The following is a 72,089-nucleotide window of genomic DNA, read 5'->3' as shown; positions in this document are numbered from 1 at the left end:
TTAATTTTTTTCCCTTGCAGCCTCACTGCCACACAATGACAATATACACGACGAAACAAGTCTTTATGCATTGTGAAGCAACTGACCTCTAATGACAGAAGCCGATCCCTGCACCGTTCCAGTCTGGAGCACATGTTAGCCAATGCAATAAGTATACCCTCTAAACGTCTCGACTGTATTGGACCTCTTCGCAGGTGGTTGACAAGCTTATCAATAACATTTGCCTCGAATGCTAACAATTGCAAATCCTCCCTTTCTGCAATTAAACTAGACAAGGCAAAAGGAGCTTCGGCTCCAACTTGATCATCCTCAAGAAGCTCAAGTAGTATTAATATCAATTTTGTTTTGATTCGTAAATTTTGAAGGCAAGAAGGAGCAGAGTTCTTTATGACAATCAAGCATATGCAAGCAAGCAGTCTTGTCCGGGCACTTTTATCCTTGGTCAATTCAGTAATAGTCTCCAATGCTCCTCCATTTTCAGGTTCCGTGAACTTTGAAACGACATCAGGATTTTCCTTAAGGATAGTGGCAACAGACTCTAGACTAGCATCTGTTTGAGTTACAGACCCTCCAAGCATGTATGTGAGTTTCTTTAAAACCCCAGAATCGCTTAATGCCTTCTGCTCAAAACTTGTCTGGCAAGAATGTGTAATGATACTTGCACCAAGTCCAGTCACATTCTCATTTTCACTATTCAATAGCGACCAGATAAATGTCATATTATTCCCCTGCAGAAAATCATACCTTGGGGCTAACTTTGACTGATAAATAAACTTAAGGGAACGAGCAGCAGCATCCACTACCTGCATCAGATCTCAGTTCATCAATGATAAGCACAGAGATAATGGCAATCATGTGTACTCGTAAAAAAATGATTATGGGACATATCAGTCAAAAGGTAAGGCCGATGTGATCGTCTGAAGAACAGTAAAACAACTACTTGCTCTACTCTTCCCCTTAATTACTTTCAACTTATTTTAAAATCAAGCAAAGAGGGAAAAGAAAAAATATAAAGAATCAAACTTTTACATTTTCTAAGTTATAAATTTTCAGTACAGATTCTAAAAATTAACGAAGAAATCTATTTCACCTAATTTTTTAAAGATTTTTATCTGAAAATTAGAGGTAAGCGCGGAAAAAGGCTGAATATTCGAAATTAAGATACAACTCTGGTACTACAAACAGAAGAATTAAGCAAATATAAGATTTTAAAAATCTAGCATTGAATGTTGAAAGAAATTATACATCTATAATTTGCTTCATAATAGAGCCAAAACGCAAACAAAAAAAGAGTAAAAAAAGCAACAAAAAAAATTGAAATTTGAAAATTACCTTATCATTAGGATAAGAAATAAGGCGAAGAAGAAGAGGAAAAGCACCGGCATCTAAAACAGCTTTAACGCCGTCATCAAAGCCACACGCAAAGCTACCGATAGCAGCAGCCGATTGAATAATAAGCGAATCGTTGAGTTCCACGTCATCATCGGCACATGAAGAACCAGCCGTGCCGGCGGAGGAAGAGGAGGAAGAGAGGATAGAGGTAATTAAAGGAACGGCGCCGAGTTTGAGGAAACAAAGCTTCTTCGTACGGTTACCGATGATTTGATTTTTGAGGTCGCGAAGGGCTTTGAGCTTTGTATCGGTGGAGGAAGAGCTCAGTTTTCCGATTAGATCCTCGCGACGGCTGTGAGTCGGAGGCGGCGGCGCCGATGATGCTGAAGCCGGCATGGTTGAGGGCAAATCGGGAATTTCATATGCGGATGCGACCAACCGATTGTGCAAAAGAGAAAGCGAGAACGGAGAACTGGCGAACAAATAGTGTGTGTGGGCGCGCGCGCGTGTGCGTGCGCCTTTTTTGTGTCAGAAAAGTGTGATATTTTAGACGTTTATTTTCAAATTTTTTAATCCATTTTAGTTAATGTTAAGTTAGTAGAAATATGAAATAGGACTTTTCAATATTACAATAAAACACTTTGATTTTAGTGAGGAGACATGATAAGGAAAGAAATTTTTTCAAGTGATAATCCAATAGGGAATACTTATTCGCATATGGTGTAATAATTAATTGGTATATATTTTTATCTCATGACTGGAATTTTGATCTATGTATTGTGTAGATAGAAAATTCTCCTTTTCTTTTCAATCATACCGCACAAAAATATTAATAATTTATAACCGTAAGATAAAATTTTAATTAGTTTTATATTACCAATGAAATAACTTAATATATAAATTGACTTCTGGAGATTTAGATCATTAATCTTACTGCACACAAGCAATTATTTTCATTTCTATTACCAATGAAATAACTTAATATATAAATTGACTTCTGGAGATTTAAATCATTAATCTTACTGCACACAAGCAATTATTTCCATAAGAAATGATTGATCGGTGAAATCAAAACAGATTAAAAACTTAATATAACGACCCGGACGGTCGTTTCGAGAGTTATAGCCCCGGTTCCCCCATTTCTGTTTCTTTTTATGTAATTCAGCTATATTGTGTTATATCGGGTTAGTTGGTTCAAGTCCGGAGTGGTTTCGGAGTAAATTGAGACACTTGGTCTCTTTGGGATAAGCTTAAGTTGGAAAAGTCAACCGGATGTTGACTTATGTATAAACGGTCTCGAATTCAAATTTTGATGATTCCGTTAGCTCTGTTAGGTGATTTTGGACTTAGGAGCGCGTCCGGAATGTGATTTAGAGGTGCGAAGTAGAATTAGGCTTGAATTGGCGAAACTTGGAAATTTGGCGATTTTGGTCGGCAGTGAAATATTTGATATTAGGGTCGGAATAGATTTTCGGAAATTGAAGTAGGTTCGTGGTGTCATTTGTGACGTGTGTGTAAAATTTGAGGTCATTCGGACATGATTTAGTAGGTTTCGGCGTCATTTGGTGTTTTGATATTGTTTGAGTGATTCGAAGGCTCGACTAAGTTTTCATGTTGTTATATGACTTGTTGGTATGGTTGGTTGAGGTCCCGAGGGGCTCGGGGTGATTTCGCGTTGTTAACCGATTGTTTGAAGTTGAAAAAATGCAGTTGAAGCTACTCCTACTGGTATTTCCGCACATGCGGATGGGGAGCCGCAGGTGCGAGGTCGTAGGCGCGTGTGGGAGTTCGCAGGTGCAAACAATGTTGAGGTAGGCTGGGTCCGCAGGTGCGCAGGTGAGGTCGCATCTGCGAGTCCGCAGATGCGGATAGGTGCCCGCAAAAGCGGAAGTGAGGAGGTTAGGCAGTGGCCGCAGGTGCGAGGTCTTTTCTGCACCTGCGTAGTCGCAGATGCGGATATAGAACGCATGTGCGAAGTTGGGGGTTTTAATGATTTTCCGCAGGTGCGGAGGTTCTTGCGCAGATGCGGCACCACAGGTGCGCATATTTAGCCACAGGTGCGAAAGACCTGGGCAGAAACTATAAATAGAACACTTCACGAATTTTGGTTCATTTCCACCATTTTTAAGTCGATTTTTTGAGATTTTGGAGTGATTTTGAAGGGAGATTCAAGGGTTTTCAGTGAGGTAAGTTGCTTGGTCTCTAATACTCCTATCTATAGCATTTTCCCATTGTATTATCATCTAATTAGTGGAATTTAGGGGTGAAAATAGGGGGTTAGGGCTTGAGATTTTATAAAGTTTAATTTAAGGATTTGAGGGACCAAATGATATCGGATTTTGATAAATTTCATATGTATGGACTCGTGAGTGAATGAGTTTTCTAGTTTTGTGACTTTGTCGGATTTCGAGACGTGGGCCCGGGGCAGGGTTTGAGTGAATTTCGGGATTTGGCCCATAATTTAGTTGTAGGATTCATTCTTTAGCTCATATTGATTGTATTTTATTGCTTGTGGCTAGATTCGGGTCATTTAGAGGCCGGTTCGAGAGGAAAGGGCATTTCGGAGTAAGAGTTCTACACTGTTGAGGTAAGTAACAGTTTTAAATCTGGTCTTGAGGGTATGAAACCCGGAGTTTGATATAATGTGACTGTTTGGAGGTGGCACCCATGCTAGGTGACAGGCGTGTGGGTGTACGCCGTGAGGGATTGAGACTTGGTCCGTCCCAAGAGACTGTGAAGTCTAATAGCCTTTATTTGTGTTTATATGCATTCCTGTCTACAAGAACTTGACTGCCTTTCATGTTAGAAATCATGCTTAGGCTATATTCCTGCTCATGGTAGTTATATTGAGTCATAGTGATTCTTGTACATATTTACCTCAGTCTATGTTATTTTCTCGTATGATATACTGTAACACTTTGATTTGGGCTATTTTTCCTTTCTTTATTGAGAGCTATGAGACTAGAGAGGTTCATGGCTGAGTAAGGCTGAGGGCTTGTTTGTGAGATATTATACTACAACATGTGAGTTGTCTGTGCAACACGTGAGTTATCCGTGCGGATCCTTATATTATCCTATAGCACGTGAGTTGTTCGTGCAGCACGTGAGTTGTTTGTGCGGATCTAAATATTTATACTATGGCACGTGAGTTGTCCGTGCAGATTATAGCGCTTGGGCTGTAGGAGCCCCTCATGAGTCTGAACACCCCCAGTGAGCGCATGCACCTATTGAGAGTTTGTAATGAGGGCTGAGAGCCGAGATTGTGAGTTGTTGAGATGGGTTGAGTGACTGTTGCCTCGAGAGGCTGTACTTGCTTTTATTTATTATTGCATTTAGTTGTTATCTGTTGTTGTTGTGAAATTTCTGAAAAATTCATATCTGTTTTACATGACCGCGAACTGATTTGACTTATACCACAGGGTTTGAAAGCATGTACTCTTTAGTGAAAACTTTTGAAATGAACTGTACTGTATAGTTCGTCACTGTTTCTCAGCTCCTTTTTTATTTCTGTTACTTGCTAAGTTGGTTGTACTCATGCTACACCCTGCACTTCACGTGCAGATCCAGGTGTATTTGATCACGGAGGTCTTTAAGTTCAGGCGCGATCAAGTACCGGAGACTACGAAGTAGCTGCCGGCGTCCGCAGGACCTTGTCTCTCCTTCAATATTTCTTTCTGTCTTGTATTGATACTTAGACACTGGTTGTATTAGTTTGGTTTTCTAGATGCTCATGACTTAGTGACACCCCGATGTCAGGCTATTTTTTCGCACTTGTGTTTTATTTGGGTTTTACCCCGTATTTATGAGAAACTCCGATTATTTTAAATGTCTTAATTCTTTTCTGTTAAATTTGGAAAGTGTTTTGGAAAGGTCGGCTTGCCTAGTACCACGATAAGCTCCATCACGACGGGTTAGGTTTTGGATCGTGATAAGTTGGTATCAGATCCTAGGTTATATAAGTCTCACAAGTCATGAGCGGGTTTAGCAGAATCTTGCGGATCGGTACGAAGACGTCTCTACTTATCTTCGAGAGGCTGCAGAACCCTTAGGAAAATTTCACATTCTTGGATTCTTGTCGTGCAAACCTGTCTATTCTGGTAACTAAACACCTGTTATTTTATTCTCTCACAGATAGTGAGGGCTCGTGCTACCGGTCAGGAGGGCCAGCCACCAGTACCACCAGCCAAGGCCGCAGTAGAGGCCGTGGTAGGGGCAAATGTATAGCTCATACAACAGCTGGGGCAGTACCTGCAGATCCACCAGTTGCCCTAGATCAGGACCAGATTCCAGTTGTTGATGCACAAGCTCAGGCACCACCTGTGCCTATCGTGATTCCAGGCCTCCATGAGGCCCTAGCTCAGATTCTAACAGCGTGTACCGGTCTTGCTCAGGCGGTCTCTATCTCGACGGCCACAACCACTTCTCAGGCCGGGGAAGGCACTCAGACTCCCGTCGCTCGTACACCCGAGCAGGTTGTTCAGGAACTCCAGACGTTGGAGGCACCACCAGCCCAGCCGGTTGCAACTGCTCAAAACTATGTGGTTTCTATTATGCCTGAGGATGATCAATGTAGGTTGGAGAGGTTTGGGAGACTCCAGCCTCCACCTTTCAGTGGCACAGAGAGAGAGGATGCCCAGGATTTCTTGGACAGATGTCAGAGGATACTCCGTACAGCTGGTATTCTGGAGACTCATGGGGTCTCATTCACTACTTTTTAATTTCCCGGGGCTGCACTCAGGTGGTGGGAGACTTACGAGTGGCGTAGACCTGTTGGCACAACACCTGTTACTTGGCAGCAGTTCTTTGTGATCTTTTTGGAGAAGTTCGTGCCTCAGTCCCGCAGAGAGGAGCTGCGCAAACAGTTTGAGCAGCCTTGCTAGGGTGATATGTCTGTGACGCAGTATGAGATGTGATTCTCGTAGTTGGCCCGTCATGCTATCTGGTTGGTTCCCACATACCGGGAGAGGATCATGAGGTTTATAAATGGCCTCATTTTTTAGCTACGGTTGCTTATGACCAGAGAGAGGGTGTCTGGTGCTACCTTTGATGAGGTTGTCGACATTGCTCGGCAGATTGAGATGGTTCGCGATCAGGAGAGGGTTGAGAGAGAGGCTAAGAGGCCTCGTGGTCAGGGTGGATTCAGCGGTGCTCCTTCTGGGGGTCAGTTCCAGCACGGTAGAGGTCGTCATTTCAGACATGCTCAGTCAGCTCGGCCATTTCACCATGGTGCATCATCTGGCCATGGTTCTCACAGTCATCAGCAGGGCCAGTCATTATTCAGTGTACTACCAGTGTAGAGTTCTCATCATGCCCCGCCCGCTCAGGTATTCTCGGGTAGTTCTTTTGCGCATCAGGAGCAGCGGTTTCGTGGGGGGGGGGAGGGGTTGTTTCGAGTGTAGAGATTTTGGTCACATTATGAGAGATTGTCCTAGGCTATTGGGTGGGACTCCACAACGGAGTACTCGGCCGATGGCACCAGCACCAGTTCCTCCACCACCCGCCCAGCCAACCAGGGGTGGAGCTCAGCCAGCTAGGGGTGGAACCCAGTCAGCTAAGGGTTGCCCGAGAGGGGGAGGCAGATCAGGGGGTGTCTAGGCCCATTTCTATGCCCTCTCTGCCAGAACAGATGCCATTGCTTCAGATGTTGTGATTACATGTATTGTTTCAGTTTTCCACCGAGATGCCTCTATATTATTTGACCCTAGTTTCACGTATTCATATGTTTCCTCATACTTTGCTCATTTTCTGGATATGCCCCGTGAGTCTTTAGTTTTATATGTTCATGTATCTACTCATGTGGGCAATACTATTGTTGTGGACCGCGTATATCGGTCATGCATGGTGACTATTGGGGGTCTGGAGACCCAAGTGGACCTTTTGCTGCTCAGTATAGTTGACTTTGATGTGATATTGGGTATGGATTAGTTATCTCCATGTCATGTTGTTCTAGATTGTCACGCTAAGACGGTGACGTTGACTATGTCGGGATTTTCGAGGGTTGAGTGGAGTGATTCTATAGACTATGCACCTAGTAGGGTGATTTCATACTTGAAGGCTCATCGTATGGTTGAGAAGGGTTGTCTATCCTATTTGGCTTTTGTGAGGGATGTTAGTGCTGAGACTTCTTCCATTGATTCTGTTCCGGTGGTGCGTGATTTCCCGGATGTGTTTCCTGTAGACCTACCAGGCATGCCGCCTGATAGGGATATTGACTTTGGTATTGATTTGGTGTGGGGCACTCAGCCTATTCCTATTCCACTGTATCGTATGGCACCGATGGAGTTGAAGGACCAACTTCAGGAACTCCTTGATAAGGGGTTTATTCGGCCTAGTGTGTCACCTTGGGGTGCACCGGTTCTATTTGTAAAGAAGAAGGATGATTCCATGAGGATGTGTATTGATTACAGACAGTTGAACAAGGTCACAGTCAAGAACAAGTATCCTTTGCCTCGTATTGATGATTTATTTGGCCAGCTTCAGGGAGCGAGGGTGTTCTCCAAGATCGATTTGTGGTCCGGGTATAACTAGCTGAAGATTCGGGATTCGGATATTCTTAAGACAGCTTTCAGGACCCGATATGGCCATTACAAGTTCTTAGTGATGTCTTTTGGGCTGACCAATGCCCCAGCAACGTTTGTGCATTTGATGAACAGTGTATACCATCCCTATTTTGACTCATTCATTATTGTATTCATTGATGACATCATGGTGTACTTTCGTAGCCAGGAGGAGCATGCTCAGCATCTGAGGATTGTATTACAGAGATTGAGGGAGGAGAAGCTTTATTCAAAGTTCTCCAAGTGTGAGTTTTGGCTTGGTTCAGTAGCATTCTTGGGGCACGTGGTGTCTAATGAGGGTATTCAGGTGGATCTGAAGAAGATAGAGGCGGTTCAGAGTTGGCCCAGACCGTCCTCAGCTATAGAGATTCAGAGCTTTCTTGGTTTGACTGGTTATTACTGTCGGTTTGTTCAGGGTTTCTCATCTATTGCATCGCCCTTGACCAGATTGACCCAAAAGGGTGCTCCATTCAGGTGGTCAGATGAGTGTGAGGAGAGCTTTCAGAAGCTCAAGACTGCTTTGACCACAACTCTAGTATTAGTTCTGCCATCAGCTTCAGGTTCTTACACCGTGTATTGTGATGCCTCGAGGGTAGGTATTGGATGTGTTATGATGCATGAGGGTAGGTTGATTGCCTTTGCCTCGCGCCAGTTGAAGACCCATGAAGAGAACTATCCTGTCTATGATCTTGAGTTAGCAGCCATTGTTCACGCCTTGAAGATTTGGCGTCATTATTTGTATGGCATTCATTGTGAGATCTATACTGATCACCAGAGTTTACAGCATCTGTTTAAGCAGAAGGATCTTAACTTTGCGTCAACGGAGATGGTTAGAGCTTCTTAAGGACTACGATATCACTATTTTGATCCGGGGAAAGCCAATGTGGTGGCCGATACTTTGAGTTGCCGGGCAGAGAGTTTGGGGAGTTTAGCATATCTCCCAGTAGCAAAGAGACCCTTGACATTGGATGTTCAGGCCTTAGCAGGACAGCTTGTCAGATTGGATATTTCGGAGCCGAGTCGGGTATTGGCTTGTGTGGTCTCCAGGTCTTCTCTTTATGACCGTATCAGGGAGCGTCAGTATGATGACCCCCACCTGCTCGTTCTTCAAGACAGGGTTCAACGAGGTGATGCTAGGGATGTGACCATTGGTGATGACGGCGTGTTGAGGATGCAGGGCCGGATATGTGTGCCTAATGTAGATGGGCTCAGGGAGTTGATTCTTGAGGAGGTCCATAGCTCGCGGTATTCCATCCATCCGGGTGCCGCGAAGATGTACCAAGATTTGAGGCAGCACTATTGGTGGAGGCGGATGAACAAGGATATAGTTGGATTTGTGTCTCGGTGTCTTAACTGTCAGCAGGTTAAGTATGAATATCAGAGACCGGGTGGCTTGCTTCAGAGGTTAGAGATCCCAGAGTGGAAGTGGGAGCGGATCACCATGGACTTTGTAGTTGGGCTCCCACAAACTTTGAGGAAGTTTGATGTTATTTGGGTGATTGTGGATCGACAGACCAAGTCCGTGCACTTCATTCCAATTGGTACTACATACAGTTCAGAGCGGTTGGCCGAGATTTATATCCGAGAATTGTTCTCCTGCATGGTGTTCCAATTTCCATCATTTCAGATAGGGTTACTCAGTTTACATCGCAGTTTTGGAGGGCCGTGCAGCGAGAGTTGGGTACTCGGGGTGAGTTGAGCACAGATTTTCACCCTCAGACGGACGGGCAGTCCGAGCACACTATTCAGTTATTGGAGGACATGTTTCACGCTTTTGTAATTGACTTTGGGGGTTCATGAGACCAGTTCTTACCGCTCGCGGAGTTTGCATATAACAACAGTTACCAGTCGAGTATTCAGATGGCTCCGTATGAGGCTTTATATGGGAGGGGGTGTAGATCTCCGGTAGGATGGCCGGGTGAGGCTAGGCTCTTGGGTACATACTTGGTCCAGGATGCATTAGATAAGGCCAAATTGATTCAAGAGCGGCTTCGCATGGCGCAATCTAGGCAGGAGAGCTACGCGGATAGGAAAGTCTGTGATGTGTCGTTTATGGTTTGGGGGAAGGTTTTGCTGAATGTATCACCCATGAAGGGTGTTATGAGGTTTGGGAAGAGGGGCAAGTTGAGGCCCCATTTCATTTGGCCTTTTGAGGTGCTTCAGAGGCTAGGGGAGATGGCTTATAAGCTTGCCTTGCCACCCAGCTTGTCGAGTGTGCATTCAATGTTTCATGTTTTCATGCTCCGGAAGTATGTTGTCCATCCGTCCTATGTTTTAGACTCCAGCACGGTTTAGTTGGAGGGTGATATGACTTATGATGTGGATCTGGTGGCCATTTCAAAGTTGGAAAAATGTAGCTGAAGCTGCTGCTACTGGTATTTCCCCACCCGCGGAGGGGGAGCCGCAGGTGCGAGGTCGTAGGCGCGTGTGGGAATTCGCAGGTACAGACAGTATTGAGGTAGGCTGGGTCCGCAGGTGCATAGGTGAGGTCGCATCTGCGAGTCCGCAGATGCAGATATGTGCCCACAGAAACGGAAGTGAGGAGGTCAGGCAGTGGCCGCAGGTGCGAGGCCTTTTCCGCACCTGCGTGGTCGCAGATGCGGATATGGAACACATGTGCGAAGTTGGGGGGGTTAATAATTTTCCGTAGGTGCGGAGGTTCTTGCGTAGATGCGGCACCGCAGGTGCGCATATTTAGCCGCAGGTGCGAAAGACCTGGGCAGAAACTATAAATAGAACACTTCGCGAATTTTGGTTCATTTCCACTATTTTCAAGTCGGTTTTTGGAGCTTTTGGAGTGATTTTGAAGGGAGATTCAAGGGTTTTCAGTGAGGTAAGTTGCTTAGTCTCTAATACTCCTATCTATGGTGTTTTTCCATTGTATTATCATCTAATTAGTGGAATTTAGGGGTGAAGATAGGGGGTTAGGGCTTGGGATTTTGTAGAGTTTAATTTAAGGATTTGAGGGACCAAATGATGTCAGATTTTGATAAATTTAATATGTATGGACTCGTGAGTGAATGGGTTTTCTAGTTTTTTGACTTTGTCAGATTTCGAGACGTGGTTTTGAGATGTGGGCCCAGGGGCCGGGTTTGAGTGAATTTTGGGATTTGGCCCATAATTTGGTATTTTTCTTGTGGGATTCATTCTTTAGCTCATATTTATCGTATTTTATTGCTTGTGGCTAGATTCAGGTCATTTGGAGGCCGGTTCGAGAGGAAAGGGCATTTCGGAGTAGGAGTTCTACACTGTTGAGGTAAGTAACAGTATTAAATTTGGTCTTGAGGTTATGAAACCCGGAGTTTCATATAATGTGACTGTTTGGAGGTGGCACCCATGCTAGGTGACAACCGTGTGAGTGTACACCGTGAGGGATTGAGACTTGGTCCGTCCCGGGAGACTGTGAAGTCTAATAGCCTTTATTTGTGTTTATATGCATTCCTGTCTACTAGAACTTGACTGCCTTTAATGTTAGAAATCATGCTTAGGCTATATTCCTGCTCACGGTAATTATATTCAGTCATAGTAATTCTTGTACATGTTTACCTCAGTCTCTATTATTTTCTCGTATGATATACTGTAACACTTTGATTTGGGCTATTTTCCCTTTCTTTATTGAGAGCTATGAGACTAAAGAGGTTCGTGACTGAGTAAGGCCGAGGGCCTGTTTGTAAGATATTATACTACAGTACATGAGTTGTCTGTGCAACACGTGAGTTGTCCGTGCGGATCCTTATATTATACTATAGTACGTGAGTTATCCGTGTAGCACGCGAGTTGTCCGTGTGGATCCAGATATTTATACTATGACACATTAGTTGTCCGTGCAGTACGTGAGTTGTACGTGCAGATTATAGAGCTTGGGCTGTAGGAGCCCCTCAGGAGTTTCAACACCCCCAGTGAGCACATGTACCTATTAAGAGTGTGTATTGAGGGCTGAGAGCTGAGAGTGTGAGCTGTTGAGATGGGTTGAGTGACTGTTGCCTCGAGAGGCTGTACTTGCTTTTATTTATTGTTACACTTAGTTGTTATATTTGTTGTTGTGAAATTTTTGGAAGATTCATATCTGTTTTATATGACCGCGAACTGATTTGACTTATACCACAGGGTTTGAAAGCATGTTCACTCTTTACTGAAAACTTTTGAAATGAACTGTAATGTATAGCTCGTCACTGCTTCTCATGTATAGATCCAGGTGTGTTTGATCACAGAGGTCATTGAGTTCGAGCGCGATCGAGTACCGGAGACTACGAAGTAGTTGCCTGCGTCCGCAGGACCTTGTCTCTCCTTCTATATTTCTTTGTGTCTAGTATTGATACTTAGACACTGGTTGTATTAGTTTGGTTCTCTAGATGATCATGACTTAGTGACACCCCGATATCGGACTATTTTTCCGCACTTGTATTTTATTTGGGTTTTATCCCGTATTTATGAGAAACTTCGGTTATTTTAAATGTCTTAATTCTTTTCTGTTAAATTTGAAAAGTGTTTTGAAAAGGTCGGCTTTTCTAGTACCACGATAGGTGCCATCACGACGGGTTAGGTTTTGGGTCATGACAATTAGTAGTTGCCTTATTTACTCTTTTTGGACTAATCATGGAAAATATATTCTTTTATCTAGCATTAATAAGGAATCATGTGTCTCAATTATAAGCTATGGTATTATCCCCTGAGCCAGAGCGTATTTGTTATTTAGGTTGCTAGCTAATGTGAAAAATATTAATAGTTATTGTCAACTCAAGTAATTCCCTTTTAAGAAAATATTTTATCAAATATATTATCGTGAAGTTTCGCAGTTCTGGCATCGATAAATCTATATGGGTGATAGCTATAGCATGTAATTGAAAAAAATATCAAGCCAGAAAAATGCGTGACTAATATTATCCATCATAATTGAGCTAAATGAAGTAAAAGTATTACTCAACATAATCTCTTTATCCTGATAATAATCATATCTGCTTATAAAGAATGGTGCGAGAACCTAAAGCTATTCCTAATAAAATTTCAAATAAAAAAGTATATGAGGACTTTTATAAAGCAGGTATCTTCCTTCCTTTATTCAAGAATTTACTTTTAAAAATACCATTTGATAAATCATACAATGAAAACATCTACTATATAATTTTATAAAATTATATTTATTGGTGCGAGGTACGCGCGCAATGCATGTACTCTATGACTAGTAGTAAATAAAAGAATGACATGAATGAACTTTGTTAAAAAAAAAATAGGAACTGTTTAAAAATTACATATACATTTTTTTGTTCCGAAATCAACTGCCATCAGATTAACATTATTTGTGAATTAAAGTAAAACGTGATTAGCAAGTTCTTCATTAGTGATGATTTTCCTAATCTATCTTGAGGATGTACATTACTTTCTTTTTTAGGATGTACTTTAGTTATTTGTAACTCACCTTGTGTGATCTTGATCACATTGCTCTAGGGAAACTCGAATAAAGAAGAGTTATAATAGATTGACAGTTAAGCATATAATTTGTTAATTTATGATGAATTCTTGTAATACAAACTTTACGTGGGAAAATAAGGAGAACTTATGTGATCATTGGTTACCGTAAAATACACATCACAGTTTAAGTCTAACAATTTATTGAACAAAACTGGAGTTGGGTCAAAATTAAATAAATTATGTGGTTGTTTGATATTTCATCATGCGAGTATGTTGTTAGTTTTTCCTTCTCTTAGCCATAGACATGTTAATTTGTTCAATCATTTTTGTTGCTCAATCAAGCACAAGTACAAGAACCATTAATAGAGTTTTAGTTCACAATGCTATTTGACATTAATTGCGCAAAAATACAATACGAATACTAAGTCTAAAGCAAACTATTTTATTTACTTATATACTGAAGAAAGATACATGATCATAAAACCAATATTTCAGACAATTGATAATTTAGAAGAGTTGAGAGCAAGTATTGTGGAGTAACAATAGTTGTTTCTAATATAAGGTTACTTGGCAGTTTAAGAGATTCAAGAACCATTTTTGCAGCTTCATTGACAGATTATCCATTGACATAGTGCTGACGGCAAACAAGCATGTACATATCAGCACCACCTATAAGCTCAGTTTCAGTCTCACTAGTCTTTCTAAAGGTGAAAAATGCCCTTTTGTTACAAAGTTCACATCTTGCTGTCAACTTTGTCACAGTATCAGCAAGTGGAATGATATCAAGCACTGATCCAAAACTCTTCCTGCAAGCAAGTACCCAATATCATATTAGAGCACAAACAATACCAAACCCAATGTATTCCCACAGGTGGGGTCTGGGGAAAGATAGTTATTCTGCAGCCTTACTCCTACCTTATACAGGTAGAGAGCTTGTTTTCGATAGTCCCTTGGCTCAAGACACCACATTAGAGACAGCTTTCTGCTAAAGAACTTGGAGTTTATGACAAAGATTTGGAGACTAATTTTTAAGAATTCGAGGAGTACCTCAAGTAATCTCCATCTAGGCCTGCAACAATTACAGTCTTCCCATCAAGATCAACAACATTGCAGCAGAAATCATAAAGTTCCTCAAAGAACTGAGCTTAATCAATGCCAATCACATCCACCTAATCAAGAAATAGAGTTACTCAGAGATTGAAACACACACACCACATCACAGCTAACAAAACTGAATTCATTTTCCCTACTAAGAAATTCTTTTCTATTTCTTTGTAAACTTAAAAGGCCAAACTTGAATTTTAACTTCAACTCCTTTTTATCCTGTCTTGATCTCAATATATATATTACTATATTTTGCAGCGTTTAGCCCTTATATATGCCTCCTAAACAATTGACATATATCACATAATTGCAATATGTTGTACAATGTCTTTACAACAATAGTTATTCCTACTATATTAGATGGTTCTTTTCAAGACATTCCTTATGCTTTCTCATCAAAGCGCAATAACATAAAGACACATATTGGATCAATTTATACTAATGTGTATACCACTGTATGTGCAGCCAATCTCTGATACTATGCATTAACAATCAACTGCATTTTTCGTTTCTTCTTATGGATTTAAACAGATTAAAGACCATTTAAAATCTCAGACTACAACTAGTTTTTTCCATCATGTACTTCAAATTTGAACAATACTGCACTCATAAGAAATTTTCACAAAACCCATAAAGCCTTAATCCAGCCGTGAAGAGACACAAGATATATCAAATCAAACTATGGTGTCTGTATCCAATTTTAATGTTAATATTACCCCCAACAAATGTGTCCTAATGGGTGCTCATTTTCGCCAATTAGTGGTGTAAATGTTTATATTAAAACTTGTAACATACAGTTAGCAGCTTAGCACTCAAGTAAAAATGGAATTATCACATCATCAATTATGCAAGTTCACCCTTCAAGAGCGGCACCAAGGCCAATCCCGAAGAGATTTCGTATGCCCGATATTCCAAAATATAATGGAACCACGGATCCGAATGAGCATGTGATTTCCTACACATGCGCCATCAAAGGAAAGGACTTGGAAGACGAGAAATTGAGTCGGTGTTACTAAAGAAGTTCGGGGAAACCCTTTCGAAAGGAGCAATGATATGATACCACAACTTACCCCTAGATTCCATTGACTCATTCACTATGCTCGCGAATACTTTTGTGAAGGCTCATGCCGGGGCCATCAAGGTCGAGACCAGAAAATCGGACATTTTCAATGTTAAGCAAAGAGACAACGAAATGCTCAGGGAGTTCGTGTCAAGGTTTCAAATAGAGTGGATAGACTTGCCTTCGGCTGCGGATGATTGGGCCGTTCAGGCATTCACTCAAGGACTTAACCCCCGAAGCTCCTTGGCTTCACAATAGCTAAACCAAAATTTGATAGAGTACCCGGCGGTAACTTGGGCCGACGTCCACAACAGGTATCAGTTAAAAATAAAAGTCGAGGACGACCAGCTCGGGGCCCCTTCTGGGTCCGTTTATCCCATCAGAACTGATGACAGGTCTAAGAGAGTTGTCGATCATGAACCAAGGCCAGTCCGAGATCGGTATCAACTATACAATACCGATCGAAGGGGAAACGAGCAGGGTGTAACTCTACAAGGAACGAAAAGAGAAGCGATCGAGGCCCAATAGCTGAGGTCTGATGAGCAAAAATGGTTTCGATAGGCCGCTCGGGGTAAGGGAAACACCAAGATTATCAGAGTATAACTTCAACGTTGATGGAGCCAGCATTGTATCAGCCATTAGGCGCATCAAGGAACCAAGTGGCCTCGACCATTGCAATCTGACCCTACCTAGAGAGATCCTAACCTGGTGTGTAGATATCATGGCACTCATGGCCACATGACCGAGGACTGCCGACAATTGAGAGAAGAAGTTGCCGGTTGTTTAATAACGGGAACCTCCGAGAATTTCTGAGTGATCAAGCCAAAAACCACTTCAGGAACAGGGACTCCAATAAACAGATCGAACAAGAAAAACCTCAGTACGTCATCAACATGATCATTGGAGGGGTCGATGTCCTACAGGGGCCAATGATAAAGCGCACTAAAGTATCCATCACGAGGGAAAAATACACCCGAGATTACGTCCTGGAGGGAACTATTTTATTCAGCGACGAGGATGCCGAGGGCTTCGTACAACCTCATAATGATGCACTAGTGATATACATACTTATCGACAAATATCGAGTTAAACGTGTGTTGATTGATCCAGGAAACTCGGCCAATATCATCAGATCAAGGGCCATATAGTAGTTGGGGTTACAAGAGCAAGTAGTACTGGCGGTCCAGGTGTTGAATAGATTTAACATTACATGCAAAACTACTAAAGGAGAAATAACCTTGCTAGTGAACACCGCTGGGACGGTGCAAGATGTAAAATTCTACGTGATCGAAGGAGACATGATGTATAATGCCCTATTCGGAAGGCTATGGGTTCACACCATGAGGGCAGTACCCTCAACATTACAGCAGGCACTGAAGTTCCCTATGTCGGGAGGAATCAAGACGGTCTACAGAGAGCAGCCGGCCGCAAAGGAAATGTTCACAGTCGACGAGTTGATCCCGGTGCCCGTGCTCTCGACATCAAAGAACACGGAGTCGACCAGGAAGGAAGAAATTAAATATCAATCACCGATACCGGTCCCAACCGAACTAAAAGAGCGAGAAGTATGAGAGGATGATGATTACGGAGTTCCTAGATCGTTCATAGCTCCCGATGATTCTGATGCCACCAAATCGACGGTCGAGGAGCTGGAGCAAGTCATATTGATCGAACACTTATCCGATCGTAAGGTATACCTGGGCACGGGGTTAACTCCCGATCTTGAAAAAAACTCATTGAATTTCTTATAGCTAACATAGATTGTTTCGCTTGGTCCCATCTTGACATGACATGGATCCCGCCGGAGGTAACCACTCATAAGCTGAGTTTGGACTCGAAGTTCCATTTGGTTAAGCAGAAAAGGAGACCCCAGTCCGAGGTCAAACATACATTCATCAAGGACGAGGTTTCTAATCTCTTTAAAATAGGATCCATTCGGGAATTTAAATACCCAGACTGGTTAGCTAACGTAATGGTAGTACCTAAGAAAGGAAATAAGCTAAGAATGTGTGTGGATTATAAAGATCTGAACAAGGCATGCCCTAAGAATTCTTTTCCTTTGTCTAACATCGATTGGATGATCGACGCGATGGCCGGGCATGGGATACTCAGTTTTCTCAATGCCTATTCCGGGTACAACCAAATTCGGATGGACCCGGGCGATCAAGAAAAGACTTCCTTTATCCCTAAATTTGGCACCTATTGTTATAACATAATGCCTTTCGTATTAAAGAACACCTGTGCCACCTATCAATACCTAGTAGATCGGATATTCGAAGAACATATAGGAAAATAAATGGAAGTTTATATTGACAACATATTAGTCAATTCCCTGCGAGCAGAGGACCATTTGAAATATTTACAGGAAACCTTCGACATATTGAAGAGATACAATACGAAGCTGAATACGGAAAAGTGCGCATTCAGGATCGGATCCGAAAAATTCCTTGGGTTCATGGTATCCAATCGAGAGATCGAGATCAATCCCGACAAAATCAAAGCAATAGAATACATCACCATGGTGGGCAACATCAAGGATGTTCAGTGGATGACCGGACGTATAGCCGCCCTGGGCAGGTTCATATTGAGGTTTTCGGACAAAATTCATCGGTTCTTCTCACTGTTAAAGAAGAAGAATAACTTTTTCTGGACCTCGGAATGCCAACAAGCTTTGAAAGAACTCAAATGGTACCTTTCGAGTCCGCCCCTGTTCCACACTCCGAATGCGGATGAATAATTGTACCTTTACTTGGTAGTTTCCGAGGTGGCGGTAAGTGGAGCCTTGATCCGGAAAGAGGAAGGTACGCAATTTCCTATTTACTATGTCATTAGAACTCTAGGCCAGGCCGAAACAAGGTATCCTCACCTGGAAAAATTGGCGATCACTTTGCTAAGCGCCTCCAGTAAGTTAAAACCATACTTTCAATGTTACCCAATATATATCGTAACCTCTTACTCATTGATAAACATCATGCACAAGCCCGAGCTCTCAGGCCGGTTGGCCAAATAGACCGTCGAAATCAGCGGGTACGATATCGAGTATCAACCCCGAACCGCCATAAAATCTTAAATTTTGGCCAACATCGTGGCCGAGTTTACGCCGACCTTAGTACCCAAAGTCGAAAGAGAATTATTGCTGACCTCGGGGATTACCTCGGGAATTTGGACCCTTTTTACGGATGGTGCCTCGAATGCAAATGGGTCCAGGCTCGGCATCGTGCTGAAACTTCCTACGAGGAATGCAGTTAGGCAGTCTATTAGAACTGTGAAATTGACTAACAATGAGGACGAGTATGAGGCCATAATTGCAGGTCTCGAATTGGCTAAAAGCCTTAGGATCGAGGTGGTCAAAGCTAAGTGCGATTCCCTCATCGTGGTAAATCAAGTCAATGGGACGTTCAAAGTGAAATAGGAACAAATGCGAAGGTATTTAGAGAAGTTACAGGTAACACTGCATCAATTCAAATAATTGACCCTACAACACATGCCTCGATATCAGAAAAGTGAGGCCGATGCTCTGGCTAACTTGGGGTTGTCGGTTGATGACGATGAATTCAGTTCGGGAATAATAGTACAACTTATGAAGTCGGTGATAGAAGAAGGCCACGCCGAAGTAAACGCAACGAGTTTAACCTGGGATTGGAGGAACAAGTACATAGACTACTTGAGGACTGAAAAATTTCCCTCGGATCCCAAAGAATCGAGAGCCCTGCGCACCAAGGGTGCCAAATTTAGCTTGGTCAAAGAGACATTGTTCAGGAGAATGTTCGACGGCCCGCTATCCAGATGCTTGAGACCGGGAGACACCGAATATACCTTGAGAGAAGTTCATGAAGGCACTTGCGAAAACTATTCGGGGGCAGAATCTTTGGTGCGAAAATTAATCAGGGCCAGCTTTTATTGGACCGAAATAGAAAAAGATGCGAAGGACTTCATACGAAAATGCGACGACTGCCAGAGAAACGCACCGATGATCCATCAACCAGGAGAGCTACTCCATTCGATCCTGTCCCCGTGGCCGTTTATGAAATGGGGAATGGATATCGCCGGTCCCCTACTGTGGGCACCCGGTAAAGCTCAATTCATATTATTCATAACCGATTATTTTTCCAAAAGGGTCAAGGCTCAAGCATTCGAAAAGGTCCGAGAGAAATAAGTCATTGACTTCATCTGGGACCACATAATATGTCGATTTGGGATACCAGACGACGTCGTGTGCGATAATGGGAAACGATATATCGACAACGAGGTAAATAAATTTTTCGAAGATCACAAGATTAAGAAGATACTATTGTGAGCACGTAATTTTTGCCCTATGCGAATTTACTCCAAAAAAATAGCCAAAATAGTTTGTAATGGGTCTGTAGAATTTAGGGAATTTTATTTGTTATTTGATCACATTTTCATTACGTCGATATGTTATTTGCATCACTAGGAGCATTTGAAATTATAGAAAAATATCAATTTTTTTTTCATTCGTCCATGTCACTTTTAGATTTTAAAAATAATATATACATTGGTTGTTCTCATTTTACCCATTAATAGGTTAATTTTGTTAATTCATAATTTAATTGGTTAATACTAAGTAAGGATGAAGGAAAAGGTTAATTAAGAAAATTTGTTTCAATTTAGGATGTTAATTGTCATGGCTAAAGTTGAAAAATAAAAGTTGAAAATTAAGGAAAAGGAAAGAAAGAGGGCTAGTTTAGATTTTTAGGTTTGCATATGGGCCAAACTAGTTGGCCCAGTTAGTTCCAAATACCCGTCTAACTCCATTCCCTCAAAACATCCGGTCCAGACCTTCTTGAACGCCAAACGACGTCGTTTTCAGTCAAAAGATCAATATCCAATCTTAACCTTTCATTTTCCCAGATCCTACGGTCATGAACTAACCCCTTCACCTCTTATAGTTGTCCGAACACCCCCCAAACCCTAGAGACCACTCCAAAATTCCTCATCTCCTTCATCACCTAAACCTAGACGCCTACACCCAAAACTATTTCTGGCGGCACCGCCTCCAAATAACCTTAAATGTTCACCAAATAATCCCCACCCTCTCTCTCCAAATCCCTTAACTTTCCCTGTCAAATCCCCTCTGTCTTTGTCGATTTTCAGATCTTGAAACTAAACCCTAGCCGCCGCTTTCCTCCTTCTTGATTGCTAGATGGATTTCACCCGTTTATGGTTGAAATTTACATCATTCGAAAGCTCTTGATGAGAGCTATCCGTTGATATAAGTTTCACGCCGTATCTCGTAGGTCACATTTTGATCAAAGTCGTTGTTGACCGTCCAGTTTCTTTCGGCACTCCTTGTTGTTTGGTTTAAAGATCAATAGGTAATTTATTTCTTTTCTTCTATTAAGTAATTTTTCTCTTCTTCCAGTTTTTCGTCGCTCTTCTCAAATGTTAAAAATGATTCAGACCAATTAGGATTCAAGATTAGTTGATCTCATATTTTGCATGATTTGGTTAATATTTAATTATATGGTAGTTAATTTAATTGCATGAGTTGTTAGGATAATTGATTTTTGAATTAGTTTAGATGTTGGAACAGACTGTTTGTTAAATTATTTTTTAGGTTAATTTGCATAATTGTCTGTTTTGTTTGATCTTTGTATCCGCTTGATTTTCCTGTTATAGTTTGTTTATAAACATTAGAAATTTGAGGAAGTTAAATGAAATAGGGAAATTTAGGAGAATCATGTTTAACTGATTGAGCATTCTAGAAGTGATCATGTGGGAACTAAATGCAAGGAAGTTAAGTCAAATTGGGGGTTAAAGAATAAAACATAAAAGTAAAAGGGGCTATAAAATAGAGAAGAATATCTAAATGGGACAGTTGTCGAAGTCTGTTGAGAAAAGATGCATTTTCCTTATTTTTTAGGGATGGCACATGTTAAGTTGATTATCTAATTTTTAATATAAAAGGACTCTCCCCCTGCAGATACACACACTTTTTTCATTCTGTACTTTAGAGAATTGACACTCATACTCACTGATTTTCACTCGACTCACTATTTCTGTACCTTTCCAGATAATTCACTCATCTTCACTCTCATTTTTAGTAAAGAAATTTCTGGGATTTCAGCCTTTTAAATTTCAGAAGAAACATAAAAAAAAGTAGATGAAGGTTCTCTCAGTTTGTTTCTTTTGTTCTGCTATTTGGCTTCACTTTTCTGGGTTCAGGATTTGGCTTCAGCTTCATTGCTGTTTTTCAGGTACTAACTTCAATCTCGAAATGTAATTGTTGTCTTAACATCCTCATGCTATAAAATTTGCTGAAATTTGTTTGTGTATATATCGTTGAATACTTTTCTCTGTCATTGTGCATCTCACGATAAGTAGGTTTGGTATATATTGAATACATATGCCTAAATATTCATAAAATACTGAGCATGAGATTTGGTTCTACAGCTTACATGAAGAACTCATCGACTGAATTTGTTGTTAATTTGAAAATGATGTCGTATGTGGAGTTTGGATTGACTTACTATCAGATCTGTTAGTTAATAATTAGCACATTAGGATCATTAATATTTGGCTTCGACATTCGACCAATACTTGGTTTGATTCAGAGGCTTCACAGGTGCAAAAGTGGCTATCTATGTAATAGTTAATTTTAGTCGGATATTGTTTTAGATTAGGATTTGAAAGGTCTTTTATAATATGGACAAATTTTATGATAACTCATTTGAAACTGGGCTTGTAATAATGTCTGTTTCCAGTGTTGCTTAAATGCACAAAAAAACTGGTATGCAAGAAAATTGAAGTCAAAAGCCCGTAGTAATTTTGAATACTATCTATAGTTTGATTCAGTTCAAAAAATGTAAGTAAAACAACAGTTACAGTCAATCTGGATTGTTTTCCGTTCTGAACGAGTCGATGGTGTAATTCTAAAATTGAATAGTGCGTATTCGTATTTTCAGTTAAATTTTGAATTGTTTTCATTCATTTGTGATGGTATACCAAAATTATTTGTCAAACCAAATTTGGACATTATTAGGCTTTCGTTCAGAGGCCATTGGGCCTGAGGTCACATAGTCCCATAACAACCATCTTTTAAAATGCTCACAAGGGCAGAGCTCCAATTTCTTAAATTGTAGAATCAAATGTTTTCACAAATTTGTGTAGTAACTCGCTGGCGTATGTACCACCAAAACTCCATAATGCTAGCCTTTCACGCGTAATCACTCCCTTTAGCATCAATTTAAAAATATACAGTACTCTCTCACATGAGCTTCCATAATTTATGAACTCTCACAAACCATCTCAAATCTTTGTTAGTAGATTAACTCTTATAAACATTCATAGTTTGCTTTAGGAACGTTTAAGTAATCATGGTGACTATGGGTACGGTTCCCGTGGCATAGTCATGATACATAAAGCCCAATTCGAATGTATATTTTACGTGGCTTGACTACAACTTCAAATAATAATAATAATAAATATGTTGTAAATCGCAGGTGCGTTTCACGTGGCGTAGTTTGAAATGTGTACCAAAACAATAAGTGTACGATATCGTAACTTGTTCAAAAAATAACTTCGTAAATGCTAAAAAGTGGTTAAATATTTAATTAAAAGCGGTAAAAGATAAAATGCACAATAGGTTTTAAACATGTATTATTCAGATAATTAAGCCAAATATTAATTGTTGAGCAACCATGCTAAAAGCACGGAACGCAGCAGTGCCTCACACCTTCTCCTGGGTTAACAAAATTTCTTACTTGGTCTTCTATGTTCGCAGACCATAAATAGAGTCAATTTTCTCGATTTGGGATTTTAAAATAAACCGGTAACTTGGGACACCATAATAATTATCCCAAGTGGAGACTCTAAACTAAATAAATAATCTCATTTCGAATAATGTCACTTTAATTGGAAAAACTCCCCATTTCTTTGAAAAAAGGAGGCGTGACAACTATCAACACCTTACCACCCTAGTGGGAACGGATAGGCGGAATCAACAAACAAGACCATACTTCAAAACCTAAAAAAGAGGTTGATCGATGCCAAAAGGAAATGGAATGAAATCCTGCCCGAAGTCCTGTAGACATATCGCACGACATCGAAGTCTAGTACCGGTGCCACTCCGTTTTTGTTGGTCTACGGAGCCGAAGCCTTAATACCAGTCGAAGTGGGAGAATCGAGTTTCAGGTTCTAATATGTGACCGAAGAGTCAATTGGCGAGGCCACGATCACGAGCCTGGAATAATTGGATGAAAGGCGCGAGGTCGTCATAGTCCGGTTGGCCTCTCAGAAACAGCGGATAAAAAGATACTACAACCGAAGAGCTAACCTCCGGCACTTCAAGGTTGAGGACTTGGTGTTGAGGAAGGTAACATTACAGTCGTCGGAATTACCAGCAAAGGCTCATACAAACTCGAAGTAGGAAACAATGTGCAACTAGCGAACAACTAGAACGCGACACACTTAAAATGATACTATTGTTAAGGTATGATCTCAATTACTCTTTAATAATATTATGAATCGTCTAACACTTGCAGGAAACAACCAAGTATAGATGTGGTTATTGGGTCTGAAAGCACGCGTTACACTCTTTTTCCCTTGAATCAGTTTTGTCCTAAAATGAGTTTTTCGGCAAGGTTTTTAATGAGGTAACAGTAAAACGTGCTAACTTAGATTCGAAGACCGGTCTCAAACAGGAGTCAATGATCGTTCACTTCATGTCAACAGTATCCGAGCCTTCTCAAGCTCGGCCTCGAATACTCGGGGGCTGTATTACCCTCGGATTAAGGTTTTTAGCAAGGAAAAAGGAAAAATTTTTTATGCTAGAAGCTAAGTCTTGGTGGTTAGGATTCACTGTAAGGACCAAATGGTCGTATGAACCGTGCTCACATAGTACACCCTAGCCGTGATACAAGTTTTTATGCATTTTTGATCATGTACTTTACACACTAAGAAATGAAAGAAAGTTCTGCCTTGCTATTACGCATTTTCCTGACTCTCAAATTCCGGATCCTAAGAGCCCACGAGCTACCCCTATTCAGAGACTGTCTTCCGAAGAAAGTTCGGACAACTCGGGCTACAAAATCCCGGAGTCACCAAACCTATTAGGCGGTGCCCAAATACAAAAGGCTACGACCACCCTAAAAACGATTCAGAGACGTCCGAAACCCGTAATCAGAAAGTAAGGCCTTTATAAGAACTCGAAGCCTGCTAAAAGGTTACCCACAATAAAAACATCGTCTAAAATTTGCTTAAGCATCTTGAAAAAACTTTCGGTCACACCGAGTTTTCGAAGACTCGAGCAAAAAAAGTTGTATCGAAGTCGGGCCCTCTTCAGACCTCTGAAAAGAGAACACAATATAACAAATTCGATTATATGCTAAGGCATTAGAAACATTACATGAATAGAAATTATGAAAAGATGCTGGAAAAGTAAAGGTACGTTATTGCTAGAAAGGGAAAATTTCATATATACATTCCGGAGTATATTTACAAAGGCTCAATAAAAACGGCCTCAAAAATGACCTCAAAATAAACAAAAAAATAATAATATATACATGAGACAAAAACAAAAAAAGTACTTAGGCATCTATGTCTGGTCTTTACGGGGGCCCTCGCTAGAACCTTCGGAGCCTTAGGAACCCTCAGAGCTTTCGGCACCTTCAGGCTTGTAAAGCTTCTTCGCCTCGTCCTCGAGCTTTTTGGCTTTCTCGATCTTAGCCGACAAGTCAAAACCTCGGCCGTGGATCTCTTCGAGGGTCTCTTTTTGGGACAACATCTTCATATATTCGACCTTTGCCTTCAGGTGGATCTCGGTTGCCTCCACATATGCCTTGTATTGGGCCACCATTTCTTCGGCATCGGCAGAGGTTGTATCCAATGTGGACTTCAATGCCTCATATTCTCTATCGAGGGCATCCCGCTCTGCGATGACCGAGCTTAGCTATGCTCGGAGATTGTCATTCAGCTAAGACCACTTGTCAGCTTTGTCTTTTGCCACCCGGAGTTGGTTCTCAACTGATGCCAGCTCCGCCTTAGCGGTTTCCTTCTCCGAAGCCACCATGTCCATTTTGCTTTTCCACCCGTCGGCCATGGTCTGGACATCGTTCATCTCGACTCAGAGTTGGTCGATCAGGTCGATCTTCTGTTGAACCTGTGAGGTTTTGTTGTTAGTCACCACGATTAGCTCTTCATTTTTAGCTTCAAAGACCTTTACCTTTTCAACCAGGTGGGCATGTTCCCACTATAGGGTCGAAGCTTTCTTCTGAGCCCTGTCGAGCTCGGCCTGAAGATACTTGACGGCCCCATCCTGTTGCTCACTGAGAAGCATGTACATATCTTTCTTCTGAACCTGCTCCTTGAGCTCGAACTCGAGCTAGTTGATTTCAAAGAGGTATCGGAGAAAGCTCTCATGGTGAAGCACCGAGGCCTGCAAAACAACGAAAATAGTAAGAGATATCTAAACCTAAGTGGAATTCACTAGGGAGTGTTGATGCCTTACCCGGTTCAGCGCCTGCTACGCCTCATCGAAGAGACTCAACCCACCCACCTCTTTCATCTTTGCCTGGTCCTCCTCGGTCACCAGGAATCAGCGGTAGCTGGCTATGTCCACTGGAGCGGATAGAACCCTAGCATCCTCCGGGACCATAAGAATGATTGTTCTCTTGCGGCCGGGTCCACACTCGGAGCGGAAAATTATTTCACCAGTTTTGACCTCAAACTCGGCCCGCAAACTTCCAAAGGCGTGTCCTTCTTCGGGATTTCTAAGTCACCCAGCCCAAAAAAGTCTTCCAAAGTGGACATGTCCACGCTATCGAAGAAGGAGTGGAGAGGATTGTGTGAGCCGTGAACTCTTTCACCTAACCTTTCCTTACCCTATTGGGCTTCTTCAAGCATGGACTCGGTATAAGAGGGCGTCTCGATGATGTCTATCACACCATTTGCCTCCTTCGAAACAGAAGTGGCTTATCAGGAGGTCGCAACCCCTGTCTCCACTTTGGCCTCTCGAGTCGGAAGAAGATCGGTCTCGTGGATCCTTTTCTCGATTTTCGCCCATTCCCCGTAGGGGTCGATCTGTGAGAGACAAAGATGTTATCTTCTTCAGACTCATCCCTGAGCTGGCGAAGCGAGTCAGAGTCCGGCACCTGGGACTTGGTATTCTTCTTGGGCTTATGAGCCGGGGAAGCTGCCCTCTTTTTGGCTTCACCTCGGGACCCGGGGAGCTTGAGGACTTCCTTTTCCTTTTCTTCTCCTCCCCCCCGGCAGCCCCGGGCTATCCCGTAACGGAGGGATCAACTGATAATGACACATCCTCGTCCCCTTCCAGCGGCCTAAGTTCGGTGGTCTTAGGCAAACTTGCGAAGGAAAGAGAAAAGGTCAGCGTCATGTAAGTTTGAGGCATAGTAATAACTATTGAAAGGAAAGCCTTACCATGAGAACGAGCCTCCCATCTGCCCTTCAAAAGTTTGCGCCACGCACGTTTGACATATGACATCTGCTTACAGATGCCTTCGATCCACTCCTTGAGCCGGGGGACCGAATTGGGAACCTAGGCAACAGCTGCACGACCACAAATAATAATGGTGAGAAAGGAAACAAAGGGGAATTGACACTTAAGGAAAGACTACACTCACGAAATGCATTCCACTTCTCAAGAAATGGAAGGAACTCGGAAGGGATCAAATCTTTAGTTTTTACCCAAACAAAGCACCTGTAAGGCCCCGTAAAATGTTTTCTAAAAACCCGGATTCCGTGATGCCGAAGTAGGCGTAGAGGTTAATAATAATAGAAATTCTTCGCGACGAGCTTGCGAGCCGCGATTCAGACTTTTCGGATTGAACAGTGCACTGGATTGAACAGTGCACTGGAGACATTTCTGCGGTCCGTTCTGCGACCGCAAAACCACTCTGCGGACCGCAGAATGACCGCAGAGTGGAGCAGTCTTTTAGGCCATTTTTAATGTCATTTTTGCGGCCCATTATGCGACCCCATAACCATTTCGTGGGCCGCACTTTCGTTGCATATCTCGCTTTGGGATTTGTTTGGAGGGAGGTTCTGCGGTGCACTATGTGACCGCAGAACCGTTCTGCGGTGCATTATGCGACTGCAGAACAGTTCTGCGGGCCACATAGTGACCGCATACCTGGTTAGTTCCTTCCAGTTTTGGCACCCTAATTTCACGGTCATTTCGCGGACCGCATAACCATTATGCGATCGCATATGCGACCGCAAAACCTTTTCCAGAGCTTCATCTTTGGAATTTTAAAACCCGGCCCTATTCCGTTAAAACACCTACCTCGGACCATTTTGAACTTATTTTCTGATATGTTTAGAGTGAGAGAGAGGGTCCTCGAGGGAGACAGTGATCTTTATCCAATTGCTCTTCAATCCTCACTTAAAACCTTGAAGATTATCAAGAGAGGCACCTAGGTCTTCTTCCTAAGAGGTAAGATTCTATCACCCAAACTCTTAATTTCAAAATGTAACTAGAATGGGCCATTAGTAAGGTAATTCATGAGGATGAGAGTACTCACCTTGCATGCATGTGTTCCTAAGGTATGTGGGGAGGTTGTGAGTTAAAGATAGAAAATAATGGGGTGTGGGTTGGTGGAGTCTTTCATAAAAAGGGTCATGAAACCTTAATACACACATAGTGTTTGATAGAATGCTTAAGTGAATTAGAATTATGGTCGTTTTCCTAATTTTGGGTTCAATTTTGCTATATTGCTAAAGTAGATTGAAGTTGCTAATATTCCAGAATATCTTAGAGTTTTAAGAGGCTCAATTAAGGTATGTTGGCTAAACCCCCTCTTCTTAGAATTTAGTCCCATGGTATTCATGAAATCGATGCAAGTCCCAAAATGAACATCCTAGAAATTGCTATCCCGAATGTGCTTGTTTTGAAAATATATGTGTAATATTATTTCCATGCTTTCATCATGTTATCTCATCATTTGAGGAAAAGTTCAAAACTTAGAATATGTGCTAAAAATGCCTAGACTTCAAGTCAAATCCGATTAAAGATTGTTATGCTAAATTATGTGAAAAGCCTCTATGTGCCTTGGATTCCAAATTGCTCATATGTGAATTTAATGTCTTGAATGTGAAGCCTTATTGTTGTTGATCATAATAATAATGTTGGAATATGGAAAAAGAACTTGAATCATGATATACGGCCAAGCACCAAGAATAACTTTATAATTAGGGCCACTCATGCCATTGTATTGAAAAAATGGGAAAGAAATATGAAGTGAGATGACTGATTGAATGAGATGGCTTAGCCGATCGGGCCGGGATCGGACTACGTGTAAGAACACGGTGGTATTGTGGATGAAATTGTAAATATAATTGACGTCTCAAATGAGATGGCCTAGTCGATCGGGCCGAGATCGGACTCCGTGTAAGAACATGGTGGTATTATGGATTGTGGCATATTGGCACTAAAAGAACCATCAAACCTAATATTGCGGGGATTGACTTAAAAATCTATATGATCCTTAACTTGATGTTTTAGTGTTATTTAAAGCTCATATTGCATTCTTAATTGTTTCCCCATGTATTATTGTTCATTTTATTGAGACAGTGTTTTAGTTTTACATACTAGTACTATTCGACAGTACTAATGTCCATTTTGCTGGTGGCACTGCATCTTTAAATGGATGTAGGTAGTTCCATAACAGACAATGTTGATCGCAGATAGTGCTGCATCCTCTTCTCAGCGGGCTCGGTGACCCTCATTTCATTCCGGGGGTCATGTATTATACCTTTTTCTTTATATTGTGGTCACTTTTTGAGGTATAGTCGGGGCCTTGTTGCCGGTACCATCTTTACTTTCCTTTGTATCTTTAGAGACTCCGTAGACACTATGTGGGTTGTATATGGGTGTTGGGAATGTTAAACAAGTTATGTAGTGTTTGATCACTTGTTCCACTCAGACTATAAGAATATGTGTATTTGAGACTGAAAGGCGAAATAGATAATGAAACAATTTAGTATTGCATGAATGAGCTTCCTACTGTATAATTAATGAAGTCACGTCTTTCTTGATCATGGGTGAGTTGGGTAGAAAGTATCTAACAGGCTTGCCGGTCGCGCTTCCCGAGGTTTGGGTGTGACAAACTTGGTACCAGCCTCGATCTTGATCCTCGTCGATGCTCGAAAAGCGAACCTTATTGGCCCGACGAACGAACCTGATTAGTCCCCCTCAAAAAATTCGAGGACTGTACAGATGGAGTAGGTGGTCGAGGGTGAACCAAGGAGATTCGGTGTTGTTCACAAAGTAACGTAGGAGGATCTAGATCCTCCAAAGAGACAGGTGGATTTGCCCGAGCACACCTCGTATCTCTTGCAAAAGGCCAGAACTACTGGGTCTACCAGCCTAACGTGAAGAGGTAAGTGTAAACACTTAAATACCCCTCCACATGGGTAGTAATATCATCCTTAGGCCCGGGGACTACCACGTCCTTGCCTTCCTATTTGCAGTCCTCTCGGACTATGTGAAGGATATCTTTGGTAATGGAGCATATGTATCTCGATGCTCCTTCACCTCGGTCTTGTTTGGTTGAGGCCTTCTATAATGACCCGACCGGTTGTTTTGAGTGTATTAGCCCTGATCCCCTATTTACTATTTTCCCTGTATCTGTTTCTGATTATGTGACTTGCCGGGAGGTCTTGTTTTTGGTTTCGGAGTGATTTAGGACACTTAGTCCCTAAAACAGAAGTTTAAGTCTTAGGATTTTGACCGTAGTCAGAATTGTATGAAGACGACTCCGGAATGGAGTTCCATCAGCTCCGTTGGGTGATTTTGGTCTTAGGAGTGTGTCCGTACTGTGAATTTGAGGTCTGTAGCTAATTTAGGCTTGAAATGGCGAAAGTCGAATTATTGGGAAGTTTGACCGAGGGGTTGACTTTTCGATATCGGAGTCGAATTCTGATTTTGAAAGTTGGAGTAGGTCCGTAATGCTGAATATGATTTGTGTGCTAAATTTGAGGTCAATGAGACGTGGTTTGGTAGGTTTCGGTGTCATTTGTGGAATTTGAAGCTTAGAAGCTCATTAGGCTTGGATCATTATGTAATTTGTGTTTGTTGTTGTTTGACGTGTTTTGATGACCCGATGATGTTTTAGGACTTCTTGGTATATTTAGTTGAGGTCCCGAGGGCCTAGAGTGCGTCTCGGATGCTTAACGATTTGAATTTGGACTTAGGCAAATGGCTGAAGCCTTCTGATATCTAGTGGTTTCGCACCTGCGGTGGGCAGACTGCAGGTGCGTACTCACACGTACGGGTGAAGGAGCGCAAAAGCGGGAATGGAAGAGATGGCCAGGGGTCGCAGGTGCGAGGGAATTTCCGCATCTGCGAACCCCAGATACGCTTAAAGTTCCGCAGATGCGGAGAGTGAGCTGGAGGGGGTGATCGCAGAAGCGGACCATTGTCCGCAGGCGCGCACACGCAGGTGCGGCCCATTCATCACAAATGCGGACCCATCCCTTTACGTCATTTCTACACTTGCGAGGGAAATTCCGTAGGTGCGGCGTCGCAGGTGCGACAGTGTGTCCACAGATGCGGAAGAACTGGGCAAAAAATGGGATTTCGAGGGTTTGATTTCCATTTCGATTTTGGGACTTTGAGAACTAGGTGTGAGGCCATTTTTCGAGGTTTCTTTGAGAAGATTGTTGGGGTAAGTAATTCTAACTCGGATAGTACTATATTTCATGAATCTATTGCTATTTTCATCATCTAATTAGGGATTTGAGTTGTAAATTTGGGGGAAAATGGTAGAAACTTCATAGGCTAAGATTTCGAGTTTTGAAAGGTGATTTGAGGTTGGATTCTAATAATTCTTATATGGTCGGACTCGTGAGTGAATGGGTGTTCGTATTTTATGATTTTTGTCGGATTTCGAGACGTGGGCCTGGGGGGTCGGTTTGAGCCTATTTTGGATTTTCGCTTATAATTTCGTATTTTTCTTGTGAAATTGATTCTTTTAGCCTATGTTAATTATGTCGTACTGCTTGTGGCTAGATTCGGGGCGTTTGGAGATTGATTCGAGGGGCAAAGGCATTACGGAGTAGGATTTTTGCACGGTTGAGGTAAGTAACAGTTTTAAATCTGGTTCTGAGAGTATGAAACCCCGGATAATTAGATTATGTGAGTATTTTGAAGGTGGTGCACATGCTAGGTGACGAGCGTGTGGGCGTGCACCGTAGGAATTGGGACTTGGTCCATTCCGTGAAACTGTAAAGTTGAATAACTTGTTGCTAGCCATATGCTCTTCCTGTGTCATAGAAATATGACTGCAGATCATGTAAGAAATCATGCTTAGGCTATGTGATGGTACTGTTGGGACCCACAAAGGTCGTGTACTTGTTGAATTATTTGCTAATTGCTATCTTGTACTCAGCCATGGTTTTACTTGCGTATCATATCTTAGTCTCTTCTTGATTCTTGTTGATACACTATGTTATCTTTGTTTGGGCTGATCTTTGTGATTTTTGAGAGCCCGAGAGACTAGAGAGGTTGATGACCGAGTGAGGCCGAGGGCCTGTCTGTCAGGTATTGATACTATGACACGTGAGTTGTCCGTGCAACACGTGAGTTGTCCATGCGGATCCACATATTGATATTATAGCACGTGAGTTATTCATGCAGCACGTGAGTTGTTCGTGCGAATATAGCGCTTGGGCTGAAAGGAGCCCCTCCGGAGTCTGCACACTCCCAGTGAGCGCAGGTACCTATTGAGTGTGAGTATTGAGGGCTGAGAGTCGAGTGATTGAGCTGTTGTGACGAGTCGAGTGACTGTTGCCGTAAGAGGCTGTACTTGCCTTTTCATTTGTTGATGCACTTAGTTGCTATCTCCTATTGTCGTGAAATTTCTGAAAGATTCTATATCCGGATTTACCTGCACTTTAACTGTATAAACTGATTTGATTTGAACTGCCGGATTTGAAAGCATGTCAACTTGTTGCTGGAATTATTGAAAATGAACTGTATTTGTATAGCTCGTCACTACCTTCTCAGTTCTTTATTTATTTCTGTAACTTGCTGAGTTGGTTGTACTCATACTACACCTTGCATTTCATGTGCAGATCCAGGTGTGTTTGATCACGGAGGTCGTTGAGTTCGTGCGCGATCGAGTACCGGAGACTACGAGGTAGCTGCCGGCGTCCGCAGACCTTGTCTCTCCTTGTATGTTTTCTTTCTTTTCTGTATTGATACTTAGACACTGTTTGTATTAGACTGAATGTCTAGATGCTCATGACTCAGTGACACCCCGATGTCATGCTATTTATTTTTTTCGCACTTATATTTTGGGTTTTACCCCATTTTTATGAAAGACTCCGGTTATTTTAAATATATTAATTTATTTCTTTTAAATGTTGAAAGTGTTTTGGAGATGTCGGCTTGCCTAGTATCATGATAGGCGCCATCACGACAGGTTAGTTTTGGGTCGTGACAAGTTGGTATCAGAGCCTAGGTTACATAGGTTTCACGAGTCAGGAGCAGGTTTAATAGAGTCTTGCGGATCGGTACGGAGACATCTGTACTTATCTTCGAGAGGCTGCCGAACCCTTAGGAAATTTCACATTCTTGAATTCTTGTCGTGCAAATCTTTTGATTCTGGTGACTAAATTTCTGTTGTTCTAATTCTCTCATAGATGGTGAAGACGTGTACTACGGGGCAGGATGGACATCCACCAGTACCACTAATCAGGGCCGCGAGAGGCCGGGGTAGCGGTAGAGGCACCGGTAGGGGCAGAGGTGTAGTTCGCACCGTAGCTAGGGAAGCACCTGCAGATCCACCAGTTGCCCAGTTCAGGAGCAGGCTCCAGTTGTGGATGAGTAGGTGGGACCAACTCAGGCACTACCTATGCCTATTGTGATTCCAGGCCTTCAGGAGGCCTTAATTCAGATTCTGACCGCGTGTACCAGTCTTGCTCAAGCGATCTCTGTTCTGGCCGCAGCAGCCACTTCTCAGGCCGAGGGAGGCGCTCAGATTCCCGCCGCCCGCACACCAGAGCAGGTGGTATACAGATTCCAGACACCTGGGCACCACCAACCTAGTCGGTTGCAGCTGCTCAGGACTATGTGGTTTCCTTTCATGCCTGATGATGAGCAGCGTCGATTGGAGAGGTTTGGGAGACTCCAGCCTCCATCTTTCAGTGGTACCGAGGGAGAGGATGCACAAGGCTTTGTGGAAAAGGTGTCAGAGGATACTCCGTACGACAGGTATTCTGGAGACCGGTGGGGTCTCGTTCACTACTTTTCAGTTCTTTGGGGCTACATTCAGTTGGTGGGAGTCTTACAAGAGGCGTAGGCCAATCGACGCAACACCCCTTACATGGTAGCAGTTCTTCGGTCTATTCCTGGAGAAGTTCGTGCCTCATTCTCGCAGAGAGAAGCTGTGCAGGCAGTTCGAGCAGCATCGTCAGGGTGATATGTCCGTGACGCGGTATGAGATGAGATTTTCAGAGTTGACCCGTCATACTATCTGGTTGGTTCCCACAGACAGGGAGAGGATCAGGAGGTTCATAGATGGCCTCACTTTTCAGCTGCGATTGCTTATGACTAGAGAGAGTGTCTGGTGCTACTTTTGATGAGGTTGTCGACATTGCTCGTCAGATTGAGATGGTTCGCAGCCAGGAGCGGGTTGAGAGGGAGGTCAAGAGGCCTCGTGGATAGGGTGGATTTAGCGGTGTTCCTTCTAGGGACAGTTTCACCATGGTAGGGATCGTCCTTTCAGACATGCTCAGACGGCTTGCCCAGTTCACCGTGGTGCATCATCTGGCCATGGTTCACACAGCTATCAACAGGGCCAGTCTTCATTTTGTGCACTACCAGCGCAGAGTTCTCACCCTGCCTCGTCAGCTCAGGTGTCTACGGGTAGTTCTTCAGGGCATCAGGAGCAGCAGTTCCGTCAGAGGAGGGGTTGTTTCGAGTACGGGGATTTTGGTCACATTAAGAGAAATTACCCTAGGTTGTTGAGTGGGGCTCCACAATAGAGTACTCGACCGATGGCACCAGCACCAGCAGCTCCACCACCCGCTCATCCAGCTCGGGGTGGAGCCAAGTCAGTTAGGGGTCGCCCAAGAGGGGGAGGCCGATCAGGGGCCGGCCAGGCCCGTTTCTATGCTCTTCCTGCCAGACCAGATGCCATTGCTTCAGATGCTGTGATTAAAGGTATTGTCTCAGTTTTTCATAGAGATGCCTCTGTATTATTTGACCCTGGTTCCACTTATTCATATATGTCCTCGTATTTCGCTCATTATCTAGATATGCCCCGTGAGTCTCTAGTTTCATTTGTTCATGTATCCACTCCAGTGGGCGATACTATCATTGTGGACAGTGTATATCGGTCATGTGGGGTGACTATTGGGAGTCTGGAGACTAGAGTGGATCTCTTGTTGCTTAGTATGATCGATTTTGACGTGATTTTGGGTTTGTATTGGTTGTCTCCATGTCATATTGTTCTAGATTGTCACGCTAAGACCGTGACGTTGGCGATACTGGGGTTGCCGAGGGTTGAGTGTAGCGGCTCCATAGACTATGTTCCCAGTAGAGTGATTTCATACTTGAAAGCTCAGCAGATGGTTGAGAAGGGTTGTCTATATTATCTGGCCTTTGTGAGGGATGTTAGTGCTGAGGCCCTTGCTATTGATTCTGTTCCGGTGGTGCGAGATTTCCCGGATGTATTTTCTGCAGCCCTGCCGGGCATGCCGCTCGACAGGGATATTGATTTCGGTGTTGATTTAGTACCGGGCACTCAGCCCATTTCTATTCCTCTATATCGTATGGCATCGACGGAGTTGAAGGAATTGAAGGAGCAGCTTTAGGAACTCTTTGATAAGGGGTTTATTCGGCCTCGAGTGTCACCCTGGGGTGCACCAGTTCTATTTGTGAAGAAGAAGGATGGTACTATGAGAATGTGCATTGATTATAGACAGTTGAAGAAGGTCATAATTAAGAACAAGTATCCCTTGTCGCGTATTGATGATTTGTTTGACCAGATTCAGGGAGCGATGGTGTTCTCCAAGATTGATTTGAGGTCAAGGTATCACCCGCTGAAGATTCGAGACTCAAATATTCTTAAGACAACTTTCAGGACCCGATATGGCCATTATGAGTTCCTTGTGATGTCTTTTGGGCTGACCAACGCCCAACAACGTTCATGCATCTAATGAACAATGTGTTTCAATCTTATCTTGACTCGTTCATTATTGTATCCATTGATGACATCCTGGTATACTCTCGTAGCCTGGAGGAGCATGCCCAACATCTGAGGATTGTGTTACAACGGTTGAGGGAGGAGAAGCTTTATTCAAAGTTCTCCAAGTATGAGTTTTGGCTCAGTTCAATGGCGTTCTTGGGGAACGTGGTGTCCAATGAGGGTATTCAGGTAGACCCGAAGAAGATAGAGATGGTTCAGAGTTGGCCCAGACCGTCCTCAGCCACGGAGATTCAGCATTTTCTCGGTTTGGCTGGTTATTACCGTTGTTTTGTGGAGGGCTTCTCCTCTATTGCATCGCCCTTGACTAAATTTACCCAAAAGGGTGCTCCTTTCAGGTGGTCGGAGGAGTGCGAAGAGAGCTTTCATAAGCTCCAGACTGCTTTGACCACGGCTCCAGTTCTAGTTCTACCATCAGCTTCTGGTTCTTACACAATGTATTGTGATGCCTCGCGGATCGGCATTGGGTGTGTTTTGATGTAGGAGGGTAGAGTGATTGCTTCTGCTTCGCGCCAGTTGAAGCCCCATGAGAAGAACTATCCTGTCCACGACTTTGAGTTAGCAGCTATTGTTCACGCCTTGAAGATTTGGCAGCACTATTTGTACGGGGTCCAATGTGAGATTTACACTGATCATCGGAGTTTGCAGCATCTCTTCAAATAGAAGGATCTTAACTTGCATCGGCGGAGGTGGTTGGAGCTTCTTAAGGACTATGACATCACCATTTTGTACCATCTTGGGAAGGCCAATGTGGTGGCTGATGCCTTGAGTCGCTGGGCGGAGAGTTTGGGGAGCTTAGTATATCTTCCAGTAGTAGAGAGGCCATTAGCATTGGATGTTCATGCCTTAGCTAGCCAGTTTGTTATATTGGATATTTCTGAGTCGAGTCGAGTATTGGCTTGTGTGTCAGTCTTCTCTTTATGATCGTATCAGGGAACGTTAGTATGATGACTCCCATCTGCTTGTCCTTAAGGACACGGTCCGGCACGGTGATGCTAAAGAGGTCAATATTGGGGATGATGGTGCATTAAGGATGCAAGGCAGGCAATGCGTGCCCAATGTAAATGGTTTGCGTGAGTTGATTCTACAGGAGGCTCACAGTTCACGGTATTCTATTCATCCGGGTGCCGCAAAGATGTATCAGGACTTGAGACAGCATTATTGGTGGAGGAGAATGAAGAAGGACATAGTGGAGTATGTAGCTCGGTGCCTAAATTGCCAGCAGGTAAAGTATGAGCATCAACGACCATGTGGGTTGCTTCAGAAGTTAGATATTTCGGAGTGGAAATGGGAGCGGATCACTATGGATTTCGTTGTTGGGCTTCCATGAACTCAGCGAAAGTTTGATGCGGTTTGGGTGATTGTGGACCGGCTGACCAAGTCAGCTCATTTCATTCCTGTGATGACTACCTATTCTTCCGAGCAGCTGGCTCGAGTGTATATCCGCGAGATCATCAGGCTTCGTGGCGTACCGGTATCTATCATTTCTGACTGGGGTACGCAGTTTACATCACGGTTCTAGAGGGCCGTACAACATGAGTTGGGTACTCGAGTGGAGTTGAGCACATCATTTCACCCTCAGACAGACGGACAGTCCGAGCGCACTATTCAGATATTAGAGGATATGCTCTGTGCGTGTGTGATGGAGTTTGGGGGTTCGTGGGATCAGTTCTTGCCTCTAGTGGAGTTTGCTTACAACAACAGTTACCAGTCGAGCATCCAGATGGCACCGTATGAGGCTCTGTATGGTAGGCGGTATAGGTCTCCAATGGGTTAGTTCAAGCCGAGCAAGGCTAGGTTATTGGGTACCAACTTGGTTCAGGATGCTCTGGAGAAGGTTATGGTGATTCAGGATAGACTACGCACAGCCCTGTCCAAACAGAAGAGTTATGCAGATCGGAAGGTTCGCGATGTTGCATTCATGGTTGGAGAGCAGGTCTTGCTCTGGGTGTCACCCATGAAGGGTGTTATGAGGTTCGGAAAGAAGGGCAAGCTGAGCTCGAGGTTTATCAGTCCATTTGAGGTATTGCGACGTGTTGGGAAGGTTGCTTATGAGCTTGCCTTGCCTCCCAGTCTAGCAGAAGTTCATCTAATATTCCATGTTTCTATGATCCGGAAGTATCACGGCGATCCGTCGCACGTATTGGATTTTAGCTCAGTCCAGTTGGACAAGGATTTATCTTATGTTGAGGAGCCGGTGGCGATCTTAGATAGGCAGGGTTGAAAGCTGAGGTTGAAGAATATTGCTTCTGTGAAGATTCAGTGGAGGGGTCAGCCGGTCGAGGAGGCGACTTAGGAGACCGAGCATGATATGCGCAGCCGTTATCCTCATCTTTTCACCACTTCAGGTATGTCTCTATGCTCGTTCGAGGACGAACGATTGTTTTAAGAGGGGGAGGATGTAATGACCCGGCCGGTCGTTTTGAGTGTATTAGCCCCGATCCCCTATTTATTGTTTTTCCCGTATCTGTTTCTGATTATGTGATTTGCCGGGAGGTTTTGTTTTTGGTTTCGGAGTGATTTGGGACACTTAGTCCCTAAAACAGAAGCTTAAGTTTTAGAATTTTGATCGTAGTCGGAATTATGTGAAGACGACTCCGAAATAGAGTTTTGTCGGTTCCGTTAGCTCCGTTGGGTGATTTTGGACTTAGGAGCGTGTCTGGACTGTGAATTTGCGGTCTGTAGCTAATTTAGGCTTGAAATGACGAAAATCGAATTGTTAGGAAGTCTGACCGGGGCTTGACTTTTTGATATCGGGGTCGGATTCCGATTTCGCAAGTTGGAGTAGGTCCGTAATGCTGAATATGACTTGTGTGCAAACTTTTGAGGTCAATCGGACATGGTTTGGTAGGTTTCGGCGTCGTTTATGGAATTTGAAGCTTAGAAGTTTATTAGGCTTGAATCCGGGTGTAATTCATATTTTTGTTGTTATTTGACGTGTTTTGAGGGCTCGACTAAGTTCGTATGGTGTTTTATGACTTATTGGTATATTTGGTTGAGGTCCCGAGGGCCTCGGGTGTGTCTCAGATGCTTAACAGTTTGAATTTGGACTTAGGCAAATGGCTGAAGCGTTATGATATTTGGTGGTTTCGCACCTGTGGTGGGGAGACCGCAGTTGCATACTCGCACGTGCGGGTGAACGAGCGCAGAAGCGGGAATGGAAGAGATGGCCAGGGGTCGCAGGTGCGAGGGAATTTCCGCATCTGCGAACCCACAGATGCGCATGAAGTTCCGCAGATGCGGAGAGTGAGCTGGAGGGGGTGATCGCAGAAGCAGACCATTGTCTGCAGGTGCGCACACACAGGTGCGGCCCCTTCATTGCAGATGCAGACCCAGCCCTTTATGTCATTTCCGCACCTGCGAGAGAAATTTCGTAGGTGCAGCGTCGTAGGTGCGACAGTGTATCCGGAGATGCGGAAGAACTGGGTAGAAAATGGGATTTCGAGGGTTTGATTTCCATTTCGATTTTGGGACTTTGAGAGCTCGATGTGAGGCGAGTTTTTGAGGTTTCTTCGAGAAGATTGTTGGGTAAGTGATTCTAACTCGGATTGGGCTATATTTCATGAATCTATTGCTATTTTCATCATCTAATTAGGGATTTGAGTTGTAAATTTGGGGGGAAATGATAGGAACTTCATAGGCTAAAATTTTGAGTTTTGAAAGGTGATTTGAGGTTGGATTCGAGTAATTCTTGTATGGTTGGACTCGTGAGTGGATGGGTGTTCGTATTTTATGACTTTTGTCGGATTTCGAGATGTGAGCCCGGGAGTCGGTTTGAGCCTATTTCGGATTTTGGCTTATAATTTCGTATTTTTCTTGTGAAATTGATTCTTTTAGTCTATATTAATTATATCGTACTGCTTGTGGCTAGATTCGGGGCGTTTGGAGATTGATTCGAGGGGCAAAGGCATTGCGGAGTAGGATTTTTGTGCGGTTGAGGTAAGTAACAATTTTAAATCTAGTTCTGAGGATATGAAACCCCAGATTATTGGATTATGTGAGTATTTTGGATGTGACGCACATGCTAGGTGACGAGCGTGTGGGTGTGCACCGTAGGAATTGGGACTTGGTCCATTCCATGAAACTGTAAAGTTGAATAACTTGTTGCTAGCCATATGCTCTCCCTGTGTTATAGAAATTTGACTGCAAATCATGTTAGAAATCATGGTTAGGCTATGTGATGGTACTGTTGGGACCCGCATAGGTCGCGTACTTGTTGAATTATTTGCTAATTAATGTCTTGTACTCGTTCATGGTTTTACTTGCGTATCATATCTCAGTCTCTTCTTTATTCATGTTGATACACTATGTTATCTTTATTTGGGCCGATCTTTGTGATTTTCGAGAGCCCGAGAGACTAGAGAGGTTGATGACTGAGTGAGGCCGAGGGGCTGTCTATGAGGTATTGATACTATGGCACGTGAGTTGTCCGTGCGGATCCACATATTGATACTAGGATTGAGAAGTAGAAGAAGTACAAAAGGTCGAAGTATTTATAGAAGGAAATGTAATCAATACGCAACGTTTCATGTTCGGAGGCGACCAGCCGATGATCGACATGTGTTCGAAGTTAGAACGACGCGACTGATAGGACGTTTCGGCTTATTCATCATCTCGGTTGTAATGTCTGAAGGAAGGAACCGGGGTTCATTTGTCGTTTCCGATCGTTTCGGTGAACCTACTCTCTGAGGAACGAGGGGACTATCTCTATACGGGTGAACTCCGGGTTAGCGCACATCCGAATTTTCGGTAAGTCAAACGAAGTAAGAAGTATGAATTTATAAGATAGAGACCGAATCTGAGAACTCTTTGAATCGAGGCTGGAAATGGGTACTTATCACCGAGCCTGACAAGACAACACTCCTCGAACTCGAAACGAGCTCCAAGACCTCGGAAAGTACTACAAACGGTCGCACACGACTAACAGAGACCTCGGAAAGCACTACAAACGGTTGCACACGGGGGATCTCGCCCGATGTCGGTAGTGTATCCATGATTGACGTGAAAGGAGGATTTTTACCTTTTTTAGAATTGTACTAGGGATGAAATTCTCAAACTATATAAATGAAAAGTTTTTTATTCAATAGACACATTGTAACACGCATATCAAGGCAATACAAACTTACTTATGTGCTTTTCTAGCTATTGAAAAGTTCTTATGTTAACCATATACTGTATATATATATATCCATGAACAACCGACAAAAATACACATATATATATATATATATATACTAGATGAGGAAAGGCCCGTATACGGGACCAACATTGTAGTCTTAAAATTATTGTTTGTCAGGGCTCAAGGTTAATTATATTTTATTTAAAAACTAGATGAGGAAAGGCCCGTGTAAGGGCCCAACATTATAATTTTAAAATTGTTATTTGTCTGTGCTCAGTTAATTTTTTTTTTATAAATGAATTATTATTATTATATCCATTTAATTATGGATAGAGAATGATATTGGGGATCATAATAATTGTTTTAATAAATAATAATTTACATAAAATTAAGCTACGAATTATAACATGTTTAATTTGCTTTAATTAACATAAAAAGATTACGTGCTATAATACTCATTTTAACCTCCGGTTAATGTCAAACACAAACATCAAATTGAAAAATTGATATCAATGGTATTATTTTCCCAATGTATTTGAATATTTAACAAGAGAATACATTAAAAAGTTGCAAGTGTCGTCTATATTAATAATTTTCAAGAATAAAAAGCATACCAATCTATCTTCTGTAAACTAATCTGGAATACATCCAAATTGATTTTGCAGGTGTTTCTACGGTGGAAACAATTAGCTACTTGATGAAAGAAATGCCATTCTTTATAATATAATAAAAGATGGAAAATAAATTATGATTTTACTTCATATCTTGTATACATCAAAATTACGAATTTTTTTTGTACAATAAGCAAAGAGAACTTCCAAGGGGATTTGCATTCCTAATGAGGCAATTAACTGCTACAAACTAAGAGAACAATAGGCACTAAAATAAGTATTAACATAATATAAATTATTGTTTTTTATTATTACATATTTTTACATGATATAAATGGTAGAATGGTAGGAATTCAATATAGCAGTTCAAATTATATTTTATTATAACTCATTTAAAATGATGTTAACTGGTGATAAAATAATAAACATTTGATAGAGGTCTATATAAATTATATGGATTTTAATTTTTTTCCTCAATTTAAGCAATTTTTTTTTATAGAATTGTCATATATTAATTTTCATAATGAAACAATATAAAAATTATAACAGATAATATTTAAGACAATTTATTGATAGTTGAAAACTTATTATGGAAGAATGGAGTTCAAACCATATAGATTATATTTTTACATCAATTAAGTATATAAAAGATAGCCTCCCAGTACAAATCTCATTACTTAAATTAACTTTTGAGGTTTAGCAAACTATACTTTTTAAAATTACTTTTGAATATAAAAATTTTTAGTTTGAAATCGCTTTCAAATAGTGTGCATAAATGAAACTATTAATTTTCATTTTTAAATTGCTGTAAAATAGTATGGGTAAATATGAAAAGCTTGTAAATATCTATCAATACTTCCTTTTGTTGCCTTATTATAAAAAAAAAAATTTCCTATCTCTATGAAAACTTCTATTTGGCTAAAACAAAATTAATCATTTTATCAAATGAGAAAAAAGGTTCACGGTACTTCCTGTAAAATAGTCTAATTGCAGTGACATACAGTGCATTTAAGAAAAAAGTTTTACAGTACTTTATGCAAAAAGGAGAGTTGTGGCTATGGGAAAGAGGGGTACTGGGGTCCACTTATATCAAACATTATCCGTTAAGAAATGCAATATTTAAAAAATACAAACAACGCAGGAGTTTGTTAAAATGACATATATGCCCTTGGTCGACCATCTTTTCATTTCTATATAATAGAAATATATATTTGACTTCGTATCGAGGGCCCGGTCGAGGACAAAACTATTGTTCAGGTCAAGTCCAAGTCTGGCCTTAACGTCGCAACTGGTTTGGTTATTTATTTTATCTTTAATTCGTTTATCTAACATTCTTGATTACTTGTGTTGAATCAATCCACGTATCCTTAAAATCGCGTATAAATTCAATTGTTATCCGTTTTAAGGGTAAACAAATTTGTTCAAATATTTTTCTTGCTCAATCAAGCACAAATACAAGCATCATTAATAGTGTTTCATCTCACAAAGCTGTTTGTCACTAAGGTTACTAGAAGAGTTAGATTTACTAAATTGTTTATTAACCTGACCAACGGCTTTTAAATTTATTTGACTAAATAAACACTAGTTAGTAATTCATTCGTTTTAATTTAGATGAGATAGTTCGACTCGGCACGGAGTTTAAAAAAAAAGAAGAAGACTTTTGAAATTTATGATCTTAAAAGCTTAATGGGTAAAAGTTTTGTGGGGCCATGACATTTGTGTGGTTATAAAAGCTTCTCATTAAGGGTAAAATGGGTAAAATGAAGAGTTTGAAGTTGAGTTATTTCCAAATTTAAAAATGTGTCATTTATTTTGAAACAAACTAAAAAGGAAAGTACTTCATCTAATTTGAGAAATATTGTTTTTAATTTTGACTAAAATATAACACGGTATTCAACCGACCAAAAGCCCGATTTTGAAGTATTATTAATTAAATCATATAAAAAGTCTAACGACTTTGCTTGTTTAGTCTTTTTCTATTTTTCTATTTTAATTCTATATTTTGATAGTGTAAAGATAATATGTTGACGTTATATATTGGTGTAATTTAACCTATGAAAATAAGTTAATTATCATTTTATCAAGTTATTAATTAATGGAAAAATGATATTGTATAGTCGCCCTCAAAATAATAGCCGAAAACATATATTTTTTGTATATATATATATACATTATGTATGTTATATACAAAAATTATACAAATTTTATATATATTTTTTGACAACTGAATGTAAATAATTTCTGGCATAGACTAAAAATGATAATACCTATTAATTAATGTTTATCATAAGATTTACATATAGGAGTAATTATTTTACAAGTGATATAATTATAAATATTTTCTCTGCCGCAGTGCACAAAACTTATTTTCTTTCACACTCTTGTTTCATGACGCGGCGCGCATGCCCTTCCAATAGTTGGATCCTAGTCATTCATTTATCGAAAAGTACACTAATCTACAAAAGTCAAAACTATATACTTGTTATAAATATATTATATTATGGATATTCATTTAGTACTCCGTTGTAAATAAGATTCATGAAAAAATTTATCCATATGAGACTCCGTCGTAAATATGTTTATCTATTTAGTATTCTATTGGAAATAAGCCTCCTGAAGAAGCTTATCATTTTGGTACTCCGTTATGGATAAACATTACCCCCGGTAGAAGATTATCTATATCTGGTGCAGTACCAGCTTACACAGCAGCTTGCAAGAGCAACTTACACAGCAGCTTGCAGTAGCAGCTTACACAGTAGCTTCCTTTCTTCTATAAATAGAGGAGTTTTCAGTTCATTATGTACATAAATTTGAAGTTTGAATTATATATCAGTCTCTCTCTATACTTGTCTTTACTTTACAGTCTTTATTTTATAACACGTTATCAGCACGAGACTCTGTCATCTCGAGCAAATACTTTGAAAGTATCGTAGGTACGTACTTTCTTTTTCTAAATAATATCAAATCCTTCTAAACTTGAATTTGTAGCCCTGGATATATCGGACAAAAGCTACATGTCTTGGGTGCTTGATGCTGAAATTCATCTTGATGCGATGGGTCTGGCAGACACCATTAAGGACAAAAATCAAGCATCAAACCAAGACCGTGCCAAATGAATCATATTCCTACGCCATCACCTTGATGAAGGCTTGAAAATAAAATATCTCACTATTAAAGATCCAATCATACTGTGGAATAATTTAAAAGATAGATATGGCCACCTAAAGATGGTCGCTCTTCCACATGCATGTTATGATTGGACTCATCTAAGGCTACAAGATTTTAAATCTATAAGTGAGTTTAATTCTGCTATGTTCAGAATTATTTCTCAATTGAAACTATGTGGTGATAATATTACTGATCATGATATATTGGAGAAAATTTTCACCACTTTTCATGCCTCGAATATACTCCAGCAGCAGCAATATCGAGAGTTGGGATTCAAAAAGTATTCTGAACTTATCTCACATCTTCTTGTAGCCGAGCAACATAATGGGCTATTAATGAAATACCATGAAAGCCGACCTACTGGTTCTTGTCCGCTCCCTGAAGTGAATGAAACGAACTTACACCAAGCTAAGCGTGGAAGAGGACGTGGCCCCAGTCGTGGTCGGGGAAGAAACTCTAATCATGGTAATAATAATGTACCAAAGAACCCTCCTCACCACCTGTAGTGGAAAAGGAAGGAACAAAAGCATGAAGCAGTGCAAGCAGCAAAGCCAGAAAATGCATGCTATAAATGTGGAGGAAAAGGGCACTGGTCACGTACCTGTCATATACCAAAGCACTTGGTTGAGCTTTATCAAGCCTCCCTGAAGAAGACAAAGAAAAATGCTGAAGCAAATTTTATTTCTGAAGATAATTTAGACTTCATGCATTTGGATGTAGCTGATTACTTTGCACTCCCGGAAGGAGAAACAAGTCATGCGATCGGTGATGAATCTGTAGAGATGTAAATATTTTAATTTTTATTATTTATAGTAGATAGTATGGTTATGTAATTGTTGTACATAAATAAAAGTTATGCTTTGATAATAATGTTTACTATCATATTTATTTTGTTTATGTCATTTTGAAGAATATGGATAATCCTCAAATTATATTTGGATCAAAGACCAATCATGAAGATATTTGTGTAATTGATAGTGGAACAACTCATGCCATATTCAAAGATCAGAAATACTTTTCTTATTTGCATAAGAAAAAAGTAAATATTTCTACAATTTCTGGTAATATAAGTTTGATAGAAGGCTGAGGAAGAGCTATTGTATTTCTGTCTAAGGGAACAAAACTTATTATCGACAATGCATTGTACTCCTCCAAGTCCCGAAGAAACTTGTTGAGTTTTATAAATATCCGCCGAAATGGGTATCATGTTGAGACGATAGATGAAATGAATATGGAATATCTTTGTATTACAAAGAATATTTCTGGCTAGAAGTGCATTGTAGAAAAGTTCCCAACTTTATCTTCTCGCTTATACTATTCAAAGATTAGTACAGTTGAAGCACACTCTATCATAAACCAGAAGTTTATTTATTCAAATATTTTCGTGCTTTGGCATGACCGTTTGGGCCATCCTGGATCAATAATGATGAAACGAATTACTGAAAATTCGAGTGGGCATCCATTAAAGAACCTGAAGATTCTTACAAATAATGAATGTTCCTGTGATGCTTGTTATCGAGGCAAAATGATCACTAGACTATCACCAATGAAGGTTGGCATTGAATCCCCTGCCTTTTTAGAACGTATACATGGGGATGGGGATATATATGGACCTATTCACCCACCAAGTGGGATGTTTAGATATTTTATGGTCCTAATAGATGCATCTTCAAGATGGTCTCATGTGTGTCTATTATCATCTCGCAACCTGGCGTTTGCAAAGCTATTAACCCAAATAATTCGATTAAGGGGCACAATTCCCAGATTATCCCATAAAGGCTATTCGCCTTGATAATGCTGGAGAATTCTCATCTCAAGATTTTGATGATTATTGTCTATCAGTTGAGATAAAAGTTGAACATCCTGTAGCTTATTCATACTCAAAATGGCCTTGCAGAGTCATTTGTTAAACGCCTACAATTGATAGCAAGACCACTACTTATGAAAATAAAATTGCCCACTACTGTTTGGGGACATGCTATTTTGCATACAACATCACTTATCCGTCTCAGACCGACACATTATAATAAATTTTTTCCGTCACAATTAGTTTTTGGTCATGAACCAGATATTGCTCATCTACGAATTTTTGGATGTGATGTATATGTGCCAGTAGCACCACCACAGCGCAGTAAGATGGCCTACAGAGAAGGTTAGGAATATATATTGGGTTTGAATCACCCTCTATTATTCGCTATCTTGAACCATTGACAGAAGATTTATTTACTGCTCGATTTACAGATTGTTGGTTTGATGAAACAAATTTCCCACAATTAGGGGTAGAGATAAAGGAAATCAAAAGAGAAATTGTGTGGAAAGTTTTATCGTTATCTCATTTTGATCCACGTACTCCTATATATAATCAGTAGGTCCAGAAGATCATCCATTTACAAAATATAGAAAATCAAATGTCAGACGCATTTACTGATTTGAATAGGATAACTAAGTCGCATATCCTTGTAGAGAATGTGCCTATCCGAATTGATGTCCCAGCAGGACCATCTACTAGCATGAGAGCTAGTGAACCTAAAGCACGCTTGAAGCGTGGTAGGCCTTTGGGTTCTAAGGATCGAAATTCTCGAAAAAAAAAATCGACAAATGATAACTATACTATGAAGGGATCTCCTGAAGAGACCCAAGATCTGATTAGTTTTGAGATTCCTGAAGAAATCAATGAACCCAAGACTCAAGTGAGCAAGGAATTTTTAATAAGTTCTACTGGTGATGGGATTAATTTAAATCGATCTGAAATAGTGGTGGATAATATTTTTGCATATAATGTTGCACTTAACATTATGGAAGATAGTGAGGATTTTGAACCCCGGTCTGTCGAAGAATGTTGACAAAGATCTGATTGGCCAAAATGGCAATGAGCAATTCAATCAGAATTGAACGCACTTGCTAAAAGAGAGGTCTTTGGACCCGTAGTCCAAACACCTGCTGGTATAAAACTAGTTGGTCATAAATGGGTTTTTGTGCGAAAAAGGAATGACAAAAATGAAGTTGAAAGATACAAGGCTCGCCTTGTCGCACAAGGATTCTCACGACCTGGAGTCGGTTATGAAGAAATATATTCACCCGCTATGGATGCCATAACATTTTGATATCTCATAAGTTTAGCATTACGTGAAAGGCTTGGAATACATCTAATGGATGTGGTTACAACTAATCTGTACGGGTCACTTGATTATGAAATTTATATGAAAATCCCTGAAGGATTTAAAATGCCTGAAGTATATTCAAAATCTCGCGAAATGTACTTAATCAGATTACAAAGATTTTTGTACGGTTTAAAGCAATTTGGGCGCATGTGGTATAATCGCCTCAGTGAATATTTGCTGAAAGAGAGTTACATAAATGATGTTATTTGTCCATATATTTTTATAAAGAAAATGGCATCCGAATTTGTTATACTTGCTGTTTATGTTGATGACATAAATCTTGTTGGAACTCCAGAAGAGCTCCAAAAGGCAATTGAATATCTTAAGAAAGAATTTGAGATGAAAGATCTTGGAAAGACAAAACTTTGTCTTGGTCTGCAAATTGAACATTTAGCAGACGGGATCTTTATCCATCAATCTGCCTATACAGAAAGGGTCTTAAAATGCTTTTACATGGATAAAGCGCACCCATTGTGTACACCAATGGTTGTTCGATCACTTGAAGTGAATAAGGACCCGTTCCGACCTCTAGAAGAGGAAGAGGAACTCCTTGGTCCTGAAACACCATGTCTCAGTGCAATTGGTGCACTTATGTATCTTGCTAATGCTACAATGCCTGACATAGCATTTTCTATTAATTTACTAGCAAGATATAGCTCTTCTCCTACAAAGAGACACTGGAATGGGATTAAGCATATTTTTCGATATTTAAAGGGAACTCTTGATATGGGTTTGTTTTATGCTAATAAAGGTAGTGCAAATCTTATTGGTTATGCAGATGCAGGTTATTTATCTGATCCCCATAAAGCTCGATCTCAAACCGGGTACGTGTTTACATGTGGAGGTATTGTCATATCATGGCGCTCCACAAAGCAATCTATTATTGCTACTTCTTCAAATCATGTTGAGATAATAGCTATTCATGAAGCAAGTAGGGAATGCATATGGTTGAGATCAATGATTCATTTTATTCAAGAAAAATGTGGTTTGGAATGTGATAAAAGATCCACAATTTTATACGAAGACAATGCTGCATGCATAACCCAATTGAATGGAGGAATAGTGACATTAATGTGCAACAAATCCGTTCAAGTGACAATCCAACAGATTTATTTCACTAAATCTTTACCAACTTCAACTTTTGAGAAGATGATATACAAGATTGGAATGCGGAGACTCAAATATTTGAAACAAGGTTTTCATGAGGGGGAGTAAAATACGCGATGTACTCTTTTTTCCTTACTAAGGTTTTTTCCCACAGGGTTTTCCTTATAAGGTTTTTAATGAGGCAGCTAGCAATGCGTATTACTAAATATGTGTACTCTTTTTCCTTCACTAGAATTTTTTTCCCACGGGGTTTTTCCTAGTAAGGTTTTAATGAGGCACATTATCTTTTAATGAACATCCAAGGGGGGTGTTATAAATATATTATATTATGGATGTTCATTTAGTACTCTATTGTAAATAAGCTTCCTGAAGAAGTTTATCCATATGAGACTCCGTCGTAAATATATTTATCTATTTAGTACTCTATTGAAAATAAGTCTACTGAAGAAGCTTATCATTTTGGTACTCCGTTATGGATAAACATTACCCCCGGTAGAAGGTTATTTATATCTGGTACAGTAGCAACTTACAAGCAGCTTGCAGTAGCAGCTTACACAGCAGGTTGCAGTAACAGCTTACAAGCAGTTTGCAGTAGCAGCTTACAAGCAACTTACACAGCAGCTTCCTTTCTTCTATAAATAGAGGAGTTTTCAGTTCATTATGTACATAAGTTTGAAGTTTGAATAATATATCAGTTTCTCTCTATACTTGTCTTTATTTTACAGTCTTTATTTTATAACAATACTATAATACTAATATATTTATATATAAAATATAATAATTGTGTGTATTATTTATTTAAAAATAATACTTCTATTGTAAATAGAAAAAATAAGTAAATTGTTCTGAATTTAACTGTTGGCTTTTTGAAAATCTATTTAAGACTCTTAAAACATTAGATTCAGAAAGCATTATCCATTCTTCTGAACCTTTTATCAATTCTGTCGTTCACTCCTTATTGGTTGATGTTGCGACCAAACACACTCACGCAAGTATACGCGATCGTCGAGTAATAAAGTGACTAAAAGTCGGATGTCGAACCCACGAGGACTTATGATTAACTATTAACTAAATTAGACTATCCTAATTATCTAAACAAGAATTAAATCTAAAAATATTTTATTCCAACTAGTTAAATAAGAAAAATATAAATAATAAACTTTGAACAGAGAAAGAGCAGATTTTAATGATATCAATGTAATGAAAACGATCTAGGGTTATGGTCTATCTAACAATCCTATTGTATTCTTCAATTGAATTGACCGACTAATTTATCTAGCTTATTGGTTGACAGGGTTAATATTGCTCATAAGAATCTGTCGAAGTCTTACTCGCCTATTCCAGCTAACTTAACGCCTATATGTCTATGGAGTGAGAATCAACAAGAACGCATTTATAATTCCTGTAAATCAACCAAGCAAGGCAATTAGGTATATGTCTATCCTAACCACGAATCCGTTCCCCGATGCCCGAGTTCAAGAACTTGCCCTACTCAATCCTATATGCAATATAGAATTCCCACTTTCGAGTTCAATTCTAGATTCGTAGATAATATTCAATTGGTGATCAAGCAATTAAATAATTAAGTGCAAGATTGAATAAATAAACTAATATGATAAATCAAGAAGTCAAAATCAATATCCGAATAACAATAGTCATGAAAGAACCACAACCCTAGAACGTGAAGTTTAGCTCCACATAGACATGGTAGCCAAACAACAAATCATATAAAGAAACATAAAAATTACTAAGTTTGGTGGGAGAAAGATGAAACTTGATGAATTCCGGCCTCCACAGCTTTGTCGTGGCTTTTTCCCCCTTCCCAATATGTTAGATAACCTAAAAGAGGCGTTTTTAGCTTATATATTGCGTACAAAAGTCGTGGGCCAAAGCTCTCCTATTCCTAGTCCAATTCGGCTTCAGGGATTGATGCTAAGGTGGATGCGACGCATCCACCTTGTCCTCCATTTTGATTTTTTTTTGCCTGCGAAGGTGGATGCGACGCATCCACCTTGTCCTCTATTTCTCAGCTTTGCATGCGAGGGTGGACGCGACGCATCCAGCCTTCTCTTCTACTTCCCAGTTTCGCACGCGATGGCGGACGCTATGGCCCAACTTCACTGCTAAGGTTGCATGCAGGATGATGTTTTCCTAGGTTGGATGCGACGCATCCAACCCTTCTTCCTCTGGCTAAACCACCTTTTCTTCATATTTTGCACTCCGAACACCTTAAATCGTCACACATAACTTAATTAGTCATCAAACCAATAATTACACCATGTTGGGCGTTTTAAAGATTAAATAACATCAAGAAGTGGTTAAAACATGGGCAAAGTAACATCAACACATATCGAAATATGCCAAACATCACTACCCCACACTTAAACCTTTGTTCGTCCTCGAACAGACCATCACTATAGTAAACAAAATAAGATTAAGCTCTTATCATTCAAAGCACACTACATCTATGACCATGGTTATTTGCTACAATTAGGCTCTAGACTATGCATCAACACACTTCTCTTTTCTTATGCCCTTCTTTAAACATATTCGAACAAAGATAACATGCTCACAACAATCCTAACCTCAAAAACCGACTCAATGTCACAATGCACTCATGGCTTGAACAACCAACATCATAGAGAAGTCTAATAACGTTACCTATCCCTAGTGAAACCATGTGCCCTCACAACAAAAGCAGAGAGAGTAGAATCAATCCACACATTCGAATCTCATGCTCACAAAGAAAATCGCTCACTCTCACAAAAGAAGTCACATGCATGTAGTTGGTACCATAGGCTTGCCCTTAATGTAAATCTCTACTAATGTAAGCTCGCTCGATCTAAAATCAATTAGAACTTTTTCATGGTTGTAATGTGGGCTAAGGGACGGGTAGGATATATTTTAGGAATAGTGACTCAACTTCCTAAGCACTTTAACACATCATCAAATAACTTAAGCGCAAATTCTTCAACACCACTTCAATTTCACAAATAATATTACCCCAACAATATTTCCTCTTTCTTTAAGCACTACTTTAATTCATACCCACTAGCAAGAACAAGACAACAATTTATTCATTTATATTTTTCTTTGCTTTTTTTTTTTTTTTTTTTTTTTTTACTTTCCGCTAGTGGTGTATTATTTTACAAAATAAGTGCACCCTTCTTTCTTTCATTGGTTCCACTCAAAAGTCACCCCACACTTAGTCCCTTCTTACTTCTTTTAGCGCTCATCTAACAATTAAAGTGCTTTAAGAGGTAAAAGGATCAAAACAATGTCAATTAAGAATAAAAAGGGTATAGGCTTGTAATGTGGGTACCAAATAAAAGGTCTACAGGCTCAAAAGGTTTAACTAGGGATAGATTTTATTTGTGATAAGCAATAAGCTCAAAAAGATCAAAGAAAGCCTAAAATCATTTTTCAAACCGAGCATCACCTAAAATTTCGCTTCAACTCACATACCGGGCAAGTTCTAGACACAAGTACACTACATGGACTACACAAAAACCTTACCACACATGGCACATGACTCATTAAGGACGGTCACATTCCGACTCTCAAACAATGCAAGTATTCACGGAGCAACGAGATATTAAGCATTAAGCGCAAAGTGAACACAAGTCAAGAAAATGAGAAATAGGCGCCACAAAACATGCTATCCGTTTTAACAAGGCATCATCAATAATTTCAGAGTGAGAAGGGAAGATATTACATATGTAAAAGCCTAAATATGCCATTATCAACCAAGTCAAGGTCACCTAGGTTCATCATTCTTCCTCCTTTTATTCCCTACATTCCTACTCTACTCTAAAAAGAAAACAAAATTACCCGGTTCAAACTACATTCCATGGAAAAGAACCGAGGCACAAAGAAAAACCACAGGGGATTATTACCTAGGTTCATCATTCTTCCTCCTTTTATTCCATACATTCCTACTCTACTCTAAAAAGAAAACAAAATTACCCGGTTCAAACTACATCCCATGGAAAAGAACCGAGGCACAAAGAAAAACCACAGGGGATTATTACTATCTACAAAGATACTATATATATATATATATATATATATATATATATATATTTTTTGAATAATGATAAACTGATAGATAAACTGATAGTTACTCCATATAGATGAATTTACTGCTATTTTATGCCATTAATCCAGTGAATATTTTAGTACATTCATCCATACATCAAAACATGAATCACCCCCACCCCACACTTAGGACTGTGCGTTGTCCCCAACGCACACAAACAAGGTAAAGTAGGGTGAGAAGAACTCCCTCAAGTCAAGGTGGAGGGCTCATCCGCAGTCTGTGGAGGAGCATCTGCATCCATAGCATTCCTATCATCAACAACTGGTGCGGATTCTGTATCAGGTGTTACAGCGACCTCAGTAGGCCTGTTGAGTGGAGCCTCAGTGACTATTGGGAGGAACAAGAGTGGATGGTCCGGCAGTGGATGATGCAATCAGCTGGGAGATGTCTGTACCTGCACATTGAACCAGAGCTCTGAGGAGTAATGATATCTCCTTCATCATCGTGGCCTGCTCGGTCTGAACTCGGCTTAGATCCGCACGAGTCTGTCTCAACTCATCCCTGGTGGCACTCAACTCGACACGAGTCGCTATCAGCTCAGCCCTGTTCTCTTGCATATCTGCTTGCATATGCTCAAATAATTGTTGAATGGTGAGCTTAGAAGACCTTCCCTTGTTCGGCTCTAGAACATGAGTGACATCATATGGTCCTGGAGCTTTAGCCTCAATGTCGTCATTCTCCTTGTCCCATAGTACTCCCATCTCTGTTAAAAAAGCCGTTAGGGTATTAGCAAAGAACAGCCTCCACTTGTAATTCATCCTGGTTCGCTGTATTTGATCATGCATGATGGCTCCGAAGTTGAGTGGTATCCCCTCTAATAAAGCATATAATACGAGTGCGCGGTAACGAGGGACATCAGTTTTATGTTAGCATGGCAGCAGGCGGTTACAAATGAAATTTAGAGCCACACGTGCTAACGCACTCATAAATTCCTTGGCTATAGAGTGGTACTCCATACTCCCATGCTTCCATTCTGCATCCTTCCTGGTAGGGCATAGGACAGACTTAATGTGTGCATAATCTGGTGTTTTGCATATGGCGTCAAACCTGTCTGTAAGTGTGTGTGGCACCCTTAAGAAGTTATTCAGAGCTTCAGCTGACACATTAATATCTACCCCTCTTACTCGCACAATGTTTCCCCTTGCGTGACGCCAATTGGCGTAGAGCTCTCTAACAATGGTGAGGTTGGCTTTGCCGTGACCTTTCAGAATGGGTCCCCATTTTTGCACCTCTCGAATTGACTTTAGAAACTCTGAGTACTTTGTCTTAAGTGGTCCGATGTTTATCGGCTTTTCCGGAATATACTTCTTTGAAACCAGTATCTTCTTATAGGCTCGGAATGCCTTCTCATTAACAAAGTATTTCTCCCAATCAACTCGGTCTATGGGTTCACCCTCGTCTTCATCACTCATGTTGACCTGTAGGTGGTCATTGTCCGAATCGGAATCGGATTCAGATTCTGTAGTAATCTTCTCCTTCCCTTTATCAGTCGGAGCACTCATTCTCGAAGCTTTTCTTTGGTATGTCACAGGCTCTCTTATCTCTATTCCTTTGCTTGGTGTAATACCCTTCTTCACTTTCCTCCTGACTAATGTTTCCTCCTCCTCTTGCTCTGAATCATCACTTAACTGGCTAGGCAGCAGTTCCATTTCCTTCTCCGTCCGCTTCCTTTTTTTCTGTGGATTTGGACCGCCCGCTGCCCTTCCGGTAGGCTTTTTGGGCGGTTGCTTGTTACCATCTTTGTCTTGTTGCTTGGATGGTTTACTCACTGCTGTCATTTTACGAATCTAAGTACCTGCAATGCAAAGAATTCAACAATTAGCAGATGAAACAGCGAAGTTCAGCTTGAAAGCAATTGCAACAGCTTGCAGACTTCAATTTATTCGTAAAGTCATGCCATTCACTACTTCATGGAATTGTAGCTCATGACTTTCAGCAAGTATGTGATAACTCTCTTCAAAAATTCAATTTCACATAGCCCCTCACTCGACCCCACACTTATTCTCAAGCATACACCAATGTTGCTCGGTTACTCAGACTTCACCGACGCCTAAATTTTCCTCAGGGACAATTCGTCGAACATGTGGTATGCAACAAGTGTGCCTAGTTCATTCTATCAGTTGAGCAATGCAACTACCCTCCCAAAGTTGGACGAGATGAAGGGAATTATAGTTTATCATCTCGCAACCATTACAACTACCAAGAACGACAGCCCTAAAAAATTTTGAAATTGCAAAACCTACTTGTTGCTACCATTGAAGGAGGGAGGAGAGACGAATTAGGAGAGAAGCCAACGGAAGAACGAAGAGGATGATGCGTACCTGTCGCGTTTGAGCTTATTGCGTTTGTATGCGTTACAATTTCGATGAGAGAATTCTGTTCTGCGTTCGTAGGCGTCGCCAAAAAGAGACGAGTGGATGCGTCGCAAGAAACGTTTTTTTTGAATACGTTATCTTAAGATGTGTTAAAATATATATTACTTTCCTGTGCGTGCGAGCTTTGACGCGACGCATCCCCTTGTCTTCCTTCAAAAATTTTCGGACGTGACACGGGCGCGATAGGCAGACTTCACTGCCTTGAGCAATTGGCCCGTCAAAAAAATTTTTTTTTTTGCTGAGGGGGACGCGACGCATCCGCCTCGTTTTCTCATATCTGGGGAACTTTTTAGTTTTATTTATTTATTTTTTTTTGTTTTTTTTTTTGAATAAGATCTATGTCCTACAAAAAGAAAAAAAATTTAAAAATAAAAATAAAAATAAACTAACTAACTTGGGTGGCCTCCCAAGAAGCGCCTGATTTAACGTCGCGGCACGACGCAACATGTTCTTCATGCCTCCACTAAATCCATTGTGGTCTTGTGACGTGCAATGTCACCACCCCAATAGTGTTTTACTCTTTGGCCATTTACCAAGAATGTCGTATTGGACCCCTTATCACACAATTCTATCGCACCATGAGGTTTCACACTAACCACTTCAAACGGACCCGACCATCGAGATTTAAGCTTTCCTGGAAAAAGCTTTAGCCTTGAATTAAACAGTAGAATTTCTTGACCTGGTTCAAACTCACGATGTTGGATATGCTTATCATGCCATCTTTTGGTCTTCTCTTTATACAATTTGGCATTTTCATACGCATGCAATCGAAACTCATCAAGCTCGTTGAGTTGTAGCAATCTCTTCTCACCGGCCAAGTCCATCTCCATATTTAGCTTTTTAATCGCCCAATATGCTTTGTGTTCAAGCTCGACGGGCAGATGGCAAGCCTTCCCATAAACCAACCTGTACGGAGAAGTGCCTATTGGGGTCTTGTACGCAGTGCGATATGCCCATAATGCGTCATCCAGCTTCCCGGCCCAGTCCTTTCTATTCATACTTACTGTCTTTTCCAAAATCTGCTTGACCTCTCTGTTGGAAACTTCTACTTGACCACTCGTTTGGGGATGATAGGCAGTGGAAACTTTGTGCTTGACTCCGTATTTTGCAAGAATATTATTCAGCAGTTTGTTACAAAAGTGAGTTCCCCCGTCGCTTATCAACACTCTTGGGGTCCCAAAACGTGTGAAGATGTGCTTCTTTACAAAGCCTACCACAACCTTTGCGTCGTTAGTAGGAAGAGCTATGGCCTCTACCCACTTAGAAACATAGTCGACCGCCACCAAGATGTATCTGTGTCCGTTAGAATATGGGAATGGTCCCATAAAATCAATCCCCCAAACATCAAAAAGTTCTACCGCCAGTATATTTTGCAAGGGCATCTCGTGCTTCCTCGTGATAGTTCCAGTTCTTTGGCATCTATCACAATTTTTAACGAAGGCATGTGCATCCTTAAACAATTTTGGCCAATAAAAACCTAATTGTAGCACTTTTTGGGCGGTTCTATCCCCGCCGTGATGACCTCCATATGGTGACGCATGGCAGTCATGTAGTATAGCCTTCATCTCTTCCTCAGGAACACACCTTCTCACCAACTGATCTGCATACTGCCTATATAGGAATGGCTCATCCCACACGTAGAACCTTACATCATGTAGGAATCTTCTTCTATTGTCAGCTGTCCATTCTAGTGGCGTCACCCCACTTGCGATAAAATTCACATAATCTGCATACCATGGGGCTTCACCTGAGGTGATTGCTAATATTTGCTCATCCGGAAATGTTTCTTTAATTGACCCTCCTTCAGCTACATGGTCCCGACTCTCTAATCTGGACAAATGATCGGCCACTTGATTTTCTGTCCCTTTTCGATCTCGGATCTCTAAGTCAAATTCTTGCAAGAGGAGGACCCAACGAATCAGCCTCGGCTTGGCGTCTTTCTTTTCAAATAGGTATCTGATAGCTGAATGATCTGTGTAGACGATGACTTTGGTTCCCACTAGATAGGATCTGAACTTGTCAAACGCCCACACCACTGCAAGCAACTCCTTTTCAGTCACTGTATAATTCATCTGAGCTGGATTCATAGTTTTGCTTGCATAATAAATGGGGTGAAAGATTTTATCCCTCCTTTGCCCCAACACCGCTCCAATTGCTATGTCACTTGCATCGCACATCAACTCAAATGGTTGTGCCCAATCGGGGCCAATGATAATTGGTGCAGTCACCAATCTTCCCTTCAGCTCCTCAAATGCTTTCAGACATGCATTATCAAACTTGAAGGTAACATCTTTCTCTAGAAGCCTGCACAAAGGGGAAGAAATTTTCGAAAAATCTTTAATGAAACGACGATAAAAACCTGCATGACCCAAGAAACTGCGAATGCCTTTGATGGATGTCGGCGGGGGCAATTTTTCGATCGTCTCCACCTTTGCTTTATCCACCTGTAGACCATCTTTTGAAACCTTGTGCCCCAAAACTATACCTTCACGTACCATAAAATGGCACTTTTCCCAGTTTAGCACCAAGTTCGTCTCTTCACACCTAGCTAGCACTTTATCAAGGTTCATCAAACAACTATCAAAAGAACATCCAAACACAGAAAAATCGTCCATGAATACTTCTACATATCTTTCAACCATGTCAGTGAAAATAGCCATCATACACCTTTGAAAAGTCGCAGGTGCATTACAAAGACCGAAGGGCATTCTCTTGAACGCATACGTGCCATAAGGACATGTAAATGTAGTTTTCTCTTGGTCTTCTGGGGCTATAGCAATCTGATTATACCCCGAATAACCGTCCAAGGAAACAGTAGTATTCCTGGCCAGCTAATCTATCAAGCATTTGGTCAATAAAAGGAAGGGGAAAGTGGTCTTTCCGGGTGGCATTGTTCAGTTTTCTGTAATCTATGCAAATTCTCCATCCAGTTACAGTTCTTGTAGGAATTAAGTCATTATTTTCATTAACTACTACGGTTATCCCCCCTTTCTTCGGCACACATTGAACGGGGCTTACCCATTTACTATCAGAGATTGGAAATACAATACCTGCATCAAGCCACTTAATCACTTCTTTTCTTATCACTTCTTTCATGATTGGATTTAGTCGGCGTTGGTGTTCTACACTTGGCTTGTGTCCGTCCTCCATGAGGATTTTGTGCATGCAGAAAGCTGGACTAATGCCTTTAATGTCAGACATTGTCCACCCAATTGCTCGCTTGTGCTCACGTAGCACCCTTAATAGCTTTTCTTCCTGTAATTTAGACAAGTGAGCAGAAATAATAACAGGTAAAGTGTCAGAACTTCCCAAATAAGCATATTGAAGGTGAGGGGTAGGGGTTTAAGTTCCAAATTTGGAGCTTTTTCAATTGACGGCTTTGGTGGGGGGCCACTTGGCCTATTCAGGGGCTCAAACGGGATTATTCCTTGCATGTAACCACATGATGTATCTAGGATATGCATCATCTCCTCAACCTCATCATCCATCTCCAAGCTATCAAACATCATGATTGCTTTTTCTAAACAGTCGCCTAGATATACACTCGTGTCAAGAAGTTTCTCATCCACCTCCACCACAGATATCATAGAGAGCTCCTCATAGTGGCGGGGAAGTTGGATTGCTTTGTAGACATTGAAGACTGCTTCCTCGTTGTCCACTCTCATAATCATTTTCCCTTCTCTCACTTTAATTATTGCATCGCCAGTAGCCAAGAGAGGTCGTCCCAATATGATTGGAACTTGTTCATCAGCCTCGAAGTCTAGAATAATGAAGTCAGCTGGGAAGATGAATTTTCCAATTTGCAGCAGCACATCTTCAATCACTCCTTCGGGGTAGGCTATGGACCTATCAGCTAATTGCAACATCACGGTGGTTGGTCTTGGAGCTCCCAGACCTAATTGCTTAAACAAGGATAAAGGCATCAGATTTATGCTTGCACCCAAATCACACAGAGCACGTCCCACGTCAATATTACCGATTTGTACTGGAATGGTGAAGCTGCCAGGGTCCTTAAGCTTTTGGGGAAGCTTGTTTTGGACCCTTGATGTGCACTCCTCAGTAAGTGCAACCGTCTCGAACTCAGTCAATTTCCTCTTATGAGCCACTATGTCTTTTATGTACTTAGCGTACTTTGGAATTTCACGAAGTACATCCACTAATGGAATATTTAATTGAACCTGACTCAACATGGAGAGAAATTTGTTGAACATGCGATCGTCATTCCTTTTCTGCAATCTTTGGGGGAAAGGTGGTGGTGGCCTTGTAACCTCCATTCGCTCTGAACTTGCATCATCTTCCTTTGACTCTTGTGTTGCCTTAGGTGTCAACTCCCCCCAGGTATAGGTTTTTCTTTTATCTTCCTTGGCACTTCCTCTAGTTCCCTCCCGTTTCTAAGTGTAACTGCATTAATTTGAGGGTTCTTCTCTGTATCACTGGGAAGTGAGCCTGTAGGTCTAGTATTTTGGTTTGCTGCTAACTGCCCCATTTGCCTCTCAAGATTTCTGAAATCGGTCCTGAGCTGTTGATTGTCTAGTAACAACTTTTTCAGCAAGTCATTCGTACTTTCTTCCATTTGTTGGGGTGGCTTCTGAGGTTGAGTAAAATTCCCTTGAGGCCTATACTGATTCTGTTGACTTCCGCCCCATGAGAAGTTAGGATGATTCCTCCAGTTTGGGTTGTAAGTGTTCCCATATTACGCATGTTGATTCATAGGACCTCTGTTTTGTTGCCCCACATAGTATATAGATTCAGGATTCGTGGGGCACATGTCAATCATATGACTGTCTCCGCATAGTTCGCAACAAATAGACATCTGCTGTACATGTTGCATTTGTTGTGTTGTCATTCTATTCATCTGATTTGCCAATTTTGCTATATCGGCTCTCATGGCGGAAAAGTCATCAAGCTCAATCAAACCGGCGGCCTTCTGTTTAATTCCCCTTCGTGAATCCCCCTCTCCTTGCCAATTATGGTCATTAGCAGTGAAATTATTTAGCAAGAGTTGTATTTCACTATACGGTCTCGCCATGCAACTACCCCCACAAGCTGAGTCAAGATTCATCTTTGATGCTTCATCTAACCCATCAACAAAAGTGTGACCCAATACCTCATCAGTTTGACAATGATGCGGGCAGTCTCTGAGTAGCTTCTTGTATCTTTCCCAAGCTTGACGAAGTGTCTCGCCATCCCGTTGTTGGAACCCAAGAATTTGGCTCCTCAGCGACTTTGTCTTCTTAGTTGGGAAAAACTTGATCAGGAATTTCCTTGCTAGATCATCCCAAGTGTGGATAGAGTTCGCGGGCTCCTTTTGCAACCATTCTTTAGCTTCCCCCAACAGTGAAAAAGGGAATAGTGTCAGCCTGACATAGTCCTTGGAGACGTTCGGATAATTGTAAGTGTCCGTGATTTCCAAGAAGTTCTGAATATGCCTCTGCGGGTCCTCATGAGATAGACCCACATATTGTCCTGTGGACTGAATCAGCTGTACCATGTACTGTTTGAGTTCAAAATGCCCAGTGATATCAGGCTTCACAATAGCCTGAGTCATATTCGCAAGATTGGGCCTTGCGGCTTCAATTACCGGACGCTCTTCATTGCCTGCCATATCTATTGGCTGTGGTTGGACTGCGATGTCCAACTCTCTTTCTATTCTCGTTCTAGCTTCGTGTTCCCTTCTCACTCTATGTAGTGTTCGTTCGATTTCTGGATCAAGAGGAATGAGGTTGTTTGCACTTCTACTCCTCTGCATTCGAGAGAAGACCCTGCGTTGACACAAACCAGGCAAACTGAATATTAAAACTTGAAAACAAATATCTAATAAAAGCTTAACTTAGTCACGTAGCTAATTTCTAAGTCCCCGGCAACGGCGCCAAAAACTTGTTGCGACCAAACACACTCACGCAAGTATACGCGGTCGTCGAGTAATAAAGTGACTAAAAGTCGGATGTCGAACCCACGAGGACTTATGAGTAACTATTAACTAAATTAGACTATCCTAATTATCTAAAAAAGAATTAAATCTAAAAATATTTTATTCCAACTAGTTAAATAAGAAAAATATAAATAATAAACTTTGAACAGAGAAAGAGCAGATTTTAATGATATCAATGTAATGAAAACGATCTAGGGTTATGGTCTATCTAACAATCCTATTGTATTCTTCAATTGAATTGACCGACTAATTTATCTAGCTTATTGGTTGACAGGGTTAATATTGCTCATAAGAATCTGTCGAAGTCTTACTCGCCTATTCCAGCTAACTTAACGCCTATATGTCTATGGAGTGAGAATCAACAAGAACACATTTATAATTCCTGTAAATCAACCAAGCAAGGCAATTAGGTATATGTCTATCCTAACCACGAATCCGTTCCCCGATGCCCGAGTTCAAGAACTTGCCCTACTCAATCCTATATGCAATATAGAATTCCCACTTTCGAGTTCAATTCTAGATTCGTAGATAATATTCAATTGGTGATCAAGCAATTAAATAATTAAGTGCAAGATTGAATAAATAAACTAATATGATAAATCAAGAAGTCAAAATCAATATCCGAATAACAATAGTCATGAAAGAACCACAACCCTAGAACGTGAAGTTTAACTCCACATAGACATGGTAGCCAAACAACAAATCATATAAAGAAACATAAAAATTACTAAGTTTGGTGGGAGAAAGATGAAACTTGATGAATTCCGGCCTCCACAGCTTTGTCGTGGCTTTTTCCCCCTTCCCAATATGTTAGATAACCTAAAAGAGGCGTTTTTAGCTTATATATTGCGTACAAAAGTCGTGGGCCAAAGCTCTCCTATTCCTAGTCCAATTCGGCTTCAGGGATTGATGCTAAGGTGGATGCGACGCATCTCGATTTTTTTGCCTGCGAAGGTGGATGCGACGCATCCACCTTGTCCTCTATTTCTCAGCTTTGCATGCGAGGGTGGACGCGACGCATCCAGCCTTCTCTTCTACTTCCCAGTTTCGCACGCGATGGCGGACGCTATGGCCCAACTTCACTGCTAAGGTTGCATGCAGGATGATGTTTTCCTAGGTTGGATGCGACGCATCCAACCCTTCTTCCTCTGGCTAAACCACCTTTTCTTCATATTTTGCACTCCGAACACCTTAAATCGTCACACATAACTTAATTAGTCATCAAACCAATAATTACACCATGTTGGGCGTTTTAAAGATTAAATAACATCAAGAAGTGGTTAAAACATGGGCAAAGTAACATCAACACATATCGAAATATGCCAAACATCAGTTGAGTTCTGGTGGTTAAAAAAAAAAAATCAAACACTACAAGCTTGATTTCGAGGGCAGGTCATAGAATTTTAATCAAACCATTTATACCGTGTGGAGAAATTACTATCCTATAGATAGTTTTTGGAAACCCTTCGCCTATTGATCATTCCATATTTTTCATTAAAATTATCTTTTACTACAATTTTACGACTATAAAATAAAATGTCTATGGTATGTTGGCTTCTCACATCCGCGTAATAAAGCCGGGAAAATTAAGTGCATTGTATCTTGCTGTGGAAAGAGGAGATAATGTTTCTGTTGAATTGATTTTGAACAACTCCGCTTCACCATCTTATGCCGGCCCTAATGCCGCAACTGCGCTACATGCAGTTGTAATGCATCCTTTTCCTACTACAGGTTTATATCCCCCTTTCCTTACTTTAATTAATTGGCATTTTTAACTAGAGATGTTAACTTTAATTTACTACTCCATTTGTTGCAGTTTATCGTTTTGTTAACCATTGTAACTTATAGTAGTTTCTGCGTATTTACATTTTATTTCAAAAAACTTAAAGAATCTATGTCCTAATTTACACAAAAAATTAGTCAATTTGACACTCGTACTACGAAAAGGTTCAAACAAACTGAAACAGAGGAGTGCAAGAAAATGAAATGTCAGAAAACAATTAATCCTCTAGAACTAGTTTCAAAAAAAAAAAAACTAAACTAGTTGTGATTCAAGTATGCTGATGTCTAGTTGGTTTTAAAAACATTGGTAAGTCCTACAAAGGAAGAAAACAACAGAAAGAAAAGGTATAGTAGTAGGTAAAGAACCTTTTCGCCTCTAAATGTTTGTACAAATATTTCTTTTACTTCCTTTTTTTCACATTTGTTGGAATTACCCTTACTAACTAGGACTACTCCTTTGCGTAGAATGCTTGGAAATGATAGTGAAAAAGGAAGGAACTTTGACAAAGCAAGTAGACGAATTTGCATGGAGTTCTCTCCATTTCGCGGCATATTTCGGCTCTGCAAAATTAGTGAAACAGTTATTAGTTGCAGATAGAGAAATGGCTTATAAAATCATTAGAGAATACAATATGACACCTCTGCATTTAGCAGCCATTAATGATAAGCAAGAGGTTGTGGAGGAGATTTTAAACCAATGTCCAAGGCCAAAATCTTCTTCACCTTGCATACTCTAATAAGGAGAACTTGAGGGAGAATTCAAAAATAAGAGATATTTATACCACAATGGAGATATCCACTTAACTATATTAATTTTCACAGACATCATTACGTGAAGAGATGCTTAGAGAATGAATGGAAGTATGGAAAGAAAGAGCGAACACGCATTTGATAGTGGCTACGCTCATAGCAACAGTCTCTTTCGCAGCTTGCTTTACCATTCCTGGTGGCTACAATGGTGATGATGGTCCAAGTAAAGGCATGGCAATCCTATAGAAGAAAGCAGCCTTCCAAGTATTCGCAGTAGCAGCTACATTTGCCATCACATCTTCAACTTCCGCAATGTTCTTACATTACCTTGCAACTTACGAACGAGAGACCAAAAGATTGAATCGTTATGTAACTGCTGGCATCCTTGTCTTGATTGCTATGGTAGCATTTATGACTGGTTTATACGTTGTGCTACCTTCTTCAAGCTGTGTAGCAGTATCTATCTGTTTCATTTGCTCTTTAACACTTATCGGTTTGATATATAGTTTTGGTAAGACTTTATCTGATTCATTTTCAGAGTTTTCAAAATATTATTGCTGAAAGCTAGGACTTCATGTCTAAAAAGTCTCTTTAATTTCAAGTTTTTAGCTTAGGAATTTATGTCATAAAGTATTGTATCTTCCTTGGTTCATTTAAAGATGGGGATGGCTAAAAACATTAACAATCCATATTAGTTATTTCAATGAAATGTTTGGTTTCAAAATTGATTGTCTTGCAAATACCTTGTAAATCCCCAGGAAGCTAATTTTTGACTTTAAATTGTGCAAGGAGCTTATCGTTTCTTAGTGAATCAATATTCGGGCACTACCACTTGCATCAAGTCATAAAGCGATAGTAAGCTTCTAAATATGGCTCAAGAGCTTCTCTTCTTCCTTTTCATCATGAAGGACCAAGGAAGAACAGGAATGTATGGTCTTTGATCGAAGAAATTATGTTAGTATAGTATAAATAATTATTGAACGCACATTGAAGAACCTACTAAGAAATTCCTCTTGCACATTACAAGACCAAAGGAAAAAAAAAAACTCTCTAATCGACGATTCAAGCCTATTCACCATTGCAGTGGCATATCTTTAGCTATGATCTAACCTTAATTGAGAAAGAAAAAACTCCAAAGAAACTACAAATTCTGTAATCCATTCTGGTATTAAACAAGATTAAGCCATCATTTTCTTGTATGTCACTTCGGGTAACTGTTAGAGTATCAAGTATGAAGCAAAACATTTCATTTACTTTTATATTGAGGAAAGATACATGATCATCAAACCAGCATTTCAGACAACTAATAATTTTAAGGAGTTGAACAAAAGTATTATGGAGTAACTAGAGTTGTTTCTAATATAAGGCTACTTGGCAGTTTATGAGATTCAAGAACTATTTTTGCAGCTTCATTGACAGATTGTACATTGACATAGTGCTGACGGCAAACAGGCATGTACATATCAGCACCACCTATAAGCTCAGTTTCTGTCTCACTAGTCTTTCTAAAAGTGAAAAATGCCCTTTTGTTACATAGTTCACATCTGGCCGTCAACTTTGTCACAGTATCAGCAAGTGGAATGATGTCAAGCACTGAACCAAAACTCTTCCTGCAAGCAAGTACCCCATACCATGTTAGAACACAGTTCTCTGCTAAAGAACTTGGAGTTTTTGACAGATTTGAAAACTAGTTTTCAAGAATTTGAGGAGTACCTCAAGTAATCGCCATCTAGACCTGCTACAATTACAGTCTTCCCATCAAGATCAGCAGCATTGCAGCAAAAATCATAAAGGTCGTCAAAGAACTGAGCTTCATCAATGCCAATCACATCCACCTAATCAAGAAATAGAGTTACTCGGAGATTGAAACATATTTTGCAGCATTTAGCCCTTATTTGTGCCTCCTAGACAATTGACACATATCACATAATTGCAATATGTTGTACAATGTCTTTACAACAATAGTTATTCCTACTATATTAGATGGTTCTTTTCAAGACATCCCTCGTGCTTTCTCATCAAAGCGCAATAACATAAAGACACATATTGGATCAATTTATACTAATGTGTATACCATTGTATGTGCAGACAATCTCTGATACTATGCATCAACAATCAACTGCACTTTTCGTTTCTTCTCGTGGATTTAAACAGATTAAAGACCATTTAAAGTCTCACACTACAGCCAGCTTTTTCCATCATGTACTTTAAATTTGAACAATACAGCACTCATATATAATTTTCACAAAGCCCATAAAGCCTTAATCCAGTAGTGAAGAGACACAAGATATATCCAATCAAACTATGATGTCAGTATCAAATTTTAATGTTAATATTACCCTCAACAATTGTGTCCAAAAGGGTGCTCATTTTCTCCAATTAATGGTGTAAATATTATATAAAACTTGTAATACAGTTAGCGGCTTAGCACACGAGTAAAAATGGAATTATCATCATCAATTATGCAACCTCACACTGCCAGACTTGAAGCTCTGGTTAATTGAACTGTGCAAGATAAACTAGTATAAAGATCATTGCTTTTAGGAATACAATCTAGGAGTTCTCAAGAATACACAAAATCTTAACATGTTAAATCTATGAATACAATGAATGGGAAAGGAAGAACTGGATTCGTACCTTTTCATATGCATCTATTCCAAATTTTTGTTTGAAAGAAGAGAGATTAGGCAATGACCAACATGGGAATTTTGTCCCATCATGTGTTACCACTGCATCTACTGCATATCGTGTATCTTTGCTTGACTTTATCATTACCACGTTTCTGGTTATACAGTTTGAAAAATCAAACTTGCAGCCTAAAAAAATATAAGATATACAATCCAGCCCATAATATCTAATGACAGAATCACTTATGTATAAGAATGTTGATCAACCTCAATTACTCTCAAAATCATCAAACCCATTAAACCCCAGATCGATTTTAAATCATATAGCACGGCCAATCCAAAATTTAAAGCCAATTGGTTTAAAGTAGGTGTGACGATCTATCATATATGACTTTAAGTTCTATGCAATGAGGTGTAAAAATATTTACACAGTCCAATCACTTAAAATAGTTATTAAGCACCCATTGATTGCCTACAATAAACAGTAAGTAACAAGCTATAACACATTAAATATTTTTGCATATAACTTAAATCCATCATATATTCACTTTTTCTTTTTGAATAATTCAGCACATTTAGATACACACACAAAAAACTTTTCATCAACTATACATATTTAAACATAAAAAAGAAACCGGTCTACTACCTTTAGATCATGGATCAGCCTCTACTATCAATAAATTATAACTCCTAGTTCTTTTCACATAATTTAGAAATATCTAAATTTGTCCTCAGAAATCAACTTAATTTAACAAAAATGTAACACAAAATATTAAGAAAAATAATTTAACAAGAAGAATACTGGTACCTGCCATCATTAGATTCCAATTTGACACGGCGAAGAAGAGCAGTTGTTTTTCCAGCAAACATAGGACCAACAATAACATGGATTTCGCCGGTCGGCAAATAATTGGGCTTTGTGGTTACAGACATTGGGTCTTTAGCAGAAGATGAAAAAGTCATGGCGACAAAATTGTGCAAAATTTTATCAGATGTGATTTGTTTGATAGTGTAAATTGATGAAGAGATCTGAAAGTTTCAATGAATTATATATATAGGAAGATAATAGTAGGGGCCATGTGAAGAGCAATGAAAGTTTTTGAAATTCGAGTTTTTTAAATTCGGAGGGAAATGAAAACGAGGTGGAGTTATACAAATCTTGGAGGGAAAGCTATTGGGAAGCTTGTTTGAGAAGAGAAAGTGGAATATTTTTTTTCCCTTTTTGTTTAGTTTGAAATTTTGAATATTACTTTTTGGGGAAACATAAATAAGTAAATAAATAAAACTCAATTTTCAAACTTGATCCTAATTTTTTTAATATAACCATTTGGTGCTCAATTAATCCAGCGCAATACCCATTAATAGTGAAGGCTCTCTCCTAGTAATTTATTTGTTTGTTTCTCGGGCTTGAATCCAAAATCATTAATTATGGTTCGACAGATCGTGTCTATCCATGCCCATTGGTAGTAAAATCTAGCCTAATCGACCAACTCTCTATTCAAAATTAGGTATATAGAATTGAATTTCTAAGTGTGTTGTGCACCCGCGTGACTCAGTATGGATTATGGGTCAGAAGTGTGCAACAAAACTGGGGCGATGTGCACAGATAGCCAGTAATAACACATGTATTTACTTTTAAGTCACTGTTTTAAATGTATTTAGTCTTTAGCCACTGCTTTAATAAATTTTTACCCGCCCAGACAAAAATACCCTTCTGCTATATAGAATTTCGCTGATACATACGCTCCTTATTCACGATCAGCAGCAGCTCAAACTTACGTGCAGAGAATTGTTGTGATCGTCCAAAATTGCAGAAGCTTCTCTTTCGATTTTAAACTTTTTGTCTAAGTTCAGAATTCAACTTTCTCGTCCAAAATTCACCATAAAATTACAGTAAGTTCTAAAGTTTCAGATATCTCTATATGCTTTTGTGTGTTTGTGGATTTTTATTTTGTTACTGAAGAATAAGATGCTAGGAATTTGATTTTTTTTTTCTTTTCTGTATTGATAACATTAAGGACATTGCGTCCTTAACTCTGTGATTGTTCTGTAAATATTGAGGACATAATGTTAAGGATTTGGTGTCCTTAACATGATTGTTGTTCTAAAAAATATTAAGGATAAAGTATCCTGTGTTTTGCAACTTGTATTAATAAAGTTAAGGACACGATGTCCTTAACTTCATGACTATTGTTCTAAATATTAAGGATATAGTGTCCTGTATTTGCAAATTGTATTAATAAAGTTAAGAACACGATGTCCTTAACTTCATGACTGTTGTTCTAAATATTAAGGACACCATGTTCTTAATATTTTCACTGCATACAGCAAAGTTAAGGACACAATGTCCTTAACTTTTTCACTGCACACATCAAAGTTAAGGATAACTTGTCCTTATCTTTTACAATGCACACATCTTGTCCTTAACTTTTACAATGCACACATCCAAGTTAAGGACACCATGTCCTTAACATTTTGACTGCACACATCAAAGTTAAGGATATAGTGTCCTATTTTTGCAACTTATACTGATAAAGTTTAGGACATGATGTCCTTAACTTCATGACTACTGTGTAAAAATTAAGGACATAGTGTCCTGGTTTTGCAACCTATACTAATAAAGTTAAGGACACGATGTCCTTAACTTCATGACTGTTGTTCTAAATATTAAGGACACCATGTCCTTAACATTTTCACTGCACACAGCAAAGTTAAGTACACAATGTCCTTAACGTTTTCACTGCATACATCAAAGTTAAGGACAGCTTGTCCTTATCTTTTATAATGCACACATCAAAGTTAAGGACAACTTGTCCTTAACTTTTACAATGCACACATCGAAGTTAAGGACATCATGTCCTTAACTTTTACAATGCACACATCCAAGTTAAGGACACCATGTCCTTAACATTTTGACTGCACACATCAAAGTTAAGGACATAGTGTCCTGTTTTTGCAACTTGTACTAATAAAGTTTAGGACATGATGTCCTTAATTTCATGACTACTGTGTAAAAATTAAGGACATAGTGTCCTATTTTTGCAACCTATACTAATAAAGTTTAGGACATGATGTCCTTAACTTCATGACTACTGTGTAAATATTAAGGACATAGTGTCCTGTATTTGCAACTTGTATTGATAAAGTTTAGGACATGATATCCTTAACTTCAGGACTGTTGTTCTAAATATTAAGAACATAGTGTCCTGTGTTTTGCAACTTGTATTGATAAAGTTTCGGACATCTTGTCCTTAACTTCACAATTGTTGTATAAATATGTCCTGAATTTCCCATTTTCTTGACTTGCAGGATGGATACAATATGTATTATAGTTACTTTTAATGGTAGATGGACTGCAGACTATAAGTATCTTGATCATCAAACAAAGCTTGTTCTAGTACCTGAGGCAATTCGATTTGAATATTTCATTAACCAGGTCTTTGAAATTATTGAATTGGATAGAGACAAATTTGAAGCAATGATATGGTTTGATATCAATCTGGGAACAAGCAAGGGAATGCTTGTACCCAAAGATTCAGATCTTCACACATGTATAGAGTTACTAAAAAGTCATTCACTCTTCAAGGGCTGTCGTTTCATTGTTGATATTTCGGAAAGAGTTTTTGATTCTACAAGCACCTTTGAACATGTCAATACAGAAACTCAACAAGACAATCAAGACAAATGCCAATAGATAATGGAAATAGATGTGGTTGAAGCTCAACCAATAACTGAAGAGGTGTTTCAAACATTTGATTCTATTCAAGTAGAAGGACAAAACATTATATAGATTGACAACGAACAAGCTTTGGGTATTCAAGTCTTAGAGAGTGCACTAGTAATAGAAGAAGTTGCTGAAAAAACTGTTACTCAACTAACTAGACAAAGCTCAAATTCGAAACAAAAAGAATCCCCAACTACGATATTAAGAGAAAATGCTTCGTTGGATGAAATAAAAGTGGGATCAATATTTGACAAAAAGAAGAGTATAATTAACTATTTTTCCAATATAGCAATTAAAGGACATTTTGAATTCAAGGTTGTTCTCAATAAGATATTCGTTGAAATGCAATGATGATAGGTGTGTGTGGTGTATGCGTGCTTTCAGAATTAAAGATTCAACACTATTCAAGATAGTAAAGATTGAGAAAAATCATGACTGCTTAGTTAACACTATGAAAGCTGATCAAAGGCATGCAACTTCAAAGTTGATTAGTGGTTACATTATCGACAATTTTCGAGACCCAAGGTTTGAAGTTGTACCAGCCTTAGTCATGGCAGAAATGCAAAAATTGCATGGACTAGACATTGGTTATCACAAGGCGTGGCGTGCTATTCAACATGCTTCAGCTTTAATAAGAGGAACTCCTTAAGAGAATTATGAATTATTGTCTTCATACTTGTATATGATGAAAAGTAAAAATCCGGGAACATACACTAACATAAAGATAGACGACAACAACAAGTGAACAATCAAAAAGATTTTTATTAGTCTATTTTATAAACTTTAGGATATGGTGTCCTTAACTTGGATGTGTGAAATGAAAATATTAAGGACATTGAGTCCTTAAATTTGATGTGTGCAGTGAAAAAGCTAAGGACATGGTGTCCTTAACTTGGATATGTGCAATGAAAAAGTTAAGGACATGGTGTCCTTAACTTTGATGTGTGCAGTGAAGATGTTAAGGACATGGTGTCCTTAACTTGGATGTGTGTAGTGAAAAACTTAAGGATATGGTGTCCTTAATTTTGATGTGTGCATTCTAAAAGTTAAGGACATGGTGTCCTTAACTTTGATGTGTGCAGTGAAAAAGTTAAGGACATTGTGTCCTTAACTTTGCTGTGTGCAGTGAAAATATTAAGGACATGGTGTCCTTAACTTTGATGTGTGCAGTGAAAAAGTTAACGAGATGGTGTCCTTAACTTTGATGTGTGCAGTGAAAAAGTTAAGGACATGGTGTCCTTAACTTTGATGTATACAGTGAAAAAGTTAAGGACATTGTGTCCTTAACTTTGCTGTGTGCAGTGAAAATATTAAGGACATGGTGTCATTAATTTTGATGTGTGCAGTGAAAAAGTTAACGAGATGGTGTCCTTAACTTTGATGTGTGCAGTGAAAATATTAAGGACGTGGTGTCCTTAACTTTGATGTGTGCAGTGAAAATGTTAAGGACATGGTGTCCTTAACTTTGATGTGTGCAGTGAAAATGTTAAAGACATGGTGTCCTTAACTTTGATGTGTGCATTGTAAAAGTTAAGGACATGGTGTCCTTAACTATGATGTGTGCATTCTAAAAGTTAAGGACAAGTTCTCCTTAACTTTGATGTGTGCACTAAAAATGTTAAGGACATTGTGTCCTTAACTTTGATATGTGCAGTGAAAATATTAAGGATTTGGTGTCCTGTATTTTTAACCTTCTGTTAAACTGTATTTTCAGGTTTCTTTATATGTTTTATGCATATGGATCATCAATAGCTGGTTGGAATCATTGTAGACCAGTGATTGCTGTTGATGCAACTTTTTGAAGTCAAAATATCGTGGTGTTTTAATGATTTCAGTTTCAAAGGATGCAAATAATCAAATATTCCCACTAGCCTTTGGAATTGAAGAATCTGAAAATAACAATTCCTATGAGTGGTACTTTAGTGAGCTTCGCAATGCAATTGAGAGCCGTGACAATTTAATTTTTTTATCGGACATGCATCA

The 72,089-nt window shown here is 40.1% G+C and overlaps 3 protein-coding genes and 2 long non-coding RNA genes across 6 annotated transcripts in view; 2 read left to right on the top strand and 3 right to left on the bottom strand.

The window, feature by feature from the left end:
• The window catches only part of LOC107832234 (uncharacterized), a 7,722-nt gene extending 5,872 nt beyond the window's left edge, over positions 1-1,850 (bottom strand). Inside the window, exons 1-2 of one of the 2 annotated variants that reach the window (XM_016660061.2) lie at positions 1,333-1,850; positions 87-803 (exon numbers count right to left, since the gene is read on the bottom strand). In XM_016660061.2, coding sequence (XP_016515547.1) covers positions 87-803; positions 1,333-1,728 — 1,113 coding nt within the window. In that variant the 5' untranslated portion in view covers positions 1,729-1,850. The remainder of the gene's footprint in view (positions 1-86; positions 804-1,332) is intronic. The other variant, XM_016660054.2, reaches the window with a different exon arrangement.
• A 12,064-nt stretch (positions 1,851-13,914) lies between these two features.
• LOC107804354 (thymidine kinase-like) lies at positions 13,915-16,101 on the bottom strand. Its single transcript, XM_075221286.1, has 3 exons — positions 16,047-16,101; positions 14,346-14,442; positions 13,915-14,104 (listed from the first exon to the last, which is right to left on the bottom strand). The coding sequence occupies exons 1-3, from the start codon at positions 16,099-16,101 to the stop codon at positions 13,915-13,917; spliced, it is 342 nt and encodes a 113-aa protein (XP_075077387.1).
• A 4,301-nt stretch (positions 16,102-20,402) lies between these two features.
• LOC142164294 (uncharacterized) lies at positions 20,403-24,242 on the top strand. The gene is made up of 2 exons (XR_012695045.1): positions 20,403-20,798; positions 21,649-24,242. It is a non-coding gene; the product is annotated as an uncharacterized LOC142164294 (long non-coding RNA).
• Positions 24,243-24,951: 709 nt separating this feature from the next.
• LOC142164295 (uncharacterized) lies at positions 24,952-39,907 on the top strand. Its single transcript, XR_012695046.1, has 3 exons — positions 24,952-28,218; positions 32,515-32,614; positions 39,523-39,907. It is a non-coding gene; the product is annotated as an uncharacterized LOC142164295 (long non-coding RNA).
• Positions 39,908-64,985: 25,078 nt separating this feature from the next.
• Positions 64,986-67,412, bottom strand: LOC107789082 (thymidine kinase-like). The gene is made up of 4 exons (XM_016610847.2): positions 67,191-67,412; positions 66,393-66,537; positions 65,469-65,590; positions 64,986-65,365 (listed from the first exon to the last, which is right to left on the bottom strand). Exons 1-4 carry the CDS (start codon positions 67,343-67,345, stop codon positions 65,089-65,091), a joined length of 699 nt encoding a protein of 232 aa, XP_016466333.1. The 5' UTR covers positions 67,346-67,412; the 3' UTR covers positions 64,986-65,088.
• Positions 67,413-72,089: the final 4,677 nt, after the last annotated feature.

This window comes from Nicotiana tabacum, chromosome 9 (assembly GCF_000715075.1).
Source record: "Nicotiana tabacum cultivar K326 chromosome 9, ASM71507v2, whole genome shotgun sequence".
In the NCBI taxonomy this organism is placed as follows: Eukaryota; Viridiplantae; Streptophyta; class Magnoliopsida; order Solanales; family Solanaceae; genus Nicotiana; species Nicotiana tabacum.
The sequence above is the reverse complement of the archived record's forward strand: the minus strand, read 5'-3'. Positions and strand labels throughout refer to the sequence as shown.

What these genes read in the sequence shown, in the direction of transcription:
- LOC107789082 (XM_016610847.2), bottom strand. Translation starts at nt 67,345, where the DNA reads ATGACTTTTTCATCTTCTGCTAAAGACCCAATGTCTGTAACCACAAAG. An exon ending in GAATAGATGCATATGAAAAG is followed by an intron (nt 65,591 to 66,392) that starts GTACGAATCCAG and finishes TTTCTTGATTAG; the next exon opens with GTGGATGTGATTGGCATTGA. An exon ending in CTAGATGGCGATTACTTGAG is followed by an intron (nt 65,366 to 65,468) that starts GTACTCCTCAAA and finishes ACTTGCTTGCAG; the next exon opens with GAAGAGTTTTGGTTCAGTGC.
- LOC107804354 (XM_075221286.1), bottom strand. Translation starts at nt 16,101, where the DNA reads ATGGCTGATACAATGCTGGCTCCATCAACGTTGAAGTTATACTCTGAT. An exon ending in GTTATACTCTGATAATCTTG is followed by an intron (nt 14,443 to 16,046) that starts GTGTTTCCCTTA and finishes GCATTGATTAAG; the next exon opens with CTCAGTTCTTTGAGGAACTT. An exon ending in CTAGATGGAGATTACTTGAG is followed by an intron (nt 14,105 to 14,345) that starts GTACTCCTCGAA and finishes ACTTGCTTGCAG; the next exon opens with GAAGAGTTTTGGATCAGTGC.